The 72,089-nt window shown below is 40.7% G+C and overlaps 2 protein-coding genes and 1 long non-coding RNA gene across 3 annotated transcripts; all 3 read left to right on the top strand.

Moving 5' to 3' along the window:
- The first annotated feature begins 21,823 nt into the window (after nt 1-21,823).
- LOC131243770 (E3 ubiquitin-protein ligase RDUF2-like) lies at nt 21,824-24,129 on the top strand. The gene has a single exon (XM_058243338.1). The coding sequence runs from the start codon at nt 22,538-22,540 to the stop codon at nt 23,660-23,662; it is 1,125 nt and encodes a 374-aa protein (XP_058099321.1). The 5' UTR covers nt 21,824-22,537; the 3' UTR covers nt 23,663-24,129.
- Nucleotides 24,130-25,545: 1,416 nt separating this feature from the next.
- On the top strand, nt 25,546-28,367 carry LOC131243771 (uncharacterized). The gene is made up of 2 exons (XR_009170188.1): nt 25,546-27,000; nt 27,061-28,367. It is a non-coding gene; the product is annotated as an uncharacterized LOC131243771 (long non-coding RNA).
- A 6,389-nt stretch (nt 28,368-34,756) lies between these two features.
- On the top strand, nt 34,757-48,149 carry LOC131243769 (amino acid transporter AVT1D-like). The gene is made up of 11 exons (XM_058243337.1): nt 34,757-35,116; nt 36,440-36,711; nt 39,050-39,264; nt 39,912-39,935; nt 40,327-40,507; nt 40,915-41,134; nt 41,641-41,776; nt 42,428-42,593; nt 46,902-46,945; nt 47,363-47,425; nt 47,733-48,149. Exons 1-11 carry the CDS (start codon nt 34,923-34,925, stop codon nt 47,826-47,828), a joined length of 1,611 nt encoding a protein of 536 aa, XP_058099320.1. The 5' UTR covers nt 34,757-34,922; the 3' UTR covers nt 47,829-48,149.
- Nucleotides 48,150-72,089: the final 23,940 nt, after the last annotated feature.

The following is a 72,089-nucleotide window of genomic DNA, read 5'->3' as shown; positions in this document are numbered from 1 at the left end:
ACAAAGGCAACTTAAATCTCATTGATTAGGTGGACTACATAGCATCCTTAGCAGCTTTCTTTATCTGGAAAGTTTTGGAGAATGGAAAGAAATTAAGGTCTGTGGCCGCAAAACTCAAAGGGTGTGCTCGTTTGGTGGCAACAACACCAATTGACCTATGAAAGAAAGGGAACAGAAAAGATTAATAATTGGGCTAAAATTAAGTTGAAAATGGATAGTAAATTGTTGCTTCTTAATTATTATCAAACCTTATATAAAAATTTTCAATTGCAACAATCTAATGATCAATGCATGCTAAAGTATATAAAATCAATTTTTACAAATCATTGGATTTTATGAATGAGCTTATGGGAGTGAATGAGTGGATAGTTTTGAATAGGTTTTGTTGAAAGGGTTTTGGGAAATGAGAATGTAATGGGTTTTGGGAGTTTGTTTTAGAAATGAGTTTTGAAAGTGAGATTGGAATGGGGGTTTGGAAAATGAAGTTGAGGATGGTCTTGGAATGGGGAGGAATGGGTTGAATGTGGATGGTTGAGGTTGGGTTTTGTGAATGAGGGATTTAGGTGGAAATAGATATTGGGTGTTAGAGGGGATTTTTGGAAATGAGAGAGTGGAGATGGGTTAGGGAGATGGAAGTGAAAATGGGAGAAGGATGGTTTTTTTTTATAGGAAGATGGACTTTAAAGATGTGGTTTGGGGGAAAAGGGTTGAGTGTGGGTTTGAAGAAATGAACTTGAAGATGGGTTAAAGGTATGTGATTTGAGAAGGGTTTTGAGATGGGTTTTATGAGAGATGGAGTTGGAGACTGGGAGTTGAGATGTGAGTTTGAAGTAATGGCTAAGAAGGGTTTTGAGATGGGTTTTGGGAAATGAAATTTTGAAATGGGGAAGAAGAGAGTGGAAGGAGTGGGGTTTTGGTGAATGAGTATTGAAAAAAAATATGGGTGGTGAGAGAGGATGGGAAATGTGCAAGAGATAAAGGTGGGTTTGATGTTGAATGGGTGGAACAAGAAGGAATGGGTTTAGTGAAAGAGAAGAAAATGGTTTGGAGGAATGGGTTTTGGGAATGGAGTTTGGAGATGAGGGAGAGGAGGGTTTTTTTTCTTTTTACAAGTGTTTGGGAGCAATGGAGAGGAAGGAAATGGAAGGAAATGAAGTGGTTTGAGTCCTATTTGTAAGGAGAGGGGACCCCACTCGTGTGCATGTATTGGAGATGAGGAAGGGGGGAGTTTTCTTATAAATTGGTAACTGAAATATTTTTAAAATTTTTATAATGTTTTATAATTAAGTTTAAGGTTATACCACAAAATTTTATCTCATTTGAAGTTGTAGATAAATTATTAAAATTCTAGGAGCGACAGCCATCTGAAATTAATAATTTTTGGACAGTTGGGAAAACATTCTAATTTTAACTATATTATAATTTTTATTTTATTTTTTTATTATTTTTATACAAACTAAACTCATCAAGCTTAAATCTGGCTTTTGAATCACCTAAATCGGAGTTGTAATGAAGGAGATATAAATTTTTGAAGTCGACCCATTTTTGCAGAAAATTTCAGCGTGGGCACGCCGGTTGGGCGTGGCCACGCCGGGCCCCTGGAGATTTGGGCGTGGGGACGCCCTGTGGACGTGGGCACGCTGGGCCCTTGGAGTTTTGGGCGTGGGCACGCCGGCTCACAGTGTATTTTGGGCGTGGGGACGCCCGGTGGGCGTGGACACGCCGGGGTCTTGCTTGGGACTCCTAATTTTTCGATTTCCCGGGCGTCGGTAAGACCCGCTGGGTCATGCCATATATGATTTTGGGGTAGAATGAGCTGATCTACGCAATGAACCTATCTATTTCATAAAATTCTCCTCGATTAGAGGCCAAAGATCTGATTTTCCTACATTCCCACTAATTTCGGTAAATTTGTGTTTACCCCTAATTCTCTATCTCCGAATGGGTCGGAACTACTAAGTTCAGTCTGGTATTAGCTCATTTGGTCCAGGATGATGGTTCCGACCGTTAAATCTTTTGATTTCTGACTCGTTCCTACCAATGGACTGGGAAAGTTCTAGGATAGAATGATGTCAGGGGATTATTTGAGGAGAAACGTTGGAAAGAGGGATTTTGACTTATGCTTGTCTGGCTATGGGCATTTAGTTGTACTAAATGGGGTTGCAATGCTACTCCCAACTCAAGATTTGGGAATGGCATGTGTGGAATGGGTGGGGGACGAAATTCCAAATTAACTTCCTAGGCTTGCTAGATGAGCCCGGTGTTGAGAGGCGTGATGTGAAATTTCCAAATCTCATGATGATGGACTTTCCAAGTAAATTTCGGAAGGACAACTTGAAATTTACCTCTAGTTGGATACATTCTAACAGGTCATCATGGAATATGGGATGCGCTCATCCCATGGACAATACCTTACACCTACATTAATCGTTACTCTAATATTCATTTCACCCTAATCTCACCTACTTCAGTTGGCCGCATGGGCCCTAGGAATTTGATGGACAAACGAGCTAAACCTCCTCGTCAATCGAATTGAATCTTGCCGTCAGGTTAAGACCCTCGGACCCCCATCTCTCGCAACCCATTCCTAACCCCTTGCAAGTCCTTCCTTCCGTCTAAAATTGTCAATTTAGGGTCCGGGATGGTTCCTAGCATTCTAAGTCCTTATTGCGTTTTTTAATACGTATCCTCTCAAGTCAGCGAACGCGTTAGTGAGTTCTTGACCCATGGCCCAAGGGATTCCAAACTATTGCTCTGATAACATCTTGTAACACCCTGGAAATCGGGGGTCGTGCATACACTCGACTCCCGAGTTCCCGAGGTCACTTATAACTGGTTTTCATTAATATGCGCTTAAATCAAGTTTAAATACGCAGCTTAGAGTTACCTGGAACATGGAACACAACCACAACTAGTCTACTGAAATGAAAAGAGATATATATATATATATATATGTGTGTGTGCACATGCCCAAAAGAATATATAAGGGTCGCCCAAGGCATTGCCCAACAAAATTACAAAAATATATTAAAAAAAGGATGATAAGCTGAGTTCACCACTCAGCGATCCACAATAGGCTGCTAATCTATGACGAACCGCCCATCAGCTGGAAGTAGAACAGCTCGTCCTCCTCGAACTCATCGCTACCTGCAGCTACTAAAGAGTCTGGTTGGTGTTTTAAAACACCGTCCTAGAGTGGGAGTGAGTGATCAACTCAGTGGGTGTTATTAGCCATAAGTTGTAACAAGCATCAATTATAATAAGAATTTAATGAAAAACAATCAATCATAAACATCTATCTAGTCTTGTTAATGTGCATGCATGCAGGATGATATGATGTATGCCCTCACCACAACGCTCCCTCGTGCGACAACATCTAACGATCGCCAATGCCAACACTCCCTCAGTGTGACCTCGACAGCCGAGTCGCCAACCTAGCTAATGCCATGCAATGATGATATTAACCGGATTCTTAGTTAAGTCCATTCATCCAGCAGATTTGGAAATCTGATACACCCCACGTATCAAATACCCTAAACTAGTTGCGAGGCCAAGACCCCCAATGTGTGAGGCCGAGACCCCGCGATCCTTGACCCCGTCGGGTATCCCCGACTTCAAGCACATGGGGGGTGCTGAATGTGGGGTCACTCGCGGTCACTACGGGGAGGCGCGTCACCCCAGCATAGGCCGACAGCTCGAATATAGTGTCCCATTCCACCATGCCCGGCTCACGAGACTGGATCAATATTCCATCCGGTATCGATGGGCTACAACGGTGGTAGGGTGTTCCAGTTTTCATACATATGTGAGCAAACAAGGTTAACAAACTAGGTGGGTCAGCCAGTGGACTAAACCGCACGAGCCCAGGCAAGTATGTGGCGGAACGACATCGGGTACAAGCGACCCATGTAGCCTAACTACTGCCGCCCACACGTACTCGTCCAAACCCATGGGTTTAGCCTCAAGGTGGTCCTACCAACGGAACCACCTTCGCTCTCCTCATGTTCCTGACCAACCCAAGGGTAGGAATAGTGACTCATAGCATGCCAACTAGCAGGGTTATCATCTAGCATAAAATAATATCATATTTCATATTTTCTCAACATACAATTTAGATTTTCCTATCAAGCAAGCTACTAATATCATGAATCAAGAGTGCATGTGTTTTGTGTGGGTTAGTGAGGAAGCTAAGCACTTCCTATACTTAATAGAACCAAATCACACAAGAGTTAATGGATCATACATGCTATGAGGCAACATCATGTGATAACCAAACAAGACAAGTACATGCAATCATCCATTCAAACCAAATCATACGAAAGGCAACAACATTCCATAACCATTTCATGTGAATCGATAGGATTAAGGGTATGGTCTTCCCTAGGTTTGTCTAGATTCTTCAAATGCATCATCCAAGCAAGCAAAATCATTAAACTCATACTAAAATTGGTGCTAGGCCACCTAAGAACAATAGTCCGCACCTTAAGAGGAGATTTCCATTCTTTGAGATCTTAGGGTTTGGGGATTTAGGTAAAACCACCATTTCCTAAATCAAAATCAAGAAAGACAACATTAATGCCTAGAAATCTACACTATGTTGCTCTATTGAAGGAAAAATATACCATACTTACCTTCGCTTCTTGGCATGGGTGGGTTTGATGGAGGTTTCCTTGGAGAATGGGTAGAGAGTTGCAAGGTTGTGCTTCCTTGGGCCCCACCTCCTACCACATACTCCTTTCCTTTCTTCTTCCTCTCTCTTTCTCCTCCTTTCTCCTCTTTCTCTTCTCCCTTTTCTCTCTTCTCTCCTTCCTTCTCTAGGGCAAATTCGTATGGGGAGAGGGGTGCCCCAAATGAGGCCCTTTTATAATGTCAGATTTGGTGCAAATGGCCCCAAGTGCTAGGTTTTTACTATACTAGACCTATGAGAGGGTCTTTCTAAGCTCTAGGGCCCACTATGAGGTGTACAAGTCAATATACACCATAGGATAGTTAGCCCTAATGATGATCTACGTATGGATATGATCGGCCCGCCATTTGGATGCGCCGATCGACAGATATGATGAGAAGTCTGTTCAACGGTCGCCGATGGTCGATCGGGGCCGCGGCTATACGGATATGAGCAGGGAAATATCCTCGCTCTATGTGTGAAGTTTGGTCGCAAACCGACGGTTCGAAATCCTCAACTTTGCATGAGAGTGGACAACTCAATTCACTTAAGTTCTAACTCCTTCCTTTAGGGTATTTGCACTTCTCATGCACTCGTCCTTCAGCTCAAGTTGAGCGGGACCGTACCCAGGTCCGATTCCTGCGATGGACGTCAAGCCCAGTGAGACGGACATTATTCTATAGTTTTGGAACTAGTGGTCCACCAACGAGCGGTCTAGAGCTTGTTTGGATAACCGGGGTAGTTCTGGTGGCCCTTCGACCATGAAACTTATAGGATAAGTGCTTCATGGCCCGATGAAGGGCCATGCAAAATTTGGGAATGATCAGATATGGGGTTTGGTCGCATGGGTCTGATTCGCGATCAACGGTCACCGTGCCAAGATCGGGTCCTAGAGTATACGGACTGGCGTAGAAAAATAAATTAGACCCTCATCGAAAATTATGAATAAATCGACTGAAGTGTCTTACATTTCAGTTTTATCACGTGCCCGATTCCAATTTTGGCATTGGTGGGGCGCATCGGCAAGTGCCAGATTTTTGGGTGTCCATCGAGTCCGTGGTCCGCGATGGTCCCGAAGCCCAGTGGATCTATGGCTCCCTAAATTTTTATAATTTTCGACCTTCCCATGTCGCGGTATAGCCCGCACGGCTGTTGCTCAGTGTAAATGGCCATCCGGCTTGGAGGCCCGCACTGGTTCTATCCGTCTGGTCTAATCAATTGGGCTAATCTTGGTCTAGTTTATTTGTGATATCTCATTACGAGTAGCTTAAACGAACGGTTCTGTGGCAAATCCTACGTGGACGCCCAGGATACTGTGTTGGATGGGACGTTACACTACACCTGATGTTCAAGTGATTGGGAGGATATATTGGCTTCCTATGGCTGATTAATCAGACTGGTGTGGTTCTTTACTGGTACCACCCCTGTATACACTAACATTGAGTGCTAATGGTTATTAAGTAATATTTAGGTTAATTAAAATTTTAAAATAAAAAATAAAAAATAAAAAAAAAATTGATGGATTTTTGAAAATCCAAAACGGTGAAAATCCAGGACGTTACAGTCTTCCTCTCTTAGAACATATATTCCCGCTTTGAACCTATTCCTCTCAATCTGGCTTTCATTGGGTTTAGCCTTTATGCAGTAACGACGATAATATTCAACCACTCCCATTACAGTTACTGCATCTGCAATGGTGGTTATGGTAGTGGCTATTTCACTCTTATTCCAATCACTGCCAGATGATCTATCATCAGAATATTCTACACTTTCAGAAGCCATTGCAATTTAAAGGGAACTCGAAAAATGATCTGAATGACAATTAGAAGAAAATGTAAATTTGACTTGTATATAAGCATGTATACATACTACATCAAACTTGTATAATTTTAAAAAACTGATTAAACAATTGGTTATTCAATGAATTTATTTTTTTTCTGTTTTCTTGTTGTAGGCCCAATTCTTTTAATTGAGATAAGACGGTGCAGACCTTATACTTTCAGTAACATCGTCTTAATGTCTTCATCTTATCGTCTGCTGATGAGATTGATACATCCCATCTAATAACAACAGAATTGGAAGATTTACTTGAAGTTACAAATAACAGATTAGAAACTTGTTTCTTACCAACAATAACGACGATAATATTCAACCACTCCCATTACAGTTACTGCATCTGCAATGGTGGTTATGGTAGTGGCTATTTCACTCTTATTCCAATCACTGCCAGATGATCTATCATCAGAATATTCTACACTTTCAGAAGCCATTGCAATTTAAAGGGAACTCGAAAAATGATCTGAATGACAATTAGAAGAAAATGTAAATTTGACTTGTATATAAACATGTATACATACTACATTAAACTTGTACAAATCAAAATAATTGATAATACACTTGGTTATTTAATGTTTTTTTTTTTAATTTTTTTTGTATTTTCTTGTTATAGGCCCAATTCTTTTAATTGAGTTAAGATTGCATTATAACTGATCAAAACATGTTGGTTCTCACTGGGATTTGTATTATCGTCATAGATGAGATTGATACATCCCATCTAATAACAACAGAATTGGAAGATTTACTTGAAGTTACAAATAACAGATTAGAAACTTGTTTCTTACCAACAATTATTGTTATAGGGGACAATTTCTTAATTTGCTGCTGAACAAATTCATACAAAGAAAGCAATGTAACTCACTTTAACAAGATGTACAGAAAGTTACAAACAATACATGATCCACTTGGTTCTTCAAACAGTTAATGATTATAATAACATATAATATTTTAACATCAGATAAGTGAAAATTTCTAAGATGCACACAACATGTATCAGGCTTATCAGTTTTTTTTTTTAATCGTCAGAGAATTCTATACTTTCTGCTGAACAGTATTGAGACATGAAAAGTGTTAACATCAAGTCATCCATGTACACAATCAAAAGAAGATGTACATAGCTTTCATAGTAACACCTAAACCACATGTCAGGCTTATGAGTTATTTTTTTCTTTCATCTTATAATTTTTAACTTGGTGCTGAACATATTGATATATCAAAACTGTTAACATCACACTCACAAGATATGAAACAAGTAGCAAACAGTACAGAAATACCTCTATTTGAGATCAACCCAGACTGTGCAGTTCCTTATGAGATAATGCTTACTCCCTAAAAACGACAAATTCGAAGACAAGAAATGTCGTTCAGGAATGGTTTTGAAATCTCAGAAAAGGGTTTTATGTAATACAGGGCATCTCCATCTGATGGAAAGATTCGTCGGTACAGACACCAACTGTACATGGCCTTCCGCAAACAGATGGGTGTCATGCACCCATCATTTCCAGACTTCCAGTGTTCAGCGGAATCTTCTATCAAAACCGATATTGGATTCGTCAGGAGAAGATTGCCCCACCATCGCCCGTATACGCATAGAGATGGGGAATATGGTGTATACGGTGAGGGTGTATACACCTGACCGTATAGAGAAAGAATACGATCTTGGTAAAGGTCATTGGATGAATCCAAACCGATTTCCAGAGGAGGGAGGATCATACCTGAAGCAAGTGCACTGCGCAGTTGAACTGAGAAGCACGGACAGCCGGTTTGCAAAGAGGAAGGTGGCAACAAGGTACTATAGCCACCGTAAGATGAAATCTGTCTAAGAGAGGGAGTAATTTGAGTTCATCTCCGACATGCAGGGTAATGAAGATGATCTACGGAGACGAAGGGCTATAGCATCGCCCGTTCTCCCAACGAACAAATTGATATGGTTTATTTTCGACTTCTATCCCTCTTCAATGTGATACAGTAAAGAGACAAGACCGGACGCTGAATAGCTCATGCCTATCTAGACATAGCTTTAAATGACACATGGTGCTAGTAAAGATATATGAATGACGCATGGCATTTCCACGTTCTCTCAGTGCTATTGTTCTACGGTTTTCCATGTTATGCCACGTGACAATCTTTTCAATTTTCCTTTAACGTGGTATAACAAGTGGCCTGGTGTGGTGTAGATGTGACATGTGGACGACTGACATGGACTAGTCTAAAAATAGCACGGGTATTTGAATCATTGATTGAAAAATAAGAGGCTAGCATGCATAGAACTAATGGAGATGCCATGTCATGATTTGCTGTAAAGAAGGTTTTTGACTAAGGATTGTCCACCGAACGAAAAGTCTTTTATACATCATAGTTTCAGTTAATCTAAAATGATTCCTCCACATGAAAGGAGAGACAAAGTCAAAAGTGTCAAACACGTTTGAAGAAAGGCTTTTACCATTCTAGCATCAATTAAAGAGAAGCTCATTTTGATAAGGGTGAATTATATTTTGTTATTTTACAAACGAGTACATTGCAGAAACTATGTTATGGATATTTTTATTGAAAATAAAAGTGTATACACTAGTATAAGATTTGTAAAAGATTTTAGTAAATATATATTTTAATAAATAAAGAATTATCCTAATGTAGAAAAATTATTTTAATTTAATCTAACATGCCCCCACATACTCAAAATGCTCTGAAATAAAATTGTTTTTAAAAGAAGTAATGATGTTTACATAAAAAAAAATATATATATATAAGGAAGTATTTATGGTGATAAATTTAAGCAATGATAGGTGGTAATTTTTCTTTATCACAGGCACTCACACCCCTACACACACTACATAGTAGGATTTCACCGCAATGGGTACTTGAGCCTTGACCGTGTGTTGAAATTCTTGTGAGTCCACTATTCAAGCATAAGTAAAGACCCAACATTAAGATTTCTGATTTTCACTCAGTCTACCACTTGAGCTATGGAATTCGGTGGGGGATAGCGAACATTGGAAATGAAAAAGACAGATATAAAGAAAGGGAGACGCACAAGAAGATGGACAATTAAAATCAACGTCACATGATTCCAACATCATCTTATTTGGGATGCCAGTCATTCCTACACTGAAAACTTAGGTGGGGTCCACTACGATGTTTGTAAGGAATCCACCTAATCCATCCATTTTGTGAGCTCGTTTTAGTGTATAAGATCAAAATTGAACAGGATTAAAGACATAAGTAGGCTGTATCAAAGGAAAAGGTGGTTGGGAAAATTTTGATTTTTTAAGGGTGTAAGGTGCGAAAGACTGCGTCATCAATCTCAGTCAAGTAGAGTATGTATTCAATTTACTCAATCTCCATGCTCAATACATAGCAGGATACAAGGTACTTTGCAATATGTTTGCCATTAATCTATTGACCAGGAAACAACAGACCGGATGAATGGAAAAACATAAATATCAGTTTTATCCAAGCGCCTCTAAAAAGTTTTTAACGGTGGGCATTCAGTCCCTGCCATGTGGTCCACTCGATAATTGGATCTACTTCAGTTTTGGAAGCATGCCCTGGGAAAAACTGATGAACGGCGTGGATATACAACACATACATCAAGGTGGGCCCCGTGATCAGGGCAACACCCACTAACGTGTTACACGGGTAACAACCACCTAAAACGAACTTGTCCACTAACGGCTAGGATCATTTGATTCGTATGAAATTTTAGACTATGGCCCACCCAAAGCAAGAAAGTCATCATCAGTAACATCAATGGTCAGTTCTATTGCAGCCAACTTCATCATCAGTATCGCCAGTTGGCATGACTTTTGAACCGTGGTCCACACAAGATAGATGGACGGTGCAGATACTTGCTGGCCACATCGAAGGGCTAACCAATTCGATTTTCTCCATTGGAAACTTGAAATATCATATCTGCCCATCCTCAGCAGCGACATGTGCCAATACCTGACACATGTGTAAGATCCGAGCTTTCCATCAGATGTGATGAACGGATTAATATTTTGACAGAAAAATCAGACCGTTCACTCATCAGATGGCCCATTGCGTACAAATTAAAAAAATTGAATGGCTAGAAAAAAAATGGCCTGCCTGAGAAGTGAAACGACCAGATCTTTAAGGAGGAAGTTCAAATCAGCGTGTCCCATCCGATGTAGAGCTCGGATATCTCCACGTGTTACATAATGGCACGTGTGGCTGCGTGCGTATGGACAAAACTCCACACGCTTGTGGGTATCGAGGATGGAGATCGTGATAACGCGTGCGCGTGTCGCGAAGCGCAAATGCTGTCAGCTTCGGGAAAAGAAAGGCAAAATGCCATGACTCAAGTGGGCAGCAGCATATGTACATATTCTTTCCACGGCATGAATCAAGACGGGGAGTTTTATTATTCTCGGCCAGAGTCTTTATGCAGTGTACTCGTGCCTGTGTTTTAAGAAGTAGGGCCCGTGGCTAAGTAATCCAGACCATTGATCTGATGTCCGGTACCTGGGATTGATTATACCACGAAAAATCTGACAGATTGGAAGATCTTATCAGCAAAAATTTAGCACTTTTTCACTTAAATGTAGACCGTTATTGTGTTTCTCTCCAGATCATCTATTTAAGGCCACAAATCTAAGGGTTAAGATTGTCCTGTAAATGATAGTTTGAATGGACATCAATTCAGAGAAGGGTCCATTTGACCAACGGTCTAAATCACTGAGTATGGGCCGTTCTTATCAGAAAAATCCAACATACATCTCAAATCGTAGGGTCGAGATTTCTGCAATTTCTATGTGTGAACGAATCAGCAAGTAGGATAATGGATATGGCATCCGAAGATGCTTTTTAGTACGAGACTCCGGTGATAGTTTACCACTATTTTAAAGTTGTGTTGTCTCATCCGTGCTCCACCGAGAATATATGCATGCCAATCAAGACTGTCCAAATCATCCAACCCATTGGAGAATAACCTGAAAAAAGCGGTTATCAAAATATCTAGAAATTGGAATATGAGGTTTGGTAGAAATAGAATACATCCGGATTTATTGTTATATAATACATCGCGACGATAGCCGTTGGATATTGGAGACGCTCGATAATCCCAATCATTTACATGATGCGCCTTGTTGACGGATCATACTCAATGGTGAAACTCAGATATTGGAGTATTTTAACGCTTTGGTTTTTTAAATATGAATTACATCTTTAACAGTTGTTTTGTGGGTCACTAATCAATAATCAATGGTTTCCCTCATCCTCAAAGATTTTTGGCCCCGACATGTGTATAAGTTGTGTATCTCATCATATCAACGGTTGGGATCGCTTAACATGAACATGGTTAGGCCTTTATAGTCCCCCCTTATCTTGCAGCATGTTTAGGAAGTTGTTGTCGGATCAAATCTACGGGTGTACACCAGTTGAACCGAGTCGAGCTTGGCACAACTGGATTTAGCTCGGCCACTCGTTGACCTCTCGAACTTGGCTTGGCTTGGTCCTCTTGCTTGACCGGCCAGCTCGGCTCAATTCGGTCAGCAACTCAGACTAGTTCAACTAAGTTCGAGTCAAGTTCGTATGTGTAAAACTTTCACAAATACATGGAATGCATCTTCAATTTCTCATTGTATGTAAAACAACATTAATGGTTTTATAAATATTTCATCAAATACTCAATAAGCAATATCAAAATCAAGACACAAGGGTATTTGTTTCATATCCACACATTCCTCACCACCAGCCGATACTTCATTGAGTCATTTCATCAAACACTTGGTGAACAACATTAATATTAAAATAATTGAGTCACCAAACTAGTTCAATCCGAGTTTGATTTGAGTTGGGGTTCAATCATCCAAGTCAAGTTAAGCTTGGGCAAGCTCGAAGTCAGTTTGAAATTTGTTTAAACTAAAAAAATCAGCTTGACTCGGCTTAAACTTAGTTTCGAAGCGAATCGAATTGAGCTTTTTCGAGTTGAGTCTAGTGGGCTAACTGAGCTAACTTAGTTTGTGTACAGCCCTAATCAAACCTACTCTCCATCAATTTTGAAAGACCACAATTGTACCGTATTTAAAAAATTGACAAATCCAGAACTCGGGTGGGCCACAAAGAACTCGGGTGGGCCACAACAATAAAACAGTAAGAACAACACAACATCCACTGTTGTGTTGAAACCTTCTCGGAACTGGCTATTATGTTTATATACCATCCAAACTATTCATAGAATCATTACCACTTAGATAATTGTAAGAACAAATATCAACCTGTTACCAAACTTTTGTCACTGCTAGGTGTTCCATTTCACTGTTTCATGTGGTATGGCTCAAATGAGTTTTAGATCCGCCTTATTTTAAAAATCCTGTCTATTATGGTCTTTCAAAATAGATAGACAAAAGTGAATTTATCACGGACATATCTATGGGCCCCTCATGAGTCGATGGCCCCCAACCAATATTCACTTTTATCATACCATCTAAACTGGCTTATATATAAAATGGCCCTTTCAACCTTTAATGGAAGGGTTGGGTTTTTTATTTTATTTTTACACATGCGCACACCATATAGGCACATGAGTAGAATACTGCAAATTTGAATTTTACTAATTTAGAAATTGGTTAATCTGAGTTAAAATATCCCACACCACAATCCAATTGTCTGGTGTTAAATGACGAAATTAAATAAACAAATATCCATCACCAGACTACATGTGACATGTTCTAATCCAACCATTTCATTCAAATGCAAGCTTGGATTTCAAGACTCCTAGTATGTTGATCCAAACTGTGGATGTGATTAGCCTTTTTGTAGACGTAATATGGGCAAACACTATTTAGTTTAGCTAATTCTATCCATTCCATCTATCACTATTTATTATTTAATATTTTAGTTTATTTGAGTAAATAGATATGGATATCCAACCGACTATGCTTTTCTCAGCTAGGAATGAATGATAGAATAAGTATATCCATTGCCAGCCCTACTGGAATGGTCCAAATATTTTGATTTTTTAACCATGACCTATTTACTATTAGAAGTACAGTGAAGGTTCCAATATCAACAAAATGTGAATTCACTCTGTTTTCATTGTCTTATTATAACGCTGGTAGTTTTGGGCAATTGTACTTATAAATAGTTTTAATAGAGTTGGGTCTGCATCCATGGCCTAGTGGTGTTGACAGACACTATTTCAACATTGAGACTAGGGATTGAGTGCCCAATGGTGTGAGTGTGTAGGGTACGAGCCTGTGTCAGAAAAAAAAAAAAAGGTAAGCATGGGGGCAATTTAAAGATCACACCTTCTTATAACTATTAAGTAGTCCCAATAGTTAAGATTTTACCCACTTTTTTTTTTTTTTCCTTCCATTCAAGTGGTCCGCTACAACTTTTAATCTTTGCATATAGCTTATAAAAGATTCCAAACACATAATATATCTATTTTGCCAACTTATACAAGGATATAGTTTCCCAACAATAAAACAGATGTAAAAATAAGTGCGCCACAACACACACACACACACACATGCTCAAAATCTGAACCGTTCATGTCATGCAGCACCCCATGAAACCCTGGCGACTTACTTTTGCCCTTATTCAAAACATTAGTGTGCCATGGCAAAAGAGAGGCAAATCAAGATAGGAAACAATTTCCTTATTCCATGGCCCACCAAAATTTTGGATCTGAGTGAAAGTCGGGCCCTACCGGTTTTATGGATTTCTGCATCACATGAACGGTTCAGATTTTGGGCACACATCATTTCTGATGACTTGTGAAAAAGTTCTCTCTCTCTCTCTCTCTCTCTCTATATATATATATATAATCTTCACTTTTCTTCCAGGGCATTCCTCTCTGTATACAGTTTGACCTTTCTTCTGTTTATTTCTTCGATAGACAAGTGTGATGCATGTCACGTGGACGGTCGATGACAGGCCACAACTTAGAAAGTTGTGGTAAACTAACCAACACTGGATGAAACCAACACGCATGTGTGCCTGCTGCACCTACCACGATGTAGAAGAATCCCGAGAGAAAGAGCTTTGGGTTCTGCCTCCCGACAAATGGGCCTGATATATGAATAGTTGAATTGCGTGATATTGTCGTCGCGCACGGTGGTCTATACACACGCACGGTTTGCACGTGGCCAAAATGCATGTGGATTTAAACCGTGGGAATATCCGCTCAAGTCACACGTGCAAGTTGATCCCATTCGTTGAAAAGTACTCTTATGCACGCTATTCAGATTTTTGTTATTTCATGCCCCGTCTTTAACGAGAAGAATTTAAACGGTTGATTGATGCATGTTTCCCACATTTAGGGTGGACGGTCGGATGTACCCGTGAGTTTCTAGATGGGTAACAATAAAATAAAATAAAATAAAATCTCCAAGGTTAGCTGATCCCTTCCTATGCAGTACACGTGGCCGTGTCACGAGGAAATCTGATCCGCACATGGCATGATGGTTTGTCTCAAAATCCATGTTATCAGGCAATCCTATCCATCTGATCTGTGTGGTTGTAAAGTGTCGGTAGGAAAAAAGAAAAGAAATAACAATGGTTAATATGCAGTGGGATAAACTGTAGAAAAAGTAACGGATAGGATTGTTTTATTTGTTTACTGGCGCCATTACATTGGTGGACACTGTTGATACATCACCCTGCAACCTGCAACGTGTCCGGAGGAGAGATGGCTCTGCCATATTCGGTTCTTTCGGGTTATAGGATATCACTTTCTGTCATTCCACTTATATTCCTTTGAACGAGGGCCGTCTCATAACATTCATATATTAGTGGGTCAGTGAAGGAAGGGTTGGGATCTTCCATTCATGATGATTTTTGAAGCAGTCCCTATCAACTATGCATTTCATTTGATGGACGGTTTGGATTGCTGATTATGGCACAAAATATATATAGATTGGAATCATCAACCAGTGCGTTTACTGATGAATAGGACCCATAGTTCCTCCTTCCGTCACACGTGGGGACGAGCGAGATCAATTTCCTGTGCCCCTGTTGTAAGAGGCTGTGTGGGGCCCACAGATATGCCTGTGACAAATCCACTCCGTCCTTCAGTTTTGCAAGATCACAATTGGACAGGAATATAAAAATCATGAAGATCCAGGAACTCAAGTGGACCGTGCCAAACAAGAGAGTGGGAACGGAAACGTTCACCGTTGAAACCTTCCTAGAGCTGACCATGATGTTTAAATGCCATCTGATCCGTTCATGGGGTTATTACCATTCAGATAAACTATAGACACAAATATATTCCTAATACAAAACTCCTATTCCCCAACTAACTTTCCAATGATGATCGTTCAATCCCAGCTGTTTCGCACGGCATGGTCCACGTGAGTTTTGGATCTGCCTGATTTTTAGTATTTTGATCTACTGTGGTCTCAAAAAACTGATGGACGGAGTGGATTTGTCACTACCATCTATGCGGGCCCCACGCAGCTTCCGACAACAGGTGCACAGGAATATCTTTGTCCGATCGCACAGGCAATCTACCTCCACATGGTGGGGCCACCTGATGAGCGGCTTGGATATCACACCTAGCCAATGTTCTGCGGATAGAAATGGTTGGTCCATCCTAATTGAGAAAGATCTTGAGTCTCGGTGTGGACCCCACCCATGATGTTTACTTAGAGGCTAAGCCGTTCATCTGGTGAGTTCCTCATGAACACTAATGCATTATACATCTTAAAAATCATCCAATGATCAAATCTATCGGGTTCAAGGCTGAACTTGAATAGTTGATTTTTCAAAACAGATTTGCTGTCCTTTTTTTCTGAAAATTTCAGCAAGTGCAATCAAAGTAAAACTTTCAATTGTTTTTAGGATACAATGAACTCCCAATCCACTTTTCAACATGAAAATTTGCACATTTAAGTGTTGAACAGATCTTTAGTTTGCACACTTAAATGTTGAACATATCTTTAGTTTTGACACTGATATGCCTTAAGACGTTCAGAAAATATTCAACACAAAAATTTACACATTTAAGTGCTAAGTGCGCCTAATAAAGCGTCAAAAAGTGCCTAAGCAGCCTTACAACCCACGCCATGCACGCACATGCGCGGACGGTACCTCGAGAAGATTTGAACCCTGGTTGCATAAGCAAAAACTCTTTTTCTCACCGACTGACTATACACACTATTTATGAAAAGTTTAAATAATTAATATATTTATTTATTTTTTAAAAATAACTTTTATTTTATTATTATTTTTTCTTATTCTTAAAAACACAAACCCACGGCAAAGAGCAATATGGAATCAAGCCTCCAGCAAATATATATTCATTTGCTGTGGCTCATCCTAAGTGTGAAAGATCCTGAGTCTCGGTCAGCATCCTTTAGCCTTAGCCCCAGTGGGACATAACTAATGACTGGGTGAGATGACATATGAAAAACACAGTGGCCCCACGTTCCATCTGGAATTTTTATTTTTTTATTTTTTAAAATTTTTTTAAATCTTTGCTGTTTCCTACCTAATTTATGTATCAAATGCTAGTTTTTGTGATCTAGGCACTAGTGCCTGCGCCTCTAACAGACAAGGTTTGATGGCACTCACACATCACGGTGGGCCAATCAAACCAGCACAGGTACTTTCCGACATGATTGGACCACTCTCAATAATTTTTGTTCATTTAATAAATATGAGCCATTCACAAGGCAGGCCAAATCATTTTGTATTCGTCAGTCCATCAAGTCCGTCATAAATGTATCAGATGCTCACTTGATGTGATTAGGTGGCCAGCTTTTGAGGTAAGAAACTACACAGCTGGGCCACACTTTGAGCGGCCTAGATAATCATACTGGCACGAGAAGACCTTATAGGGTCATTTTGGTAATTGACATTAAATAAGATATCTAGAATTGGCTGGCATTTGATAGCTTGTTCCCCACACCTCAAACGTTGACAGCCCAACGCCAGACCTTCCTCCCGATTCGAATCGCCGTTTTCTCGCTCGCCGCCTTGATCCGCTGACTGACGGCTCAGGTCGGCTCCGCTCGCCATGTTTCGTTTCTCACTTCTCAGCGCCATGTTTTGACTTGACGGAATGGCACGTCCAGCCACCGTCTAACGTAGCTTCACCAGCTCCAATCACATCACGCCACGTGTTACGTCGGTTTACTGCTCTCGCAACGCAACCCGCGATCATATCCTGGATTACTACGCGTACTCGCAGGTAGAATTACAAGGACACGGTTGTGCAGTGAGGACCACACGCGGGGCGCGGATTCTTTGTGGGGTCCACCATGATGTAAGTGTTTTATCCGCGCCGTCCATCCAATTTTTCAACTCATTAAATGATTCCAAAACTGACGCGTGTTAAAGAAACAGTGGCAATTGAATGTCCACCGTTGAAAACTTGAAGGGGGAATGAAAGTTTTCGATCAAAGTAGATAAAAAACATACACAACAACATGACATGCGGTGAGAGCTTGATTACATATAAAATCTTTACAAGAGTTGCATGTGTAATGTATGTCACTGTTCTATCAAACAATTCAAAACAATTAGATTATCAAATGCATCGCTATAATTATTTTAATATGATGATCAACGCCGTCCAAACATTATCTATTTAAATCAACAATTTAAAATGGTCGGTTAGTCATTCATGCATGATCTTGAGCTTGTGGCCCATTCAAAACTTAGAATTTCATTATTATTGGGCAAAGTATATATTTCAACGGGTTTATTAACCATTGTGTCAAACATTACATACATTCATTAATTAGAGATGTTAAGTTGATTTACTAATTAAATTCAAAATCTTGTAAATATACCATGCATGGCTACTTTTGGATTAAAGTTGATTCCCAATTTGGGCAAAGATCTTATAACCTATCTAATTATATAATTAAAATGACTGGATTATGATTGTGAAATTAAATCATTTATAAAATAGGTTAAATAAACAAAATACTATTATTCTTCATTTTTGTTTTCACAAATTGGCCGGCAAACGCTCGGAGAGGTCTAGAGAAATGATAAGTATTTTGTTTACACACATACTTATTTGACCAAGGCTTAGGCCTAGTTTTTAATGAAATGGCCCACGACCCTTACCAAGGGCAAGAATTAAAAAAAAATGGATAGTCAGGGTAGGGGCTTTATGAGACCCACCTTGATGTATGAGCTTTATCATGTTGTCCATCAATTTTAATAAATGATTGAAGGCTAAGGTGAACCACACCACATGAAGTAGCAGCCATTGAACGCCTACTGTTTAAAACCTTGTAAGAGCTACAAAAGTTTTGGATTAAGTTGATATTTATGTTTTGGATTAAGCATATTTATTTTTTCCTTTCATCAAGGTTGTGTGACCTTATGATCTAGTTGGATGGCAAAAAAACATCAAGGTGGACCATAAGAAGGTTTCAAAGGTTGAAATCATTGTCACCACTTTTTGTGTGGTGTGGTCCACTCAAGAGTTTGATATGGGGGAGCGAATTAGATGAGACCCCTGTCTACCAAGGTCGATGGCCCCTTGACTATGGAACCTACTGTGTGATGTATAGAGCTGGGCATCAAGTCGAGTCAGATCGAGTTAAGGTTGACTCGACTTGATTCGGTTTTGAAATAGGCCTGACCCGAACTCGATCTGACTCGATACCGAGTCTAGCATGCCTGTCTTGATCTAAGTTCGGTTTGGCTTGGACTGATACGAACCGAGTCTGATTTGGTCAGAAGTATTGAGTCAAGTCAAGTTGGCACCGAGTCGGATTGAGAGATGAGGGAAGGAGAGATCGAGAGTGGAGAGGAGAGGGGAGGAGGAGGAGGAGAAGGGTGATGGTGGTGGGTGGTTGCCAGGCTTAGAAGATGAGGATGATGAGGGAGTGAGAGAGAGAAGTCAGGCTTTGGAAGATGAGGAGGATGAGGGAAGGAGAAAGAGATTTTGGGATCAGGTCAGGGAATGGTGCGGCGAGTAGGGTTAGAGAGTCGGGTTTGGGATCGAGTTGAGTCTAATCGGATCGAGTTTTGGGTCGAGTTACTAGGTAACTCAAACTCGACTTGGTTTGAGTTCGGATTAGGCGAAGCCTACTCGGTTCGGACCACCTCGCCTGTTCGGTTCAGGTCAGATTTGAACGAGTCGGATGAGTTGAGTTAGTCGGATCGAGTCGTTCGAAACCCACCTCTAGTGTTGTATGTGACTGTAACAGCTCAGCCCCAACAGTATAATGTTATCTACTTTGCCCGAGGGCACATGGTTTTATTCTTAGGGTTAGCCCAAGGCTCACTCCAAAACACGTTTTAAAAAAAACGCGCTCATTTGGTGCCTGCCCAACCAGGTTGTGGTCCGAGAGTGGGTTGTCATCCGGGCTCTTAATGTGGGATCAGTCAGGCTTTTAAAATAGCACTTTAGTTGGTCGGGGGTAGGAAAGGGAGTGCTTCTCGATCAGAGCTATATGTAGGGTTCAACCTTCAATGGTATAACGCGTTTTTTTTTTTTTATATATATTTTTTAAATGCATTTTTAGGTGAGCCTTGGGTTAACCTTGAGAACAAAATCGTGCGACTTCGGGCAAAGCGGACAATATTATACTGTTGGGGCTGAGTTGTTACAGATGGTGTCAGAGCGGGGGTGCTCTGTCTCCCGAGGGGGTGTGGGTGCCTGCCCAACTAGGCTATGGTTTGAGCGTGGGTTGTCATCCGGGTTCTTAACGTGGGATCGGCTGGGCTTCGAAAATAGCGCTCCAGTTAGTCGGGGCAGCACGTTCGTCCCACATCAGAAAGGAAGTGCCTCTCGATTCGGGTTATATGTGGAATTCAACCTTCAATGATATAACGCGTTTTGGGGTGAGCCTTGGGCTAACCTTGAGAACAAAACCGTGTGCCCTCAGACAAAGCAGACAATATTATATTGTTGGAGCTGAGCTGTTACAGTGACTACATCCACATGATCCACCTGTAATTAAAGTTCATTTTAAGTCATATAAAAAGTATAAAAAGAAGTTAGGTGCACTACAGAAAAAAAAAAGGTGATTAATGGTTAAAATTTAAAAACTTCTCACGAGATACAAAAGTTTTGGATAAAGATGATATTTTTATGGACCCTTTGTTGAGTTATATGTGACTTTAGCAGTAAGTTAAATGGCAAATAAACATACCATGGAATCCATAAAGTTTTTAATGGTGGGGATTCAATCATGATTGTGTCTTGTGGTGTGATCCACAAAAGATTTGAGTCCACTTCATTTTTGAGATCATGCCCTACAATGAGCTTTCATACTGGTTGGACGGTGTGGATTAAAGGAACATACATCACTGTGAGCACCAGGGTTCCCACCGACCTCGTTGGATCCAAAAGTCTCACTAATTTGCTCCCTTCGATCTGCCTCCGTTTTGGGCTCGTGCCCTAAGATGATCTGTTAAACTGGATGGACGGCGTGGATAAAACACATACATCATGGTGAATAGAGCCCTTTCCAGGACCGTCCGTCTCTAGTTTGGTCCCGGTGAAGGTAGTAACCAGTCAGCGCCGGAAGCGGATTGCGTACTGAGTAACTCAGTACCCTTAGCGTACTGAGTAAACTGTGTGGGGTCCGTTGTTATTTATTTATTTTATCCACTCCGTTAATCCATGTTAACAGATAATTTTAGTGCTTGATCCCAAAAATAAAGCAAATTAAAATCTCAAGTGGACCACACCACAGGAAATAGTTTGACTGAACCTCTACCATAGAAAATTTTTTGGAGGCCAAAGAAGTTTTGGATCTAGATGATGTTCGTCCTTTCTCTTCATCCATGTCTTTGTGATCTTATGAACAGGTTGGATGACAAATAAAAATTACTTTGAACCCTAGAAAGGTTTCAACGGTGGAAATCATTATTCCATAATGTTTCCTGGGTAATGGTCCACTTGAGCTTTGGATTTACTTCAATTTTGGGATCAACCACCAAAATTAGTAGTAAAAATGAATAGACAATGTGGATAAACCATGTACATTCATAGTGGCCCCAAACTGAGTTTACTCATTAGGATAAAAGTGTACTGAGTAACTCAGTATGCAGTCCGATTTTGTCAGCGCCTCCGTACAGGAAATCGGATTGCGTACAGAGTTACTCAGTACGCTTTTATCGTACTGAGTAAACTCAGTTGGGCCCACGGTGAATGTATGTGAGTTATCCAGACCGTCCATCTATTTTTCCTACTAATTTTAACGGTTGATCGAAAAATTGATGTAAATCCAAAGCTCAAGTGGACCATGCCACAGAGTGTAGGTCGTTCGATGAACGTCCATGATCTTGCACACGTGTCATGCCGAACCGGATACCGACAGGAGAAGTCTAATCCTACTCTCGCGCGTACATTTCTTTTTCATCCCGTCTACCTGGGTAAGAAAAAAAAGGGAGAGGGAGAGAGGGAGAAAGGGAGAGAGAGAGAGAGTCAGCGTTCATACCACGCTGTACCGGCACGCGTTTCCGCCATTGAAGACCCCTCTCTCTCCTCCTTTTAAATACCCTCGGCTCCTCTCTTCTCTCTTTCCTAACCTCCCAAATCGCAAAAAATCGCCCGGATCTGAAGATCTTAGGCGATTTCTAGGGTTTCCCCCTCTTCGGTCGCATTCCTTGGCTGGATTTGCTCGAGATTTGCTTTCTTTTCCAGGCTCTGCTTCTTATCATCTTCGATCCGTTGGGAAGATTTCCGCGATCCGTTAGGAATTCGACGGAAAGGAAGGATTTTTTAAAGGGATTTTAGGGTTCTTCGCCCTATTTTTCTATTCTAGTATTTGCTGTGGATTCAAGATTGAAATCCGTTGGGATTTCGTGATTTCCGGGGATTCTGGATTGGATTTCTAGGATAGCCGCTCCGATCCGTCGGGATTTGAGGGATCTTGGGTTTTCTCGCTCAGATCTTGCGAATATCTGAAGAGAAGGCGAGAGTTTACAGCTTTTCGTGAGGGATTTGAGGAAAAAAGAAGGGATTTTGGGTTGCTCTTGTTCGATCTGCAAGGGAAGGGATTCTAGGGTTTCAATTTGAAGGAAAGATTGGATTTTTAGGGTTCTTTTTGGAAAGAAAGAAGAAGGAATTCAAGGTTTTATTTAACTCTGATGTCCTCCACAACGTACACTTCCTCAGCGGCGCCTTCCTTCTGGTGCTACCGCTGCAGCCGTTACGTTAGGGTCTGGGGCCGTGACTCTGCCGTCGTCGTTTGCCCTGACTGTGACAGTGGATTCGTCGAAGAGATTGAGAACCCTCCTCGCTCTGCTCCCCGGCGCAGGTTCCCATCCGCAGCGATGTACATGCTTGGTAGCAACCGGCCAAATTCTGACCGGAACGCAGGTTTGCGCCGCGGTCGGCGCAGCGGAGGGGATCGTTCCCCTTTCAATCCGGTCATTGTCCTCCGTGGCCCAGCTGATGTGGGTGGTGCTGCTGACACCGAGAGGGGCAGCTTCGAGCTGTACTACGATGATGGTGCTGGCTCTGGCCTCCGTCCGTTGCCCACTAGCATGTCGGACTTTCTGATGGGGTCCGGCTTCGATCGACTCCTCGACCAACTGGCTCAGATCGAGATCAACACTGTTGGGCGCTGCGAGCACAATCCTGCTTCGAAGGCAGCTATTGAATCCATGCCCACGATCGAGATCTCTGATACCCACATCATCACTGAATTGCACTGCGCTGTCTGTAAAGAGCAATTTGAGCTAGGTTCTGAAGCCCGCGAGATGCCCTGCAACCATATCTACCACACGGATTGCATCCTTCCCTGGCTTTCACTGCGGAATTCATGCCCCGTCTGCCGCCATGAATTGCCCTCTGACATCCGTGGTAGAAGCTCACCTGAATCCGAAAGATCCCCAGGTGAGCAGTCTCCAGCTGCCAATGATGAGGAGACGGTGGGGCTGACAATATGGAGGCTCCCTGGTGGTGGGTTTGCAGTAGGGAGGTTTTCTGGTGGGAGGCGGGCTGGCGAACGTGAGCTCCCAGTCGTTTACACGGAGATGGATGGTGGTTTCAACAACGGTGGCATGCCAAGGAGGATTTCATGGACTGCAAGCGGGAGTCGGACAAGAGAGAGTGGCGGAATTGGCCGGGCATTCCGTAATTTCTTCTCCTTTTTTCGGCGGATCCGGTCGAATTCAGAGTCTGGGTCTACTGCCAGGACCCGGTCGATGAATTCCATCTTCAGCAGAGGTTCCCGGAGGCGCTCCAGGGCTTGGGCATTGGAGGATTAATGGATTCTTCCAGAGGGAGAAAAAGCACGAGAAGGCCTTGTTTTGCCATATGGGTTTCATGTTTGCTCTCATCTTGAGGCCGAAAAGGATGGAAGAAAGATCTATAAAATGCATGATTCTTAATTCTACTGTAAATAGCAATGACGAAAAGGACCGAAGAAGAAAGAATTTCAGCATTTTCTCATTCAAATTCTCAGTTTATGGATATGAAAGAACAACTGCTCGTATTCTTATCAGATGTGATTTGGGGCCTGAAATAACTCAGGATGAAGAAATTGTTGTTATTATTCTCAGATGGGATCTGTGGGCCTCAAAATATCTATAGGAGAAGAAATCGAAGATGATGATGGTCTATGCAGAAATTGGAATTTGAGAAGGTACATTCGATGCCCTTGTGTGCTCTTCCTATCTGCAAACAATATGTTACTGAACATTCATTTCATTTTACTATACACTTCTTGTATGAATCCTTCTGTTTCTGTCATGGATGGTTGCATTATTTTTCAGATGAGAAAAAAACCAGTTCCTCCTTTTCATGGAACTCAGATTGAGTACTGCCTCTGCCTGGGCAGGGCCTCTGAGGGGCCACCTTTATGTATGGGGTTTTACACAAGCCGTCCATCCATTTTGCCATATCATTTTAGGGTATAAGCCCAAAATGGAGCCAGATCCAAGGCTTAAGTGGACCACTTAGTGGGGATTGAACGCCCAACGTTAAAAACTTATTGGGTGCTCCAAAAGTTTTCAATCAAGCTAATATTTGTGTTTTCCATTCATCCAGGTATACCTGACCTTATGAACAGGTTGAGATGGCAAATAACAGGAAGCATATTGTCCACCAATACACTTTAGGGCGTGTTTGGCCGGACCAATTCCATGGGATTAGGTGGGATGGAATGGATTTTAAGGTAATGATGGTGGTGTCATTGTTTGTCCCTTGATCCCATGGGTTTGGGATAGCCCATGGGATATACAGCAGCCTGTTTGGACCGTCCCAAATGGATGGGTTTGCGTCTACACTGCTTCTTGTGGTGTGCCCCACTCACTGTTTTATATTTGCCTTAAAACAGATTTATTGCTAAATGTAGGCCCGTGAAAATGATGGAAGGAGTGGATATCTCATTGATATCTTGGTGGGCCCCACATAGAGGTGAAAAATCACATCCTGGGATTGGCAGAATCCATGTTAGCTAAAGGGCTGTGTTTACGGGGCGAGGTACATCCTGCCATCCCAAACGGGGGATGGGATGAGATCTAGCAGGATAACCCTCCTAATCCCAGGATAGCCCACATCCAGCGCCCGGCCAAACACGCCCTTAGTGTAATGAGTAAACTCTGTGGGCCAACTGTGATATATGTCTGATCCAAACCGTCCATCCATTTTACCAGCTCATTCTAGGGCATGATCCCAGAATCAAAGCATATCCAATGTGGATCAAGTTGATATTTGTGTTTTCCCTTCATCCATGTATGTGTGACCTTATGAACAGGTTGCATGACAGATAAACATTAATGTGGGACCTTGGAAGGTTTCATTGGTGAACATCATTATCCCCATTGTTTCCTTTGTTGTGGTCCACTTGAGCTGTGGATATGCTTCAATTTTAGGTTCATCCCAAAAATGAGTAGGAAAAACAGATGGGCCATGAGGAGAAGATACATACATCCATGGTGGGCCCCACAGTTTACTCAGTATGCAATCTGCTTCCAAATAAACATCACGGTGGGCTTAGGAAGGTTTGAATGGTGGGTGTCATTATCACTGCTACTTCATGCGGTGTGGTCCACTTGAGCCTTGGATCTGCCTCAATTTTGGGCTTTTATAAAATGATATGGATAACAGTGGGCCCCTTAAGAGCCCCTGCAGGCTGGGGTAGATGCCAAAAGCAAGAGTGGAACTGGCGTCTGATATGGTGGACCAGCTGTGGATGGGCTGGAGGCAAAAAGTCTGGTGAGTGGACAGCACTGACCATCCAGCCGTTGGTAGTTTTATTGGTTGAGTTTGGACGCTAATCCAGCCACTTATGGAATGGCTAGCACAGTCCAATCCCCTTTGATTTTGGGACGTGGTCCACTCACATGGTGGCTTACAGGAGGGATTGAACTGTTATGCAGCCGGCTGCATTTTAGAATTTATCCTATTCTAACCCAAACGGGTGGGAAATGGTTTTATGAGAAAATCGGCTAATTTGGCCTTAGGTGAGAGAAAATTGGTGTTTGGATGTGCAATATGAATAGTTTGCAATTCTCCTCAATTATGATTTTTAACCTTCAAGATTTGGGAAAAAGAATTGTTTTACTTTATTCTGATAAAATGAATTTATCGCGCACAATTAGGTGGACAGTCCAATAATCCATCTTGAATATTCATTCATGTCGTACCATTGTTGGGTTGCTAGGGAACAGAGGTCACGGTCAAATTGAAGATCCTAAGCTTCTGATCCATTGCATGAAAATAATGGACCACCGAGAATAGGTGGAGTAAAACTTGAGTCTGACATTGTTTTGAAATATCTAATATTGGACGGCTGAATCGGCCTCTTTTCTTCTTTTAATTGTCTGAAATGGGTCAGTTCTATGGGTTGTAACAAAATGGGCACTGCACGTTCACCGGTTAGGATCATCCGGTTCGTGTGGTTCTTGGATCATGGCATGTTGCAAGTTTATTCGAAATAGGACAATCCGACATCTTATGCATATTGCATGTTATGGTATTATAGAAGGTAGTGTTAGTTACCTGTTTTAGCTAGCAATAGTAATTGTTGTTTACAGTTTTAGCAAGTAGGGCATGGCGGGAGTCTTTCTCATTATGTCTTCTCAAGCACTTGTGCATCAGAGTTATTCAGAGCCCGTTTGAGGAAGTGTTATTTTTTTTCTCTTTTGATTTGATTAAATTAGAAAAAGTGTTATATCAAACACAAATCATGGCAAAAATGGGATATGATTCAACCACAAATTTCAAGGTTTTGTGTCCCTAACTACAATCATTGGAGCATTCAATGAAAGTTCTCTTTTGATCTCAAGAGTTACGGAATTTGGTAGAGAGTGGGTACACTAATGTAACCAAACACATAAGCGTTTGAAGCCCTTCTACAATTAAGAAAAGAAGCATTTCAAGGTATCAGAAAGAATTATAAGAAAGGAAAAAGAAGCACTATTTCATTGATAATATCAATTGGAAGACACCGGTTAAAACAATAAAAAAATTGAACTCGTCTCTGAATTTTTTCAGAGTTTAAATTGACAGTGGAAAAGCAAAGGGGCTTCTCTTTGAAAGTTATTAGAATTGATGAAGGGGGTGAATATACCTCAAATGCTCTTGAAAACTTTTGAATTAGGTGGCTAAAGGAATAGAGTTATATCAAACTACCACTAGCTATACACTTCAATTGAATTAGGTGGCTAAAAGAAAAACTAGAATGATCATGGAGATGATGAGAAGCATGTTGAAAGGAAAAGGCAAGTTTATTTCCTTTTGGGCAGAAATTGTAGCTAGCATAGTGTACCTGTTGAATATGTCTACTTGTGAAAAGCCTTGATCATGAGACATCATCAGAAAAAAAAAACACATGGGAGTCAGAGATCAAATCTCTCATATTTGTGTATTTCGACTCCATCTGTGCACATGCGCTACTGGAAAAAATGAAGAAATTTGATAATAAAGGAATCAAATGTCTTCAATGACCATAGTAAGAAGGCATACACACTATACTATCTGGTTACAAGTAATTGTTAATAGAGATTAGAAATTCAATTAAGCAAGTGCTTGAAATTAGACCAAGGAAGAAAAGCGATAGCTTGGAATACATGTTAATTTTGAAGATGAAGTGGTTGGTCTAGTTGCTTCTCCAAGTCCATCTCCACCAGATACTCAGACATAGGCATCATCATCGAGAGCATCTTCACCTTCACCTTCAATGTCTCTTTCCATTAGGTCGGCATCATCAACGAGATCATCTTCACCCTCAATGTCTCTATCCATTAGGCCCACTTGTAGAAATCTTCCTTACATCTAGATTACCCATAAATCTGAAGTAACCCGTGATAATGATATTGATGATGATCTGATTAATTACATGTTATTCTCAAATTGTGATCCTCTTTAGATTTAAAGAAGCTGTCAAAGAAGAAAAGTGTGTCAAATTCATGGACAAAGAAATCGAAGTAATTCAGAGTGTAAAATAATTGATTTGAAGTGGGTCTATAAGACCAAGTATAAGGCGGATGGTTCATAAATATGCATAAATCAAGGTTAGTGGTGAAAGGTTGCAAACAAAAGCCCAATAATGGAGAGATCGAAGTGATTCAAGGTGTAAAATAATTGGTGTGAAGTGGGTTTATAAGACCAAGTACAATGCAAATGAGTTCGTTGATTGGCACAAAGCAAGGCTAGCAGTGAAATGTTATAAATAAAAAATCCATTATGCAAACCTCTTTGTAAAAGAAAAAAAGTGGGTCAAAGCTGGACGAAGAAATGAAAGCGATTCATAAAACAATATGCAGGAGTCAACTTCTAGCCGGGTATAAACAAATCGGTGTGAAGTAGGTTTATAAGACCAAGTACAAGGCAAATGAGTCAATTGATAAGCACAAAACAAAGTTAGTGGTGAAATGCTACAAACGATATCTCCATATTAACTATCATGAAATATTTGTTCCTATTGCTCGAATTTGATATGTTAGTTTGCTAATATCTTTAATGACACGAAATAAAAAATTTATTAAATGGATATAAAATCAACATTCTTAAACAATATTTGTGAAGAAGTTTATATTAACCAACTCGGTTGCATAAATAAAGGGATATAATCACTTGGGGCCTGTTTGGATACACATTTTGGGATGTACTGTATCGTATTAGATGTTATGATGTGATGTTTACCGTGTTTGGATTAGAGTGAGTAAGACTTGAATCCCATGCGCGCGAATACAGACGCAAGCCAAAATTTTGAAACGGCGGTAGAGTATTGTCAGTGGGTTCACATGCCGTCGGTACTTTCTCTTCATTGCGCTGTATTTGGCAGCGGATGAGTTTTCAAAACTGTTTCTCTTACAACAACAGTTTGTATTGGGTCCGGCCTCATAAGAAGAGTGGGCGTGAGCGTGCGAGAGAGACAAACATCTAGACTATACCTTCTGTCCGTGAATGATGCTGCTGTGTGCCGTTCCCCCTCACACTCACAGCAGCATCCTCCTTCCTTTTCACTGCTTCTCCTACAACAGCAGCAGTAAAAGCAAAGCTCTTTCTATCTTCTACTCTACCATTCTTCCAGAAGCTCCGACACTACCTTCACATTCACCAGACCAAATGTTCGCACCAATTCCTCCTCTCCTTCTCCATCTCCCGTCCATTAGAGCTCCACCAACGGTAACAGCTCCACCCCCGATGAGCAGGGCCTGGTTCCTTCCGCTGCAGCGATCGTGGCTGCCATTCGCTGCTCATCCGCATCCCCCATCGAGATCGTGCAGAGGATCGCGAGGGATGGGAATGACAGCCTTGTCTTGCCTAGCCCCGACTTCTGCAGGCTCTGCGTTGAGCAGCTGGATCTTTTAGATGATCGTTGAGATGATTAGACTCTTTTTACTTTTTTCTGTTTTTCGTAATTGCAGTCTTCTTGGCTTGGATTAGTATTTGGTGTTTTGAGTTGTGAATTGTTGATTACTGTTGAATAGTTGAAGAAAATGATTTTTAATTTCAACCTGTAAAATCACATTTGTACGATTGTACAGTACCCAGATATAATACCTCATATCCAAACATTGATCTGTATAATGTACTGTATATTATGCCAAACAATACCTCCTATCTAAACATTGAATAGTATTTGATTGATTTGGATGTATTCTGAAAACCATCCAACGTATACATGAACAGTATCCGAATAGAATACAATACACCCTTATACACGAATCCAAACAGGCCGTTAGTGTATCAACTCAAAAAATGTAATTTACAACCTTAAGTAAGCTTCAAGAGCTTGATACACCTACTTGATTCATCCATCCATGATTTTGGGTTTCACAAGTATCCAAATGAGCATGCTATGTATGTGAGGCGCAATAACCATGGTGGTGAATTGTTGACATCCTCATATGTTGATGATTTAATTTTAAAAGATTGTGATAGTGCTATGATTAATAAGTTCAAGAAAGCTAAGGTCAGTGAATTTGAGATGATAGATATGGCAATGGAGTATTATCTCATATTTGAGGTAAATCAAACAAATGGTAAGATTTTTATTTGATTTTTCAGGCCTGAGCCCAGCCCATTGACATCCTATTATTGAAACCCACCTAACTAGAGCCGACAATGGGCCAGGTAGTCCTGACTGGCCCGTATTGGGCCGGGTTTGGGGTGGTATATCAGGCCCGATGGTCAGGCTTGGGCATAAATCAGGACCCTGATTGTAAATCAGGCTGAACTCTGGCTTAACTCCCCAAAAGCCTATAAACCCAGCTCGGCCGATAAGTCTTTTCTAAACCTACTTTTCTCCATATTCTTTCATTCTCTCTTCCTCTCACTCACACATGAAGCACACCAAAATATCATTTATCCTGAATATAGATATTCAGGGCTCGGGCTCGGGCCGACTCGGGTAGGGCTTTGTGTAAATGTCCTGGGCTAGACCTGAGCTGGACTATTTTACCCGTCACGGGCCGGACTTGGACAGAGCTTGGCCAGGCCGTAACACGGCCCATTGATATCCCTACACTACACCCGACAGATTGTGTAGTACTTTTAAACGAAAAAGGAAATAAAATTTAAAAAGAGGAAAGAAAGGTGTACCACGTAGCTGTCGTCCATTATCCGTTCCTTCACGTCAATGGTCGAGATGTCCGAACCTTGGCCCTACGTCAAGACACGAAAAGTCAACAGAGGAAACTGTTCCTCGACCCATTTTCAACAGTGTACTCGGGTTTTCATTAGAGACGATTACGGCCCACGGTCCACTAATCAAGACCATTGATATATTGCATCTTGCCATGGTTTGCCTGTGACCAAAAGATTCCCCCGAATATTGTAGTTCTTTCTAATCGATATGGACCGTTGGTGTATTCTCTTCTTAATCATCTTTATTTTTAGGTCACATTAGTGATGCAAATTAGACTATTAGTTTCTTCTTAATCGTCAGAAACGTCCATCTAACGGGCCTTACCTTGGATCGACCTCATATCCATCTGATCGATGGTTCAAATGTATGTCCAACAAACACACACACACACACACATATATATGGAAATAGTTCTATACTTCCCATGAGGTGGAGCTGTCTGGGCCCACCATGATGCGTGTCAGACATCTACCCCATCAGTCAGATGCACCATTCCATGTTGGGCCTTGGGGCTTAAAAATCAAGTTAATCTATGACTTCTGTTGGCCACACCACATACAAAAGTTGAGAGGTATTACCCTCTCATTAAAACATTCATAATCATTTGTTGGGCCCACCAAATGTGGTTCACAAATCCAGCCAATCCATTATGTGTGTCCCACTTGGATGAGGAGTCGGACCAAGTTTCAATTGCATCCAAATTTTAGGTGAGCCCCAACAAATGCTTTTATCTGCTTTGGGAATGTTAATATATATATATATATATAGAGAGAGAGAGAGAGAGAGAGAGAGAGAGAGAGAGAGAGAGAGAGAGAGAGAGAGAGAGAGAGAGAGAGTAATGACCTCCCGTGCACTATACTGCAGGATACTTTTGCGCATCTTTTCCCACAAGTCAGGCAGCTTAGATAAATGTCTTTGAGATGGGCTTCACCGTGTCTGAAATCCACTCCATCTATTAAATCCGTGATAATAATTAAGTCGTAGGGCATGATAATACGATGGTTTGTGATTTAAGTGCCCGCCATCAAGTGAAACAGTTTGGATAATTAGAGTTGTTTGCACTATTTTTACTCATGTGACCTATTAGAATTATGGATGTAGCCGATGTTTAATTCATATGCCTAACTTAGCGTCATGCCCTTTATGGTTGAAGTGAATTTTACAAACACATCAAGGTGGTCCCACCTCCAGCCGTCCATGTATTGGTGGGTCCCTAGCAGATTGCATGATGAAACGCCACCTTCATTCTGGTCAGGTGCTGACAAACCCAATAATTAAGTATGTATTTAATCTAAGTTGTTCACCATTTTTCTAACTCACTTTATGGCATGAGCTAAAAAAAATGAGCTAGATCCTGATCTCAGGTGGACCACACCACAAGAAAACAGTGGATTGAACTCCCATCATTAATAACTTCCTAAGGTTCACTGTAATGTTTATTTGCCATCTTACCCATTGGTTAGGTCATATAGGTCTGGATTAAGGGAAAATAACAATATCAATTTCTTCAAAAAATTTAGTGGCTCCAAAGAAAGTTTTAATGGTGGGGCGTCCCTATACTGTTTTGTGTGCTATGGTTTACCTGATATTTGAATCCACTCATTTATGGAATCATGCTATACAGTGAGCTTATAAAATGGAACAGACGACTTAGATTAAATAAATACATTATTGTTAGCCACGAGCACCTGACCATCCAAGTGGCTACCAACAATCTCAACTTGCAACAACTTCCTAACCATTACAAGGTATGCTTGTCCCACCTTGACATATATATAAAATCTACTCTGATTGTAAAAGTCATAAAGATAATTTATACATATGAATCCCACGTTAGCCACGTTTATAATTTTGGTGAGCTACGTGCGTAGAAAGACTATCGAGATGCTCAGCATCCAAACTTTTTCACTTGGTTTGGCTGACGTACATCACGAATGGGCCTAATGATTAGTCTCCGTAAATTAATTCAAAGGCAGGCACCCTCCTCTCCAACTGTTTTTCTTATGTGGCCCATCCAACTTACAAATTTGCCAAAATTTTGAGCTGTGGCTTAATTTCTATCGTAAAGTTAATAATTGATGTGGATTTTAACGACGGGTCATATTACGGACCACCTCAAACACACTTGGGAAAGTTATATAATGGATTGTAAAAGTGGTGTAAAAGATGTCCTGCGTAGGGAGGAAACCATTACTCTCTCATTTTATTTATATATATATATATATCAACGTTGGCCCCACGATCAGGGCCGTACCTAATTCTCTCCCGTGGGTTACATGTAGGTTTTCATAAAACTACTGGTACTCCATGCAGAAACCGAATCTAACAAAAGCTTTAACCGGTGTACATGCACATGAATCAGCACCGTCCAAATCAAACCGGATCCACGTGGAAATCTCAAGGCTATTTTCGGTATTTACAGAAATCCACGTGTTTTAAGATCTACAGCTTGCTTCACTTTATTAGACGCCAACGAATCCCCTACGAAAAAGGCAAAAGAAAAAACCGTACAACTGACACATTCAGACCCCGGACGCGACGGACCAGGCGCTTCCAACTCACCCTCCTTAGCCTTCAGCTAGATAAACGACATGTGTCCTCCAACACGCAATCCAGCCGTTCAAAACGCACCATTGTTCGTTCGCGTGCCATGGTCAAGTGACTGAAACGATCATCTCGATGATGGGTTCGAAAAAGAGTACCATACGCGTGATCATATGCATTGGCACATGGCATGCACGTACGTTGATCCAAACCGTCCAAATCTTTAACATCGTTGTAGATGGGGCATACTATAAATTTCACACCCTTGGGTGATCAGAAGAACTTGTAAAATTGGCACTTTGATCGATACATTTAAGCCGTCGATTTATTTTTATTCTGATCATCCGTTTGCTAGAAAACTAATACGAATTAATCTGATCGTTGGTCCAGAAACACCCAAGGGAATGACCAGAATTTGGACGGATTTGATTGATTTATATTCTTGCGTAATTTAATGAGAATCTGCCAATGCGTTGGGTATTCCATACGTAGCTCCTTGAGGTTTGCTCGGGTCAAACGCAGCTCTCGACACGCAGATTCACACGCGATACCACGTGCCAACATAGCAGTTTCGTGCGAGATCCGATCCCTTCATCAGGTGCACCCCCACGGAATACATGACCTGAGACAAAAATCAAGCCAATCCACATGTCAAGAGGGCCACACTTACATAGAATGCTGACCATCGGCATTTTTCCCTAACTCGTCTATTGATTTCCTAAATACGTGGTCCACCTAATAAATTGATCGGACTTACTAATCTGAACTGTCCGAATTTTGGGGCCCACCTGGCTTGATTATACGTTAGAATATCAGAAACAGGTGCGTGGCTAAGCACGTGCAGCCTCGTGTGAAGCCCATGTGGATTTTGCAAGTCGACTTATTGACGAAGCAGATAGTTTTTTAAGCAGTGGGATCCACACTACGATTGATCCAGACCGTTGGTCATATCTGACCCTTCCCAGATGGAGGATGATCCACTAATATGGGACATTATTGCGGGAGATCCCATCCATGGCAAGGGACGCGGATTGCCTGTGACACCCTGTCGCATGAAGTTCCTGCACTCAGAATCTAGGTACGGCCCATCGTTATGTTTTTGAGGAATCCACACTGTCCATCTGTTTTTCCAGATCATGTCAGAGCATGAGCCCAAAAATGAGGCAGATCCAAAACTCAAGTGGGCCACACGACAGGAAAAAGTGGATAGGGAACTGTCTACCGTTGAAACCTCCCTGGTTCCACCGTGATGTTTATATTCCATCTAAACCGTTCATAAGGTCATTCCGACTGGCATTAACTGATTAGCCTGATCCAAAACTTCTGTCGCCCCGCAAATGTTTCAACGGTGAACGTTTAATCCTCACTGTTTCCTGTCGCGTGGCCCACTTGAGTTTTTTATCCACCTCATTTTTGTGTTCATGTTCTAACATAAACCGGCAAAAGGGATGGAGAGAGTGGAATTCTCACAAACAGTACGGTGGGCCCCACTTTGCTTACGAGCGCAGGAACTTCCAATCCGCGTCCCATGGTAAGAAAATTCATATCAACGGTCTGGATCACAGAAATTCCAATCCGTCACGATACATCAGGAACCTATGAATAACTTTCAGAAGGACTCAGCTGTCTTTTTTGCTTCGAAAGAAACCTCTCGGTCTCTCTCTCTCTTCTAGTAGGACTCGATCTCAAGATGGGAATCCATTGTATTTAATATTATTTTTTTTCTTTTTCACTATCTCTTTCTCTACAAAAACTCCAACTCAAGACGGGAATCTGTTGAATCAGTTTGTTCTTTGTCAGCTTCATTGCAAGTGTTTGTTTTATTGAGAGAGAGAGAGAGAGAGAGAGAGAGAGAGAGAGAGAGAGAGAGAGAGGGCGAGGAAATGAAGGCAGAAGATAAAATGGGGCATGATCGGGGGATAGGGTTCGAGACGGACGACGAGGAGAACGAGGCTCAGATGGTTGGAGAGACAGAGGAGGAAGATGACGAATCCGATTATTCCAATTCCTCGTCATTCGAGCATTCCGATTCTAGGCTCAGTGAAGCTTATGGTACGTCCTGGCCCCAGTCCTATAGGTATGTCTCCTCTCTCTCTCTCTCTCTCTCTCTCTCAACTACAATGTGCGTTTGGCGCGGCTCACTAAGTTGTGGCAAGTCATTCGCAATGCACGCGCGAGGATCGGGACCGTTCAAATCGTGGGGCCGGTTGTGGATGGAGCATGTGTATTGGCCACGGGAATTCGCCTTTTGGACTGCTGGATGTATGGGACGGTTAGGATCGTCTGATGAATGGGGTCTTTTGCGAGATTTTTCATTGAGTTGGGGATTGTGATTTTGACGGTCCGGATCGGCGCGCATGCATGCATATTGTATGGCGGATGATTTGGTATGATCTTGTGAGTTGAGATACTTGCGGCCGTCTGATCGTCGTGATGTGTATCATTGATTAGATTTGTTCTGCCATCCATTTGGATGCCAGTGATCTGACGGTAGGGATCGTTGGGTTCGTGCAGTTCTGAGGCTTGGGCTGAATTGGGCCACCTGCTGAACGGTCTTGATTATCGGAGAACTCATCTAAATTCTTTCTGCAATCTACCCCAATCACAAGAGCTAAGGGGTGGGCTTGTGGGCCCGATTTGGCTCTCCACAGTTAGGTCTGTGGACTTTTCCAAGCCCTTTTTAAAGGCCAACCCTAATCCGGGCCCATCTGCACCCGATTCATGTCCATGCTACAGACCGGGCCTATAATTTTGGCCCCTGAAATGTGGTCTGGGCTTGGTCTCGGACGGGACCAGGCCCATCTGAAGCCAATATAACCTCCACACAGATGGACATGTGAGATCTTGGCCACTCATGAGGTGGGCCCCAATATGCTTATGGTAGAGGTTGCTTATATGCTGACTTTCAGTCAGTTTCAATGGGAAATCAAAGCTCTTCATATGGATAACACTTCTAAAAATCAGGAGCCTCAGTGAATTAACCCAAGTTCAAGAAGTGGTTTCCAATTCTAGTAATGATCTTGATTTGTTTCTTCTTAATACTATACATGTGGGGTCTATGGTTTGCTTTATTTGAGCCGTCTATCTGGTGGGCCATGCCAAGAATGGACCATGACACAACAAAAAAGGAAACAATCAGGAAGATCCCATTCTCCTTCCAACAAATGGTAAACTGAAAATAGGCCAGGTTACTGTATATGCATTTAACATCCATTAATTGGACTGCTAGGATTATCCAATTTGTTTGATTTCAGTATCCACAATATGGCCTACGAGATGGACGTGCTGGATTCGCCAACAACACTGCCATGTCTATGGTTGTGAATTGCAATGAACCAGATGCACCCTCCCATTTTCTTTGAACTTTAGTTGCAACTCTGAAGTAATTTTCAATGTGCAGGCCGTCGATAGACATGTACAGCACTGTAAGGACCCCTCCCAACCTCAGTTTTCTAGCTCACTCCTTGTCTTCTTCTATACACAAGAGAGTCTCGAGTCCGGATGCTTCCTTGCATAAGCCCTTCATTTCCACAACATCGGCCAGAGCATCCCCACGTTCTCCATCTTATCCTTCATTCCAAAGGACCCAATCGAGGAGCTCAGCCCCAAGGCTTTCATATCATGAACTAGAAGTATCCCGTCAATGCTCTTATGCTCAAGCAGTCCTTAATGGTAATAACCAAACTCACATTTCCCATACCAATCTGTATAAATGAACTTACATGTCTGCTCTTATGTATGGATTATCCATATCAATACACACGGGGTCATGCGTTCGAATGTATGTTTTGTACATCTATGTGAACTAGCACGTATCATAAATCACTTACTAGTAGGGACACAAACTCAACAGACTTTTCAAATTACCACCAATCATATGCATAAAAACAAGTAAAAGCATGTGCATGATCTACACCATGTAAGGATCAATTGTATATATATGCACTTGGAAGTAATTCGTGAAATGGAGCGGGTGGAATTGTTCTATACAGAAATGATATTTTGGTTGTTTTCAGTAGTACTTGAAAGGAACAAAGTATAATTTTGAGGCAGAGAAGTGGAAAAGCTGGATATTTCACTCACTTGGGTTTCATTTTAAAAATTGAGTCACTACCTGCTGACAGATTCATCAAAACTCGATTTAGGGGTAGCTCCAAATGCTACCTAAGTAATGGGTGTTTTCCAACAACTGCAATGAGACATTTCCTCAATAAAAGTCCATGGGATGAAGCTTTGGAAATATCCAATGATTTAGGACATTGAACCATTCATCTTCTTGCTTTCACGTGTTCTGAAACTCTCATGTGATTTTATCTAGTGCTCCATGCTCAAATGACATAGATAGGATTCATTAGTCTTTCATGTCCTCCTATGGATCAGCGCACATCCATTTGAATCCATCTTTGGCCTCCCCACTAATTTTCCCTTTATTAGACCTCGATTATCTTACTGTCTTCATTTTACCAAAATCATTGAGGTTGGGTTGGGATGCACGGGTGAATTGGATTTTGAAAGCTCAACTTAATAAAGAGGTAGTGACAAAATTCAATTTAAACGTTTCCGAGTATTCAAAATAAGTAGCCTCAAATTGAAATTGCATTTCTTTCAAGTCCAACTTGGAAGCCGCATACTCACAATTTTGGAGCTCAGTCCGTTGATATGACACTGGAAGAAAATCACAATTCCCCTATTTCTACTTTTTTAGACTTACAACTGCATTTCAGTTTGATGGTTTTTTCAAATGCACCATGGAGCTTTTGCATCGAATGCGAATCTTGACAGTGTATAAATCCGAAATTGCTACCTGAAGTTCTGGTGGTTGTACCGAAAAATCGTTTTTGCATCATGCTTCGAAGGGGTTTTACAAGATTATAAAGGTCTGTTGAGCGCCTCATGGCTTATGTCATAATAGATCTGAACCTATATAGAGTGGAATGGCGGAATAGGATTTATGTAGCTGAACCCATTTTGATTGGGATAGGGTTTAGATTATGATGATGATGATGATGATGATCAATTTGAAATTGCCTAGACACCCAAGTTCCTATCCGATACCAAGAATTCAAGAAGAAGTTTAGATACATGAAAGATGATAATATAAGAGCTTTCAAATATTTTTCTTCATTCACTTAAGAAGGATTGGACAACATGAAGCAAAGATCGAAGAAGACAAGAAAAATTGCATTGCTACTGATAAATGCTTGAGAACAATTCCGATGAGAAGTGACTTCTAAATTAAAATCACATGGATCTAATGAGGGGTAACAACATTTAAAACAACGTGCAAATCCACACAAAAATGAAGTCATTGCATGCTTGCCTGGATGATGCATGTACACAGAGATGGGATAGAAATTTTATGTTCATCGACTCAATGGTGTGGAGTGTACTAAGGTGTGTGTACACATGAGGTGTTGTATGATCCTTGATACAAGGATGTGCATATTGTACTCTTTTTTTTTGCAGTTTTACAAGTGGACCCATGGTTCAGCTATCAAGAGCGTTGGGTCCTTCCATGGATGTTCCATGCCCTACAAATGTGCTCAATAGAAAAATCCTAACCTTTCAGCAATAGACAGTCAAGGAGAGAGATGCAGCAATGGTCCAAATTCAACTCAAAGAACATCTAAAATTCAATCCATGGTGGGGCACAACATACCAATCTTCCAGATCACTGAACTATGGGTCCCACTTGTACAAACTTGAAGCCCAGGTGTACTATCAAAATCTTCAGGACATGGATCCTATAATTCCTTCATTAATACATTTCAATTGAACCTCAGGAATACATGTAAGCTTGCTTTCTCTTCTTTTCCCCTTTTACTAGATAACTGAATAGACTCCAAATTTTGTTAGTGTTCAAGGTTCCAATGGATTTTCTGCTTCCTTGTGCATATGTATGCATCTTTGCAGGTTCATCTGCATCTATTGTCTATGTACACCTGCGCCTGCTTGTGTGGGCATGTGCACTTTCATTGTTGGTCACTTAACAATGTCCTTTTCTCTACAGGAGTCAATATTCTATGTGGAGTAGGACTCCTTGCAACCCCTTATGCAATCAAAGAAGGTGGATGGATGGGGCTTTTGATACTTACGGGTTTTGGTGCTATCTCATGCTACACTGGGATTTTGCTGAAGTGGTGCTTAGAGAGCACTCCCGGGCTCCAAACTTATCCAGATATTGGGCAGGCTGCATTTGGAGTAGCAGGTCGCTTGACGATATCTGTAAGTCAATGAAAAGTAGCCTGTGCATCTTAGTATTGCTCATGCAATTACAAATGTTCAAAGGGAATGATCCCATTCCACGAGTTCTTAGGATACAAATTTGTTAAAATGGACACATGGATGGTCTGATTATTGAACTAGGTTGACCATTCGATCCAACCTACCGTCCATGGGCCACCAAACCAAAATTACACTTACTGGACACTCATGACCACTCGATCAGTGGCTTGTAAAATAGATGGTCAGATCAGTTATAACAGTAAGTTCCAACAATTATTCTAGATATTCAATCTAGCAGACCCCACTGCAGATATCTTTTCTGTCAAGAATCGCTTTGATCCAACAATCGTAATCATCCAATCAGTGGATTGTAAAATTGACAGTTAGAACAGAAATGGCCATTTTTTTATTGTTTAGGATCATCTGATGAGGGTGGTGAATGAAGAATCAGCTGGACATTATGGATGATCTTGATCAATGGTTTGGACTCTCCATTTTTACGTTAGAACTCATTTGCCACTTAGGATCTTTCCTCTAACATGAATATATATATATATATATATATATATATATGACTATGCCATTGCACATTATCAATACTATGTTGTTATAACGTAAGGCTGACTCATGAACTTTATTTCTTGCAGATAATTCTATACGTGGAGCTCTATGTAAGTTCAAGACTATCATCCTTACTTATTCATGGTTATTCCTCTGTTTCTTGTAAATGGGCAACAGCCTCAGATCATCGATTGGATGGGACTGAAAGATGTACCATGCTCCAAAAACCTCTAGAGTTGAGGATCCTAGTCTTCCATTCCTCAAGATTTTCTACCATTGAATCTGGCCGATGCTTTATTATTTCCTTCCTTAACCACATATTTACAGGTCACTGATAAAGGGTGAGGATTGTCTCAAAGGGAAGATTTTTGGAGAATGGTCCATCTGCGTTAGGGACCATCAGATTTACTGCCTGTGCAAACTCAAGGCACAAGGCTTGGTCAAGATCATGTAGTTCATCTTTGATCACAGCTTTAAGAACAAAGTGTCCTTCTTTTGCAGACATGTTGTGTGGAGTACATCACTCTAATGAGTGATAACTTGTCGGCATTGTTCCCAAATGCACATTTGAATTTTGCTGGAGTTCATCTAAATCCTCACCAGTTCTTTGCCGTATTGGCAACCATACTTGTTCTTCCGACTGTTTGGCTTCGAAATCTAAGTTTCCTTTCATACCTTTCAGGTTTTCCATCCCTTTCAAAGTTCTTACTTCCATGTCAATCACATTAGTTAATTTGGAGAGGCAACACATGCCAGCATGGTGTACATGTGGAAGATCCAATCCACTCATCAGGGCCTGTCCCACCTTATAGATGCACATTGCCCAAATATCAAGCTGGTTCATTCATCTCACCAGTCACATGTGCAGGCTGCATGTGTACGAATGTAAAGTTCTTTTAATTATCCATATTCTTATATACATTAGTGCTCACCTGTTGAGAAGCCTGGTCTTAATTTTGGGTGGTGGGGAACCTAGGAGGTGGGGCCCATCTGATGAACAGTGACCACCGATTTGCCATGTTGGCATGTGTGAAACAATAGACTGTTTGATTTTAGCTAGAATTCATGACCTCCATTTTTTTTAAACAGCTGGGGGAGTGATTGCATCATTGCTGGTGGTGATTTGCTTGTTGTGGGTCGGGGTGGTCGATCAAGTGGGGTTCCATCCAGGTGGGACTCTTTTGGACCTTGCAAACCTTCCTGTTGCACTTGGGCTATATGGTTTTTGCTACGCCGGGCATGCTGTTTTTCCAAACATATACTCGTCTATGAAGAAGCCAGCGGATTTCCCCTCAGTTCTAATAGCCAGGTGCAAACTTACAAGTATTTTTTTTTTATAATAATTTTCATAACTTAAAATAATAGATGATAGACCAAGTAGCACTACATAGAAATGGTTGATCTGTGCACTCTGGCCATGGATCCAACTGTTCTCTTAGTGCTTGGTGGACTGCCCCTTCAATGAGTCGTATACCCAAAAATGGCACCGACTGGAAGTTCATACCAATCCAATCATCACCCATCTTTTGACAATCAAGAAATTCTTAATGCAACTGTCTGCCTGGAAGAAAAAAGAAAAAAAATAGAAAAAAGGAAGAAGAAGAAGGTTGATTGAATGGTTAGAAAGAGTCAATTACTGCAGTATTTTTTTTGTGCTGCTGATCCATTCATGAGGTGGCCCATGAGTTGATTGGTTCAGATTGGTTGTCACGCTGGATCCATTCTCTATTCCAATTCATCATCATCATAATATTGTCATGTAGATGTGGCTCTGTTTTACTAAGATTGTTCTGATCATTATTTCTTTCATTACAGTTTCAGTATATGTTGGCTTCTGTATTCTGGGGTAGCTGTAGCTGGATATTTGATGTTTGGTGAATCCATCAAGTCCCAGTTCACTCTAAACATGCCACATCGATTCCTGGCTTCTAAAACCGCTGCTTGGACAACGGTATGAGAGACCAATATCCTTTTTTTACTATATTCGTATTACTTGTGTGGATTCAGCTGACTCAGTAGGAAAGGCTTTCCATGAGCCAGGCCAGCCTAAAGGACCAGTGAGCTGGGCTGCAAGTTAAGACATTTGGGTTGGACCTGAGATTAATTGAGGCCCAATAGATAAGGGCCCGTTTGGACGGACTTCAAAATGGCTGTTTGTAGACAAACCCTCGATTCTGATCGAGAAATGAGGGTTTCAAGGCCTGTTTGGAAAACCCACTTGAAATCGCTGATTTCAAAACCACTGAAAATGTTGGTTTTCCAGGGAAAAGATTGTGTGTGTGTGTGTGTGTGTGTGTGTGTGTGAATAGTTGTGTCCAAACAGGCCCTGAATGGGCTGAGCTCAGGCATTGGAGAGCTTTTAGTAAAGCTTATCTAACTCCATTGATCTGGCTAATAGACTGCTGGCTGGGCTGGGCTGGTGCACTAGGACTCATCTCAAATCCTTGCCTATCACTGAGTTTCAGAAACTAGTGACTGAACTTAACAAACTAGCCAACTCTGTATCAACTCTGGCGAGTCACATACTGAGTCATGCATTAACTACAAGTGAATGATCAGATTTGATGTTCAATGAGTTTGTATGGACTTGTCATTGTTGTAGGTTGTGAACCCTCTCACGAAGTACGCCTTGACGATCACGCCGGTCGCACTGAGTCTAGAGGAACTCGTGTCTTCACAACGTCTCAGATCTCATTTCATTTCGGTGCTCATCAGAACAGCTTTGGTTCTATCAACACTGTTTGTGGCACTCAAAATCCCATTCTTTGGTGAGAACTTCTTTCCACTTTGGGGTATTTTGTGTTGTTTTGTTATTCTTGTTTTTCCAGAGGTTTTCATGGTTCCATATGAACCTTTACATGGAGCACATGTGCCAATTTAGCATGTGTGTGAGGAATTTGGTGGACCACATGTACAGAAAGAATTGATGGTTAAAAAAGAAAACTGGCCAATGTAGACGTGTGTCCTGCCTTATGAGTCAACTGGCCAGATTTTTGCTTACGCTCATCTTCATGATGGGGGCCACTTTATGTGCGGCCCAGATGTCCCAAGTTTTTGAGGTAGTGAAATCTCATACACATGAAAACGCGTATGAGCATTTCCTTATAGGTAACGAGTAACGACTTTCCATTTCTCTTTCCTCTTGTACGGTAACATGCTAAGCCTAGTTTTCTTAGGTTTTGGATGTCTCTCTCTTGTGGGTGTTGTCTATATCAGGGATGTCTCTCTTGTGGATCCTCCTAATATTCTTTGGTGAGAGATTCTTTTTAGGATAGACGAGTTAAAGAGAGAGGTAAGTCTTGTGCTCTTCATTTCTCTTGCTTTAGTGAAGAGGAAAGTTCTGTGTTGTTGCCTTGTGGGTGTAGGCATATTAGCGAACCGCGTAAATCTATTTGCCTCTTGTCTCTTGTTTTTCTCTTTTGCTTCAGGATTTTTCTTTGACCATTTTCTTTTGTGGTTTTGCTGTGCTTGTGCCGATTGTGTGTGGGTGTGTATCTGCAACACCAAGGGCTTGCTAGGTTGGCATTTGTGCTGCATATGGATACGGAGTACGTTGGGGTTAGCAAAGCTTGTTCTAGTGGGATTTGGAATGTAGAAGGATTATTTAGTCAGTGGGACCCTGACAACAGGTTGGGCCTGTGGTGGGCTTATGCCTAGATCTTTTAACTGCTCCAGGTTTCCCTGTTCAAAATTTTGATTTTGCTTGGCCTGCACCCATTGACAGCCCTAGTCAATGAAACATCAGATTGGAGAATGTTCACTCCCCAAGTATAGGGTTGTGATGTAGTAATAAACTCGGTAAGACCGAGGTCGAATCCACAAGGACTGATACCTGTACGTTTCCTGAAACTAGGTAGAAATAGAACTAGTCTAGGATGCGATCTAAACCAAATAGAATTTAAGAAATAATTGTGGAATAATTATCTAAAACTTTAAGGAATTCAGAGGAAGGAAACTAGGGATTCAGAGGATCCACTTGTAGAGATCAGGGAGATCTTATGCCTGCATCAAGGATTATGGAATTTAAACTGAACTTACTTGATCTGGTTTTCAAGAGATGAAAGGTATATGAATTAGAATGGATTCCATCATCTAACCATGCCCAGGAGACAAAGCAAACAACAGGATTGAACTAATTACCAACCAATCAACAATGTATGAAGATCAGGAAGGGTACTATCATCCTACCATATCCATGGAACAATGATGAACAACAGGGCCTCCTGACGTCATAAACATCAAAAGAGAAAAAGAAATATTCAAAGCCATTGCAAATCCATTGTAATTTCAGTCACAACAGACCATTAAAGACTGAAATAATATTCTTTTAATAATCAACTTAAAACTAAGTTCAGTTCAGAAATTCAAATTAAACGCATGAGATAGTGTCTCCCATCTCGCTACAGGCTTCACCTCTTAGCCCTAGCTAAGAGGATTAGCCACACATGGATGAGCTGATTAAACAACAAAATAAAAATAAAACGGAAAAGAAAAGAAAAGAAGAAAACACTTATTCTTTCTTCACTCTCTCCCGTTCCAGCATCCTGTTCCAGCCAAGCCAACCTCTGGACACGTCTCTTCAATCCTTTCTCCAAATGGTTACAGCAGCAGACCACCTGTACTCTCTGTCTAAAACCCAAAAAACCGATCACCCTGCTCCCACGTCCAGCCTTACCTCAAGAAAACAAAACCCAAAACTGTCCGTTTCCAGCCAAGCTTTGGATCCCTCCGTCCCTCACACGCTCCACCTTTTGCTCCCGTCCTTCTCCCCTCAAAGCTCTCTCTTTTCTTCCTTTTATCCCTTGCTAGGGACGAAGGAGTGAGGTGTTGTATTCGAAACGGAAACAAATCCGTTTACGCAGACAGGGCTGACGCAGCCGAGAATTTCGCAGCCGGAAGAACGACATGGTCGGTGATGTTCACCGCGGATATCTTCGAGAAAACTTCCTTGCACGGTCGGTTTTCACTCCTGCTCCATCTGAATGGCTCGGATCATCGTGAGGTATGATGATGGTGGCCCACCAGAGTCGACGTAGCTTCCTGCTGCGGAACAGAGTCACCGCAAGTCGACTCTGCCACTGCGATGGCCCATTTTTTGAGGCCGAGTTGAAAATCCACTCCGTCCATTGAATGAGGAATGAAAAACCAGGTGGGAATGGCTGGTTTCGGATCAAACTTGGTGTGGCCCACGGATTTCTTCCTTGCACCGTCTATCCTGCGTTTACATGCACTGTACCTGTGTGTGTGTGCATGGGACAAAAAAGAAAGCTAGGCGATGGTTTTGGTCACCTCGCAGAGCATATGGACGGTTCTGATTTTCGAAACCTGTGATGGATGGGGCCCACTACACAAAAACGGACGAACAGTGTCCGCTCGCTGTTCTCCGCATGCGAGAAGGATCGGGTCAGCGCCGCTGACTCGATCGGCTTGATTAGGTGCACGTCGAGTGCACTTACGCACCGTGCACTGGCAATTCAATGGGGTCCACTCGTGATGAATCTGTGCAATCCTCTCCGTCCATCTTCTTCCCCTTTTACTTTAAGATGTTGAGTCCAAAACTGAAGCGCATTCAGAGATTAGGTGGGCCCCACTTGAGGTTTTAAAGGGCTGCTCTATCCGTTGAGCCACTTCCACAGCGATCCAACGGCTGATTTTTGATGCGTACGGTTAATTCATGATCATCAGGTCTCATAGAAAGTTTGGAGCCAATCGGACAGTGGGAACCCCATAATCCTGCATTCTGGATGTCTTTCAGGCCTGCTTGAGCTTCGGTTTTTCGATTTTTCCGGGTCCCTGATGTGTAATTCTGTTGATCTTGGGTCTCTGGAGTCCGTCTCATGCTTTGATGTCATTAGAGCGTTAAGTCCATGCTTTAAGCACCCTTTTCGGTCCAGGCTCGTACATACACTCTGCATTACAAACACGATTAATCAGACCATTAAGCGGTATTATGCGTGTAAATCTATGCAACAACTGGGTCTGATATGCAATATTTGACCCTCAACAGAGAACATCCTGATTATGACAAACTTAGATTAAAAAAATGAAAATAATAAGTGGGTCCATGCACAAAAATCCTCTAAACTAGAAGATCCTAGATGTCTAATCTTTGACCTTTTATTTTGGTTGAATGTGGCCCGCCGCTACTTTTTCTTAACCATCTATTTTCTTGACACCTAAGGTTAGGATTCTTCTGTCTTGGAGATCTTTGGTGCATGCACCAGTGAAAGTGGATTTGATCCTATCAAACAAGGATAGGAATGAAAGACCCTGTTGACAAATGGCAATCTTTAAATATAGTCCAGGCCTCCTTGGAAGATCTCCAGGGTGCAATCAGGCCTTGACTATCCTTAAGGCATTCAAGGCCTACTGAGAAGATCTTCACCATGCAATCAGGCCTCCTAGCATGAGTGGAGTGGATACAACAACATATCCTGGTCAGGTGAATTGTTCTGGGGGTGCAAGTATCCACATTGGACATTCATAGGTGCATGAGCTGGGCAGGAGTCAGATTAACTACTCCCTCGTAAGTAAAAAACCTCTAAGGAGACTTGAAGCTTGGCTAACGCCACCTTCTTTTGAAGCTGGCTGTCAAGCAGCGAGCAGAACTTGAAAAGTGAAGCGAGCCAGAGTAGCGCGAGCACCCCGGGTAGAGCCCTTGAAAAAATCATGACTGAGTTAACTTATTTTCTACCATTGATGAAATCTGATCAAGTCAACTCAACCAAGCTGAGTCAAGTTCTTGCAAGTTGCAAGGTTTCAACCTTAGGGGCAGGGAAAAAGATTCAAGCAAATAAACTACCAAAAGACATCTAAGAAACTGAATGAATATAAAACCATCAGACGGCCAACCAAATACATTGAGGAAATTTTCTGTCAAAACAATGTGGGATTATTGCGGTTGTGGAAGTAAGGAATTGATGCTTTGGATGGCTGAAACATCCAATGGTAACAACACGACGACTAAAGATTTATAACCATCCAACAAAACATAAAGAAAAATGTATTGTTATTATGTAAATCACATTCATTCTCTTTATTAGAATACCATTAAGCAAAAATGGTTTTGGTTGCAGGTTTTGTGATGGCGCTGCTTGGATCTCTCCTTACCATGATTGTGGTATGTTTCTCATCACATTGAGCCCTCTATGATATACCATCGATTCTTCAGTAATCCAGACCATTGGTCGTTTTTGCTCCACCATGAATGGACCATGGGCCCAAAAATCTCCCAGATTCGAAGATCACACCAGACAATCTTGGGACCTTTTTCCCAATGAATTTAGACCTTATCACATCTTTCTTCTTAACTATCCTTCTGTAGAGCACAAATTGAAAAGTTAAGATTGCTCTGTCCAAGTGAACTTATAGCTATCCATCTATGGTGGACCAAAATAGAGGAATGGTCTGGATTATCGCCCATGGGCCCTACTTATCAGAATATAAAAGCTGTGTGTATTGTGGATGGATGCGACCGATTACGCATCGCATAAATCCTGTCCCTAGAAGTTAAGCTTCTTATTGAATATTGTGGCAGGCGCTTATTTTCCCATGTGCTAGCTATCTCAGCATCATGAGAGGAAGAGTAAGCAGGTTTCAGGTAAGAGACATCATTGCAGCTGTGTAAAATAACCATGATCCATCCATACAAGTGGGCCCTTAGTTTACGATCCAGACTGTTGATTTGTTCAGAAAACCCATCCTTCAACCAATTGTATACAAATAAATGGTTAAGAAAAATACAGAAATAATATACGGCTGGTCCATGATATCAGCAGTCTGGATCATAGAGTCGTGGGTCCACTTGTGAGGATTGTGCTATACACGTCCCGATGCATCGAGGCCCTAGGATTTACTCTTCCTTGTGATTTTGTTCATTGCCAATCATCATCTCTTTCCTCCTTCAGGCTGCTGTGTGCATTTTGATTATCATGGTGGGGATCACAAGCGCATGCATTGGCTCGTATTCAGCTATCAAGAGAATAGCTGACAATATGGCGTGATCTGGGCTGTCAATGATCAGAATGTGGGTTGACCGGGTCCAGATCTTAGCTTGTGGGCCCAGGCCGTCTGGATGGGCCTATTAAAATTTGATTTGTTCAATCGGCCCATTGACAACCCTCTGTGTAATGGCACGAAAAAAGAATCATAGTAAAAAAACCAAATTTTCTCATACAAACCTAAATTCATGGATAATTTCTGATTTGGGCTCAATCACTTATTTCTTTTGTATTCTTTTTATGATATCAGACCGTTGATATGTTACCGACGGTTATGATCATTCCTTGTAATAGATGGTTTTTTTAACAATGTAGTTGTGCACTTGGCCGGCTTGTAATGTGCTTGATTATTTATTTGGACCTAAGTTTAAGGCCCAGGCCTATCTGAAGCATACATCAGCAGGGTGGACCATGCCCCAAATACAAATGGTTTTCAAATTGGTCTGAGCTTGAAGTATGTTGGGCCAGACCTGGAAGCATGAATAGCTGACTCAGCTAATAGTTGTAGAAGCTAGTCATGGAATATACGCATCACGGACGTGTCTGACATGATTCATTCGAGTTGACTCGATGAGTTGACTCATACTTAGGTGAGTCGGAACCAATTTTGTAGCACTAGTTTTAATTGAAAATAGGGGGTGATTTGGCCTAACTTGGTCGAGTCGCTTCTGAGCTCACGACTCGATGAGTCACCGAGTTTTAAAACTATGATAAGCAATTTTTTGGATTTTTTCCATAAGCTGACTGCCTTTTTGGCTATTTACTGAAAACCTCCTACTTTTAAACTATTTTTTTTTTCAAAACCTGCTTACACCAACACATCCTTGACAGATGAATCTGTTAACTGCAGAAAAGTTAGTGTTGCCCCTCTTGTCACTGCAAATATCACTGTTTTGCCCTGAGAAGGTTTCAACTTATCCCCATGGTTTCCTGTGATGTGGTCCACTTGAGCTTTGGATATGCTTCATTTTTGGGATCATACTATAAATTGAGCTAGAAAAACAGATAGACAGTGTGGATATAAGATACGTGGGCCCCACATACTCAACACCACCTAGATGGACACCTTGGGTGTTGGAGACCTGGGCCATTCATTATCGGTGACTATTGAGTGTAAAAGAGTACCTATTCATGTGAAATCCATTCCGACCATTAGATTATACACAAAAACTCTTGCTTAGAGCCAAGCAAACAGACTTACCCGTTATTTATGTGGGTCATACCAAGGGAAAAAGTGTGGAGGGTGAAAATTTCCCTCTACATTTTCCAATCGCGTTGTCCACCTGAATCATAGATAGTGCTGATCCTTGGGCCCTGAGCCTACAATAGCCGATGTACCACTAGTGGTCCAGATAGATTTTACATAAACATCACAGTGGGACCCATTCAAGCTGCCACTCCTTAATTGCACCCTCCCACCAAATTTGAAAATTACCTTTTGAAACAAAACCGGCCACTCTTTTGAACATCCAACCCAAGCCCATCCCATTTTAAAAACATGCCCTGATCCTACAGCCGAAGGCTGACCCATTGACAGCCCTAGTTTTAGGGCGAACAGTGCAAACAACAAGCGATTTTTGAGAAATAGTTTAAAAGTTACAATTTGGCAGTCCATCGTCCAAAAGGCAGACGACTTATGGGAAAGTTCCCTTTTTTGGGGGTACTGTTAAAATGCGCGACTTACATTCTCTCTCCAGATTTTGTTGAATTCTACGTTGATAATTAGGTTACATGCACATGCTTGTGTAAATAAAGGTGAATTAAGCAAAGTAAAGGCAAACTAAGGTTTATAATAATAATAATAATAATAATAATAAAAACAATTCATGGTAAATTAAGCAAGTTAGGGTAAGTTCAGGCAACAAAAAAAAAAAAGCATTTGTAATTGAAGAAAGAAATGCTAACATGAAACATCTGACATTTTACTGTATGTTCCCTTTTTTAGCAAGAGTGCCCCCGTTGATGATTCGCAGTGTCGTTGGTTATAGTGAAAACAAAAAACAAAACACACTTCAAATGAACGGTTTTAAAATACATGGGGCCCACTTTGATGTTTGAGAGAAGTCCACCCCATTCACAAGTTTAGCCAGGTCATTTTACTTGGTGAACCGAAAGATGAGTCAAATACAATGCTCAAGTGGGCCATAACCCAATAAACAATGGATCGTTAAAGGCTACCATCCAACTTATTCATTTTGTGGGATCCACTTGTATATTGGATTGGCCTTGATTTTTGGATCACACCCTAAAATGAGATGGCCAAACTGGTGGATGTTTTGGATTTGTCACACACATCACTAAAGTGGACCAGACCTAGATTCAAGGGTTGTATGATGACAATGCGAGGCTTGTCACATCTCTAGCTTGACCAACTTTGTATGCCAACTCAAGGCAAGCGGTTTTTGTACTAACAATGAAAAGAGATAGTTTTGAAGATGAGAAATTTTGCTTTTGCTTTTGCTTTTTTTATTTTTTACAAATTTTATATCATCTGATAAATAAACTAACTTAATGTTTCCACCCATCCATCTTAATATATGACCAGCACATGAGATTTGATGGCCTACTTTTAACCTTTTAATTGTTAAGATACAGTTACATAGTCTATGCTAATCCAACTTTACTGTTAAAAAGAATAAAAAAAGAAAAAAAGATTGGACAATTATATAGTGAGATATTTTCCCTTGCATTCCTACCGTAACAATAAGATGCTACAAAATTCAAACTTACAAAATTATTACATAGGTCTTACCATAGAAAATTGAACCCCACCCATAAAAAAATAAAATAAAAATGATTTTATTGTACTTGATGAAATTAGTAGAATAATTTTCGTGGGTGAGCTGACGCTCGAAATTTTCTCTCCCTTTTTTCCTTTTTGGGTCAATGCTCTATTTTATAATGATCTGGGTGCTGAAATTTTATAAAATAATACCTTATTAGTATAATAGTTACATCTAAGTACCTTTTAAAATTAAATTTTCATTAAGCTAGCTTATTAATTAAGTTATTGCCAAAGGGGTACCTTCCATTAGTTTTCTCTGACTTTTATCAGTTTAAAATATGATTTTTCATCAAATGCAACAATGTCCACTAATTAATAACGTTGCGTTAAAAAATAAATAGGTATTTAGATATAAATATCATTAATTCAGTGTTATTATCAAAAAAATTATAAAAAAGTAAAAATTATTAATTTTCACTTGACACAGATTGCAGAGGTGAGCTTGGGTCTAGCAATGCTCTTTTAGGGCCTGTTTTCAACCAGATAATTAGCATCGTTGATGGCAGAGACTTTCTAAGTATATATCATCTATATGAACCGTTTGGATCACCAAATTATGGAACTCAGAATTACCATCTGGGAGACTGAGCGTGCTCTTTCCACTTTCTTGGTTTCCCCTTCAAAAGGTGGTTTTTGATCCGCCAGGTGGTTTTTACTGCACCCTGCTCATCTACAACGTCTCATCTTTCAGTAATCAATGCCATTGATCTACCATGGTCCACTAAAGATGTGAAATGCTATCGAATTCACGCGTATCAATTGGCTTAGCCATAAGTTGAAGTTCCTTGACGTTAATTGATATATATTGATGCATCATCTTCTAACAGCTTGGGCTTTTAAACCAAGTAGCTATTTGATATTATATCGGAAGGTCATGTGTTAAAATTCCAGAAATAGTAAATTAATATGCCTCCCTAATATATTTTCTCTCTTCATTTTAGATAATGACCTAAAGATGATGCTGTCTATAAGAAAAAATAAGATGGATTCTCAAAACAGTTCTACTTATAAAAAGAATAATGAAAGAGTTTGTAAAAGTAAATTTAATTTTTTATTTGGATTAAGGAAAGCATATGAATCAAATGAAAATAGAAAAGATTCTATAATTAGTAATAAGAATAACTATGAATTGATAAGTGGAATTCGCGTATATATTCCCTCTATCTATGTCAATATGAACACCAACCACTAGCCACATACCTACTAGCATGCAATGCATCATGATAAAACTCTTGATTTTTTTCTAATTTTTTTCCAGAATAACACCTTTTTAATCATGTTTACATCTAGATACCTATTTAATTTTTCCTAAGCAAATCATTAATTGGTGGGAATTTTTGTAATTTTAGGGAAAAAAAAAAAAAAAACTACACAAAAGTTAGAAAAAACCAACTGAAGTAAATTAATGAGGTAGCTTAATGAAAATTTAATTTAAAAAGTTGTTGCGATGTAAATACCATATTAATGTGGTACTATTTTGTAAAATTCCTTAAAATATACTTTGTTATATACTCATCATCTTATGAATATATACACAATTATTTCAAAACACCCCTAATAAAAATTTAAGCTGACAAATAAATTTTCTAAATTTCAGAATTTTTAAAACTCAAACTGCCAAACACAAGTTAAATTTTAGGATTTAAAATCTAAGGTTAGAAATTAAACTTAGATCTATCCCCCTAAATGACCTGTTAGCAATGTAGGTGGCATATATGTAAAACCAGGCTTATATGATCATTATGGGAGGCACACCTACACAAAACAAATCATATATGTAAAACCAGGCTCATATGATCATTATGGGATGCACACCTACACAAAACAAATGAACAGTGTGAGAAATTAACTAATGGTCTAAATTTGTGTACATGTACAGCCCACCTAATGATTGTGTTTACCAAATTGCAGATATAATTAAAAAAAAACATTGGCCCAATATCTTCCTTTTTTCTTGTTGGAGAACCGCGGAAGCACACAGAGATGAATCGATCAAGCTACACACAATTGCAAAACTAAGTCCCAATACAAATAATTCAAATTTTATGTGAAAAAATTCTTGCAGGAAAAAATCACGACACAAAGCGATGAGTATGTATTACAAAAGCAGAAATTATAGGAGAGAGTATTACTGATTCGAATAAGTCTCGAATCCACTTCGCAAGCCCTAGTTATGCCCTTGAAATTCTTATAAATGATTTAGAAAGCCTTAGAACACATCTAATACTCTTAAATCCCTAATACACCTGATATATAAAGTATCACAATTAGAATAAGAAACAATCCTGCATTTACGCAACTCTAGGCGTATGCTCGATACGATTTTGATGGAATCATCCACCCATCGAGACTCTATTGGTGACATTGAACTTACTTCAATGACATCGAATGGCAATATTAAAACATTGGCCAGCAACCAACATGAAATTTTTAAATTTTTTCGATGGCATCGAGTAACTATCGATGATATTGTCCTATATTCAATGGCATCGACAGACCTATCATTTATAGATTTAAGACATCAACAACAATTTCCTCATATGTAGCCACTTAAGTAATGGATTTGACTGAATTATGAGAACAATGCCGAAGATGTGGGACCCATCTAATAGATAGGTTGGATCATGGATGACAATCCCAAATCACAGTGGACACCACCCAGGTGGGATGTATGGTAATTAACAGACGATCCCATATGTGAACATGTGAATCTAATGTGATCATGTCCTATATGCGAATCCAATGCACGGCCCACCAAATGGACCGTCCATGACGTGATGCCACTAGTTTGTAACATGGTCTGATGTTTTTTCCCTCGAACAAAGGAAATGTAATTGCCCTTTAGCCATGCACATGGGATGTAGGAGTACGGAGTAGCATTTGGTTTGTTGTCGCGTTATGGTGCCACATGACCATGTTTTACCCTTCTGACGTCTTTGCCCCTCCCTTTACTCCCGATGCCCTCAAAACGTACACGTGTCAATGGGCCGGGTTTCGGCAGGCCCATGCACAACGATAGAGCCTGAAAAGTAGTTGGGCCGGGTCCACTCGGTCTGGAAATTGATAAAAATCGTAATCCTACTAGAATGTTCCTAATATGTGAGTTGATCAAGTGGCCCACCATTCACATTAAATAGACTCTTAAAGGAATAAAACCAGCTGTCTAGATTCAAGATGGATCTGGATGGCATATTTGTCGGACATAACACATGAATAGGGGTGTACACTGAGCCGAACCGAGACGAGCTGGCCTCAGCTCATCTCGGCTTGGCCATTAGCTGACCCCAGCTTGAAGTCGGCTCGGCTCGGTCCTTGAGCTTGACTGGCTGATTCAGCTCAGTTGGTTAGCAAATCGAGCCACTTTGAGTCGAGTTCAAGCCAAAATTGAGCTTATGCGACATTTTCACAAACATATGCAGGGCACTTCAGTTTCTCACTGTATGTAAAACATAAAACAGCAGTAAATATTTCAACCCCTTATGGGCAATATCAAAATCAAGTAAAAATGGTAATTGTTTCGTATACATACATTCCGTGCTACTATTCAACACTTGGTTGAGTCATTTCATCAAATACTTGATGAGCAACATAAGTATCAAAGTAATTGAGTCACCAAACTAGTTCGATCGAGTTTGATTTGAGTTGAGGCTCGATTTGAGTCGAGTCGAGCTCGAGCAAGCTCGAACTCAGTTCAAAACTTCTTTCAAACTCAAAATATCAGCTCAACTCGGCTCGAACTTAGCTTCAAACCAAGCCGAATCGAGCTTTTTCAAGTCAAGTCAAGCGAGCTAACCGAGCTAACTCGGTTTGTGTACACCCCTGCATGAACATGTGAAGTCAGGTCAGGGAGGCCCCCTACACGAACATAATAAGTCAGGTTAGGGAGGCCGGATACCGCTAAAATGACTTGAGCCCAAGCCCTGCCCGAAAATGAATCGGGCCATCTATGCCCAGTCGAGCCCACCAGGCGAGCCGTCGGTTTCACAGTGCATACGGGTATTTTTGATCGTTTAACTACTGGTAACCGTAGAACTCCATTACCCTTTCACATTAAAAGGGTGAAGGGCCCACCAATGCAGATCAGAAGATATGTGGGTCCCTTTCAAATGAATAAAGTGATCCGTTGAAAAACACTTACGACAAAATTTCACCGTGGGTGTTTCTTATTTTCTGTGCAACTACGATCCAACGGCGGCGATGAGTGGGACATCTAAACAGTTAGTGCAAGTGGGATCCCTTGGATGGTGATAGAATTCAACTTCGGCTGTGGATGTGGCACATTTCTGACCATTCATCCCATGGGCCGACCATGGACTGGCGGTGCTCCAAAAAATCATATTGATCGAAATGTTCTGAGCCGTCCAATTAGAAGACTTCTCCCTTTCAATATGGATGGCTGTCGAGACTTTTCTAACCATCCTTTTCAATCCTCAAGATGTGATCCACTTGGATGGTCAGGTCACTCCAACGGTTCTGATTTCTCAACAGAGGCAGTGGGTCCTTTGTAAGGCCCACCAAATGATGGCCCTTGCTGTGTTGGCCCATGAAACAAAAAATCCCTCAGAGTGGGAGATCTTGGCCATTGAATAGCTTGCCTTCTTTTTTGGTTAAATGTGGACCATTATCTATGTTTCTTTCTTGACCATATTAAGCAGTGGAGCCACATTTGGCAGCACCACTCGACCAGTCAAGTGGTTGCGCGACTCAAAGTCCAATGTTGAAAATTATTTTTTGGTTCGTGGTGCTCGACCAGTCAAGGAGCCTGCTTGACTAGTTGAGGTTACGCAGATTCTTACGTGGATTGGTGCGGACTGCGAAAATTTGAGGCGGTTTCGCAAGGGTGCGAAAGAGAAGTTGTCTAAACTATAAATAGGAGTTCCTAAGGTTATTTTAGGGTATAAGAAAAGGGTTTTCTAAGCTAGGTTAAAGGTTATCTCTGTGTATGGGAGCATCAAGAGGTTAGTATATTGCTTGTAATCTTTGTTTTTTCTTCATAGTGGAAGTTCGCATCCGTATTTTTTATCTTTATTGAGGTTTTCCCATGTATATTTTGTCTTGTGGTTTATTTGGTATGCTTTGATTCTACTTCTATATTATATTTCTTCTTGTTTATCATTTGTGGTTGAGATTGGAGATTGGATCTCGGTTTACTAGTGTTGTTGGCGTGCTGCGCAACAAATAGTATCAAAGCTTGGTTTAGTTCAAGTGGGAGCAATGACGGAAGAAGGAAATATTAGAATTGAGAAGTTTGATGGTTCAAACTTTGCCTTTTGGAAGACGCAGATGGAAGATTATCTGTTTCAGAAGGACCTCTATATCCCTCTAGAAGGAAAAGAGAAGAAACCAGAGAAGATAACAGATGATGAATGGTCTTTGTCTAAGAGCGTCGCCTTTAATATATCAAAGGTGAAAACCACAAAAAAATTAATGTATGTCATAGCTACAATGTATGAGAAACCCTCAGCATCTAACAAGGTTCATTTTATGAAATGGCTATTCAACATGAAAATGTCAGATGGTGGGAGTGTGGCTGAACATCTAAACGAGTTCAATACAGTCACGAGCCAGTTGGAATCCGTTGGCATTGTTTTTTAGGACGAGGTCAAGCGTTATTAATCTTGTCCAGTTTGCCAGACAGTTGAGATGGTTTGGTGATTTCCGTGAGTAATTCTTCAGGGTCGACAAAACTGAAGTTTGATAATGTGATCGATCTAATCCTCAGCGAAGAATCTAGAAGAAAAACATCAGGAGTTTCAGGGGATTCAGGGAATGCTTTAAACGTTGAAGGAAGAGGAAGATCGCTAAACAAAGGAAGCAATAAATATAGACGTTCTAAGTCGAGGAATAAGTCTAAGGGACCAAAAGACAAAGACGGGTGTTGGCATTGCGAAAAAAATGGGCATATAAAACGCAATTGCAGGGCGCCTAAGAAACAAGAAGGAAGCTCTCAAAGCGGGAAGGATTCAGTGAATATATCTAGGGAGAGTGACACAGATGCGTTGTTGATCTTGTCTCTTGATGCGAGGAATGAGTCTTGGGTCATAGACTCGGGTGCTTCGTTTCATGTCACTTCATGTAAGGAAGCTCTCCATGATTATGTGTCGGGTGACTTCGAAAAAGTCTACCTGGATGATGATGAGTTGTGCAGTATTGTTGGAAAGGGAGACAGTCATATAAGTCAGAAAGATAGAACGATTTTGAAATTGAAGGATGTCAGACATGTACCAAGTTTGAAACGGAACTTGATCTTAGTCAGACAGTTGGCCAATACCGGATATGTGACGACCTTCACTAGTAATTCTTGGAAGATCACAAAAGGTGCTTTGGTGATATCACTTAGGTGATATCTCGAGGCAAAAAGAAATGTACTTTATACATAACCTCAGGATCGTATAGTTTACTCGCAGTCGCATCAACTGCAGTGAATGGACAGTTATGGCATCAGAGGTTGGGACATATGAGTGAGAAATGGATGAAAGTGTTATTGTCAAAAGGTAAGCTACCAGGGCTGAAGTCTATTGACTTGAAACTCTATGAGGACTGTGTGTATGGCAAGCAGAAGAGGGTAAGTTTCAAGAAGACAGGATGTGTTCCAAAGAAGCATCTTTTAGAGCTTATACACACTGATGTGTGGGGACCGGCACAGGTAACATTTTTTAGTGGCTCACGTTATTTTGTTTCTTTTATTGATGATGCTAATAGAAAACTGTAGGTCTATTTCTTAAAACATAAATCTGATGTATTTGATGTATTTAAGAAGTGGAAAGTAATGGTAGAAAATGAGACAGGTAAAACAGTAAAATGTCTCTGATTAGATAATGGGGGAGAGTACTGTGATAAAAAGTTTGAGGAGTATTATGCAGCAAATGAAAACAAACATTAAAAAACGATTCTAGGGATACTGCAGCACGGTGTGGCTGAGTGCATTAACAGAACCATCTTTGAGCGTGCCAGGAGCATGAGGTTACATACAGGGTTGCCCAAGATGTTTTGGGCAGATGCTGTGAATACTACTGCATATCTCATCAATAGAAGTCCCTCAGCACCATTAGATGGTGGGCTACGAGAAGAAACGTGGACTGAGAAAGAAGTGAACCTTGCACATCTCAAAGTGTTTAGTTGCACTTCATAGTTCACATTGATGCAGAGCACAGAAACAAGTTATATTCGAAGTCCAGGAAGTGCACGTTTATTGGCTACGGGCAGCATGATTTTGTCTATCATTTTTGAGATACAGATAACAAAAAAATCATAAGAAGCAAAGACATACTCTTCAATGAAAAAGTGATGCATAAGGACAATATGTAGCAAAATAAGACCAATGGGAAAGAATTCGTAGAGTTGGAACAGTTACCGGACATGGGTGTTACAGCGTCACAGGATGAACATGCATAAGAGCATAGTGAGGCAGAGCCGCAGATACCGGTTGTGAGGAGGTCTACTCGGGAGAGGAGACCCACGGTCCGATACTCACCCTCCTTACATTATTTATTGCTGACAGATAATGATGAAATGAAGTGTTTTTAAGAGGTATTACAGTCAGATACACGCGTTAAGTAGGAGCAGGCCATGGATGATGAGATGGACTCTCTTGAGTCTAATCATACATGGGAGCTAGTCACTCTACCTAAGGGTAAGAAGCTCTTCATGACAAGTGGGTTTACAGACTGAAGGGGGAGAACGATGGTTCGAAACGGTACAAGGCTAAATTGGTTGTGAAAGGGTTTCAACAAAAGACAGGTATCGACTTCATTGAAATATTTTCACCTGTAGTGAAAATGTCTACGATTCGCATGGTCTTGAATATAGTGGCTATAGAGGACTTACATCTACAGCAGCTAGATGTTAAAACAACATTTCTTCATGGGGACCTTGAAGAAGAGATATACAAGCATTAGTTGACAGGATACGTGGCACCAGGAAAGGAGAACAATGTGTGTAAACTGAAGAAGAGTCTATATGTCCTGAAGCAGACCTCGAGGCAACGGTACAAGAAGTTCGACAATTTTATGTCAGGAAACGGTTTTAGGAGATGTCATGCAGACCACTGTTGCTATTTGAAGAAGTTTAATACGTCGTACATCATTCTTCTTCTTTACGTTGATGATATGCTTGTGGCCGGATCAAGTATAAAGTACATCTCAGATCTCAAAAGACAACTATCTAGAGAATTTGTCATGAAGGATTTAGAAGCTATAAAACAAATCCTAGGCATGAGGATAAAGCGTGACAGAGAAAATAAAAAACTAGTTTTGTCACAGGCAGAGTATATGACTAATGTACTTGATTGATTCAGTATGGGAGGTACTAAGCCGGTTAGCACTCCATTGGCCAACCACTTCAAGCTTTGTAAGCAGCAAGGTGTGAAAACACAGGAGGAACGACACTACATGGCGAAAGTCTCATATGCGTCAGCTATTGGGAGTCTCATGTATGCTATGGTGAGAGCGAAGTCAGACATTACTCAAGTAGTGGGAGTTGTTAGCCGGTTCATGAACAACCCCGGGAAAGAACATTGGGAAGCTGTGAAGTGGATCCTTAGATACCTGGTAGGTATTGCCGATGTAGGGCTGTATTATGGAGAATCGAAAATCAAGCTACAAGGTTACGTAGATTCAGATTTAGCGGGAGATATCGATAGTAGAAGAAGCACTACAGGTTATGTCTTTACTCTAGGTAGTGCTGCAGTCAGTTGGGTCTCTCAGTTACAGAAGATAATATCTATCAATACAACGGAAGCAGAATATGTTGCAGCTACAGAAGCATGCAAGGAGATGGTGTGGATGCAAGGTTTTATGGAAGAGTTCAAAAAGAAGCAAACAAATTGCAAGTTGTACAGTGACAGTCAAAGTGCAATACACTTGGCTAAGAATTCAGCTTTTCATTCAAGGACCAAGCATGTTGACATCAGATATCACTTCATACGTTCGTTACTGAAAGATAGATCGATTGCTCTGGAGAAGATTTATACAAGTGAGAATCCTGCGGATATGCTGACCAAGGCGGTTACATGGGAGAAGCTGAAGCTCTGTTCAACTTTGATTGGTCTTCAGGCTTGAAGACGGGGAGGTGGTGCACTCTAAATGTAGAAGATGAAGGTTTATGGTGATGTGTCTCCAAGTGGGAGATTGTTGAAAAGTGAAGCCATATCTGGCAGCGCCACTCGACCAGTCGAGTGGGCTACTCGACTCAAAGTCCAGCGTTGAAAATTGTTTTTTGGTCCGTGGTGCTCGACCAGTCGAGGGTCCGCTCGACTAGTTGAAGGGCCTGCTTGACTAGTCGAGGTTACGCGGATTCTTGCATAGATTTGGTGCGGACTGCGAAAATTTGAGGCGGTTTCGCGAGGGTGCGAAATTGAAGTTGCCTAAACTATAAATAGGGGTTCTTAGGGTTATTCTAGGGTATGAGAAAGGATTTTCTAAGCTAGGCTAAGGGTTATCTCTGTGCATGGGAGCATTAAGAGGTTAGTATATTGCTTGTAATCTTCAATTTTTCTTTGCAGTGGAAGTTTGCAACCTGTGGTATGGTCCACCTGAGATTTAGATCTGCTTAATTTTTGGGACTTCTTTCTAAAATGGGCTCGAAAAATGTAAGGACGGCGTGGATATATGAGTGGCCCCACGGACCCAATCCGCTCCTAGTTCAGTGAGAGCGTAAAAGACCCGAAGCTCTGTGGGTGTACCATGTTGTATATATAAATCTACCCCGTCCATCAGGTGGGGAACTCTTATTTAAACCGTACGTTCAAAATATCAGACCTATAAATAGTCCCATAGGCCACACCAGTGGTAAAAAACCTATAAGTTTTTGCATTGTGGGCTGCATGAGTTATGGATCAGGATGATTTTGGTATATGCACTTCACCATGGTGAGTTACACCTGATTAACAGGTTTGATGAAAGATACACACCATGGTGGCCCCACGCACAAACCGATGGTTGGTATCCCATTTCCATAGTTCCCTGTAGCGTGGCCCACCTCAGTCGCTGATCTGGATTAATTTTTATTCCAGCACCTGGAATAGAGTATATAAACTTATGGACGGAGTGGATTTTGCATATTCCATGGTGGGCCCCACGGAACTAAGGTGATTGACACGCTACGTAAAAGTGGTGTTGTGAAGGATTTCCTTTCTACCTAACCATCCAGTAGTACGACATTCCTCCTGTTAATTTTTATTTGTTTTAACCGCTGGTGGGTTTTTCTTTAATAGTATATATCTAAGGCACCAATTGAAGGGGCCAAACTCGCCCATCCTGATATTATTGAGATATTGTCCATCCACAGCTGAAGTCAACCGATCAACGGTCCAGATCATCTAAACATGGGACATACTAGTACAATCAAAGCCCTTAGTATACTAAATAGATCTTCCACCGTCGATCATATAAATCCTTAAAAAGGGTCGTCATTCAATGAGACATAATCTATCTAAAGTAGCTTCCATGATTCGGACGGTCTATTTTGAGTTGATATATGACATGTATATACTTTCTGAGTGCATGAGCATGAACGGTTACACTCCGACAGAGTATCAAATGACTGCCGTTTCTTTGAAGCTTACTGTCTCCAGTCAACCAAATCAAGGTACGTGGTTAGACATGGAGAGATTTCTTTCGCGGATCTTTGATGATATAATCAATCATAGAGGAAGGCACGAGGTTTGCTAATTCCACACGCGTGTTGATGCCTGCCCATCCAAACGCAGTGACACGTGCCAATATGAAACACGTGTGCAAGATCCGTTCTTCCCATCTCATTATAAATAATTCTTAGATCCTTTGCCTCAAAAATTAGGCCGTCTCACTCATCAGGTGGGCCACAATTCACCAACTAAACTGGCCTTTGATCCAATATAATCTAGCTGTCCACTTGTTTTATATGCTTGGCCCACGTGAGGTGTGAATGGATTGATTTTTAGGCCGAAGATCTAAACAATAAAGCCCTCCTGACAGAAAGCTCAGATCTGACACGCGTGTTCTACGTTGGCACGTGTGCCTGCATGTGGAAGGCCAGCGCTCCCCACGCACGTAGAACTAGCAAACCCCAGCTAAACGTGGAGGAAGCAACATAGGAAGAACGTACAAGAAACCAATATTTCAATGGTCAATAGCTTTTGAAACCTAACGTCATGGTGTGGGGCCCACTCAAATGTCCATGTCCATGCATTAAAACTACACCACCAACCACCACAAGTCTAAAAAATCATACAGTGCCACAAGTCACCTTTGATAGTGAAAGAACACCAAATTCTTCCATTTTTATTTTTATTTTTTATCTCTTTTTGTGGTGAAGGACTCACACGGTAAGGAAACTTGTATTGAGACATACACCAAGTCTTGGTGTGTAGTCTTCTATGCTGATCAATTGAAGCACGTGTTCACTGATCTGTACCGTCCCAATGGTGGGCCACATCTTAAATGGACAATATTAGAAAAATGGCTTAAATCAGGGAAAACTAGTATTTGATCATGGACAATGGAAAGATCCATTGGGTGAACTTACTGAGACTTGGTGTATAGCCCATCTAGTCTGACCAATCAATACATGCATCCATTGATCTGCTCCATCCAAATGATGGGCCACTTCTTAAACAAGCCCATCATCTAAAACCTCATAGATTCGATCTATCAACCACTTAATTAGTGGTACATCAATTGGACGGTCTTGATAACCGGTGGATAGATACATGATGAATTAAATTTCAATCTATGGACTACACATCAGATTATATATATTCCTAATAAATAATCAACAAGGTTTTGTTTAGTTTATCCATTCAACGGTGGAAGATTCCCCAACGTAGACTTCTCTATCCAGCCCACACTTGCAAGAATCGACCACACAGCTGGATCACATCACACGTGGTTGGCATTGATCATGTTAGGCCACAACAGATTGCGTGAGAGTTAATTGAAATTGATCGATCATGGCGAGCGGCGATTGGGACTGGTAGGCCACATCTAGGCCATGTATATGATTCCAGCTTACTCATTGAAAAGGAAGTGACAAAGGATTAGGACGTAAAATGTCGTGTAGTTAAGAGTCATGTGTTCAATGCCAGCTTAGCCCAGGAAAGAAAGTCACAGAAAAAGCTACAAATGATGGGGTCACGACGATTTAAGCCCAATTCACACAGTAACTTGGTTTGTATTATTGTGCTGATTGGCTTGAAATTGAGTTCATTGGACTTTTATTTTCAACCCTTCATTCATTTCTCATTTGAATGTGGGCCATTTCAATCTATTCACGATTGGGTTTTTCTCCAATCCATTTGGATTTTAGAGAGTGCCAAAAGAAAGAGGTTGAAAAAATGCACCACTTTTGGTAGTGGTTTGTATGGGTTGGCTGCTTAGACTGAGTTGTCTGGTCTCGAGTTGAGTCGGAACTTGCCTGAGTCAAGGATGAATCGGGCTAACTTGATTGAGTCGAGGTTGACTTGACCAGGTGATTCATTTTGTTAAACTAGGTTGGGACTGACTCCAGCCGAGTTGACTTGGGTTTATGGCATGGGAATTGTCCTAAATCTTAAAATGATCACGTGCAGATGTGATCATTCTGATCTATCCAACATGGATGCAGTTTAGTTAACTAGCTTGTGTCAAAGCTTTGTGGCCTCAAGGTAGACAGTCTCTGTTTCAACACTGAGATTATGGGATCGAGTGCCCGTTCAAAGTGAGTGTGTATATTAAAAAAAAAAGGTTTTGTAGCCCCTCCAGATGTATTTGTTTTATCCACACTTTCTATCTCATTCTAAGGCATGAGCCCAAAAATGAGGCTAGCCCAACTCTCAAGTGGACTACACCACATAACCAGTGGGGATTTAATGCTTATCGTTGAAAAATTTTTGGAGCCATAGAAGTTTTGGATCAAGTTGATATTTATGTTTTCCCTTCATCTAGGTCCTTGTGACCTTATCAAACTGGTTGGATGGCAAATAAACATTACAGTGGACCCATGGAAGTTTTTAATGGTGTGCATTCAATCAACATCTTTCTTGTGGTGTGGTCCACTTGTGATTTGGATATGCCTGATTTTTAGGCCCATGACTTAAAATAAGCTGGAAAAAAAATGGATGGACAACATGGATAAAACACACATCATGGTGGGGCCATTAGAGCTTTGACAAAAGCTAGCTGGTTGGTGTTGGGTCCCTACACAACTTCCGGCCAGCATATACCCTATTAAGTTGGGTGTCTCTAATTTCTAATTCCACATTTTCTTTGTAGGTTTTGCATTTTAGTCAATTGCCTTAATTACTTTAATTGAACGAATTTCAAAGGTAGGTTTTGAGATTTAATTCAAGTCATGTTTGGTTGCGATGTACTTTTCTCAGCCCCACATAAAAGTTGGATTGATAGTGGTTGGGTCTTTCGAACCTAAGTTTTTCAGTAACCAAGGCAGTATTTTGGACCGTCCAACTTACAGTAGGACCTATTTATTAATTACTAAGTGGGGTCCAATAACCCATCAGGTTGACCCAACCCACTTGTGTTCCTACTTTATCTTTTCGCTTTAGCTGGAAATGCTTTGGATAAGAGTATTTTTGGTTGTACCAAATTTCATAAAATGTCATGAAATTTTTTTTTTCCAAATTAGACTGATTAATTGTGATATTTCATGATATTTGGTGCAACCAAACACACCCTAGCTAGCTAAACCAAAATGGGCAACTTTTTTTAAAAAAATCATATTCTTTTCAATGAAAGTCACAGAAATTTAAGTATTTTTGTTATACAGCTTAAAAATGACTTCATCTCATTTTAGTACCGGTAAGCATGCATCAGAGAATGTATTTCTTTCTGATAAGAATTAAAAATAATCTTGATACCCATCCATCATAATCTCCTATACATAATTAATTATGATTAAAGTCATTTCGTTGCACCAAATACCGTCATATTTCATGAGTTATCGGTCTCAATCAGTGCAAAATTTCATGATATTTCATGAAATTTGGTGCAGCCAAACACAACCTAACTAAAAATAAGATGTAGCCATGTTTAGGCGTCCACCAAAGAAGTCATCTGGGATTTGTCATCCATCCAGACAGGACATGCTTAGCCTTTACACTTTCTCTTCCCAAACTTTTATTATTAATTAGATTGAAACTTGCAGCCCTATTTATGCCCAAAGTAGCCTTAGTGGATAAATTAGCCAACCTATTTGCGCCTAAAGTACCGAGCCAGGTAGGGTTCGACCGAGTTTGAGTAGAATCGGAAGACTTGACTGAACCTTAAAACCATGTTATTAAACTGTGTCCTTACTCTTGCTTGGGTGGTAGACTCTTAGGAGTTTCAACTCCCCGTCAAGGGTTCGAGTACCCATAGGTGGTGAAATTCCACTAGCGTGAGTGTGTGGGTGTGTAAAAAAATAAAATAAATAAATATTATTAAACTTAAAACTATAGGATTCACCTCTTGGAAAACTAATATGAGCCCAATCCACTAGCAATGTGTGTGGTGTTTGTGTGTGTGTGTGTTAAAGGTAAAGGAGTAATTGCTTAGCTTTGCAAACACGGGATTGGTTGCAACAGTCAATGAACAAGGAAGCGTTGTGGTCCATAGTTCCCAATCTCCTGTTATATCACAACCATTGGAGATTTTAAGATAGATCTGTGGTTATCACGGGATTAAAGGAATGGTCATCATGTGTGAGGGGATTGATTAAAGCCATGATGGACAGTTTTCATCAAGAGCTGACTTGGTGTTTGGTATGCCTTTGTCTCACTCCCTAAAGATAAGATCTTATAGAACCCAATGGACAGTTGTATTGGTAGATCAAAATCAAGTCATTAGTCTGTGAACCATTTGCCTGGACTATTATAAGACTTGAGGATGCATAGAAAGTTGATTAATTTTTAGATATGAGGACATGTAAGGGTTAAGATCTTAGTTATATGTAGAGTTGTACATCGAGTCGAGTCAAGTCAAGCTTTGCCCTGCTTAGCTTAGCTTGTTCTCACGACTACTTTAGCTCAAGCTTGGATCGGCTCAAACTTCGAGCTCAAAACACTAGCTCAGCTCGGCTTGACTGTTCGAGCCGAGCGAGCTGTGTCGAGCTTGAGTTGAGCTATCATTTTTTTTTTAATTTTTCATTTTGAAAACTGAAAAGGTTAGTTAACTGAAAAGCCAACCCAATCAAGCCCCAACTTGATCCCCAAACCTTTCAATTTTTAAATCAAAACTCCAAATTTTGATATTGGAATTTGAAATTTTCTTATTTTCAAACAATTATATAAATAAATTTTTTAAAAAAAATCAAAGATTAGATATAGAGGTACCTTGTTGTTAATATAGAGAGAGTCTAATGGGTGCAGGCCATATAGCTGAGACGTTGAGTCAAGCAGGTGTGGCGAAGAGATAGATAGATAGATAGATAGATAGAGAGAGAGAGAGAGAGAGAGAGGAGCTCGGGCTGGCGCGACCGATAGGGTTTATAAAGGGATAAAGTAAAGAAAGGTATAGGAAGGGTCTTTACATTGGTTTATATATATTCGAGCCGAGTTGAGCTCGAGCGAACCAAGCTTGGAATCGAGCTAAGCCGATTCGAGCTCCACTCTTCTCGACTTTAGCTCGTTTTCAAACGAGCTAGGTCATATACAGCTTTGCTCGCCTCGAGTTGTTGTTCAAGCTTAGTAAAACCGAGCTAGATCGAGCCAAGCCAAGTGAGCTTTTTCAAGTAGCTCGGCTCATGTACAACTCTAGTTGTATGACTTTGGTTCTTTTTAAGAGACTACCGCATGACCAATAAAAATAGGTATGGCTGGGTACATTCATCAAGGTCCATTGACTTACATGAGCTAATAAGGGATCTAATGGTCTTTTAGTGTGAACGCATGATTTGTGCCCACAAGTGTCTTTTAGGCTCTCACTTTTATGGTTGTTGCGAGTGAGTTGTAGTATTGACTCAAGAATATAATGTGGTTGGTTTAGAGTCGTCACTAGCAATTTACTCAGAATTTCATAGTCAGCTAGACCCTACAGAATTATAGAACCCAAAAGATCTGAAGACTCTATGCAATGAAGTGACTCCTGCAACTAGTTTGTCAACTAAAGATTCCAAGTAATGGACCTCAATGATGGAGAAGGAATGGGTTAAGCACCCTCTTTCACCTACATGAATACACGATCTTTAGTTTGTGGGATACGTGGGATTTTGGGAGATTTAAACCTCTAGAGTAGTTTTATTATCTAGTCAGTTACAAATAAGATATGGACCCAACTAGGAAGCTTAACTTAGTAATAGCAATGGAGACGTATTGTTTGCATCATCTGGTACTTTATTCACATGAAACAAAAAGTAAGGGCTTGGTGATCCTAGGTTTATGAAGTAACATGATCCAAGCAAACAAGTCATAAAGCACATGCTAAAGGGTTGCCTAGAAGAATAGGGGGTGTAAGAGAAATGAGATGTTGCGAATAATTATCGAGGAAGTAAATAAAACATAAATGCACCACGTGAGATGATTAGCAAATGAAGATTTGAGAGAGGGGAGAAGATACTAGACACTCTCCATTAAAGAGATGGTCCAATATCTTCAACCTATACCCTACTTTAAGATAACTTGTGTTGGTTGGATGCTAGCTTTGAATGGGTTGGATTGATTTAGTTATGATCTAGGGTTTGGATGAGTTGCCTGGATGAATGGGATGGATGGCTTGGGTAAATTGGGTTTGACTAGATAGGTCGGGTGAGTGGCTTGAATTAACTAGATTGGGTTGGATGGCCAAGTTAGATTGGGTTAGATGGGTTGGATGGGTTAGATTGAATAGATTGGATGGTCTTGATGGTTAGGATTGCTTAGGTTGGCTAAGTTGGAAGGTTTTGATTGTTAAAATAGGTTGGATGGGTTAAATGGATGGTTTGGACTGGTTAGATGGATAGGGAGGGAGGGTGGGTTGGATGGATGGCTTGGGTTAAGCCAATGGGCTAGGGCTAGCTTGGGCTTAGTCAATGGTTAAAAGGCTAGGATTAAAGGTGGATGGTAAGAGACTTGGGGTAGGTCAAAGTTAAGAGACTTGGACTTTCACTAATGCTAGGTTAGAGGTTGAGGCTAAGGTGAATGGTAAAGAATGGGATGAGAGTTCTCTCCTCTCTCCTTCTTTAGTGTAGCAAAGAATGAGAGGGAAAATCCTTTTTACAGTTAGAGGTAGTGTCAAAGGTGTGGTTTATGATCACCTAAGTGGCAAAGATGCCATGTAAGGTCTTTGATTGGTTAAGAGCGATTTGATGCCACATGGCACTCTCTCAGTAGCTCATGGAGTGGTAGAGGGTGTAATTAAGAGGCTTGGGACATTTTTTGGAAGACATAAATCAGCTTTAGTCCTAAAGGAACCTCCATCAACTCTCCCTCTCTGTCACCTAACCTCCCCGATAGAGCTTCAGATGTGCCAACTAGTGGGTGACACTTAGACTGCCACCTACCATATGGCACAACTTCGGGCAACCGCGGGCTCTCCTATAGATCTCATTTAAGTTCCAAGTCATCGGGTTTAAGTTGAAATTGATTTTATGGGATTTTGGGTGGGGATTCGAGCTTAGACTTAGGCTTGATTCTGGGTTTGATTTTTTATTTGGTTTTGAATTGGGTTTGGACATGGTTCTGGACTGGATTTAAGCTTAATTATGCAGTTGAGGATATGAGACTTGTAAATCATGCACAACTCGAGCTTGGTTTTGGGGTCGATGGATATGTGACTTGTAAGTCATGCACCTAGTTATCGCACATAGGTTGGGGTGTCTACACCTAGGGATAAGCTTATGGGAAGATGTCATAGATCGGGGACTTAGCAAGTTAGTTTTCCACCGGGCGCAACATTTAAAAGGTTTTAATATACTTTTAATAATGTTTTCAAATTTTTAACTTTTATGTTAACTATTAAAACATTCTTTACCACACTTGATGATGATATAATGGCTCAAATCTAATAATTTATTATTTAACTAGCATGGGATATAGGCCTTTGGTGAATGTTATTATAGTGGGAGAATTAGATCATGAGTACATTTATGGATTACTAATTTCTATCCATATGCAAGGATTGTGAAAAATTATAAGGTAATGGAGAACCATAAGTGGTACCCACCGCAAACCCTAAATCCCTCCATAGAAACCAGATCTCATCTCATAGGGGAGAGCACCCTCATTTGAGAGAGAGCTTCCCTACCCCAATGTTGGCATGACCTAGTATGAGGAAGAAAAAGAAAACTAATAAAAGAAAAGGAGGTCCCACCTCCCTTCCATCTTCTCCATCTCCCACATGTGAATGTGTGAGCTCACTAGGTGTTGGTCACGTATCATTTGGCACTATCCCGAGATCAACATGAAGCTCTCACTATCCCTCTATTTGGGATAGATCGGGAAGAGACCTCTGCATTGGAGGAGCGGTATTGACAGTTCAAGAAATCTACATCATACCCACACTACGTGTAATTAAAATTCTAACAGTTCATTAGTAGTTTTAAGTTTTGGAAATCTCTCCCCATGTGGAGGTGAGACCCATGTGCGGGCACAATAGTGCCATGCACATTTGAGGCCCAAGTGAGGGCATTTTGGTCTTTTAATCTTGGCCTTAAAATAAAATAATAATAATAAATAAAAGAAGAAGAAGAAGATAAGAAGCAAAAGTGGGCTTTTAAGAGAGCTATACATAGAAAATTATAATGACTTTTTTGGGGTTTTCTCTAGGAGAAAAAAAAATGATTAAGGAGTAAGATCATCTCTACATGGCCTTAAATTGAGTTTTTTGTTGATTTTAAGAGGCTGTTCATCTCCAAGATTATGAGGCTTCCAATATCCGTAAACTCCAATTTTATCGGTCATCTTTTCCAAGGGTTGGTCAATAATTTCTTCTCAACAATCCTTTTTTATAAGAAACCTCATTTCTTTGTTAATGCTTGTAATCTAACCATTGGATATTGTATTTAATTTAGTTATATAAGAGAATGTGTTCTCTTGAAAGTTGTTCGGTGGTGTTATCTTAAAGACCGTCATGTTGTATATTAGGCATTAAGAGATGATGTTTGTATTTCCATTATCGTTATGGTATATTTGTTGTTAGATTAGGCCCCGTAATTTTTCCTCTTCATTTTAAAGGGTTTTTCATGTTAAAAATCTTGATGCTTTTTGAGAGTCAAATATTGCATATTAGACCCTAGTTATTATCTAATTTTACAAGCATGATACCGGTTAACGCCTTATTTTAATCGTGTTCGTGATGCAAGGTGAATTTAAGAGCCTGGACTGAAAAAGGGTACTAAAAACGTGGATTTGATACTCTAAAGTCACCAAGGCAAGAGACGGACTCCAGGGGTCCAAGATTGAAGAAATTACGAGCCAGATATTCGAGAAAATCAGGCCACTCATGTTAAACGGGCCCAAAAATCATCCAAAATGGAAGATCATAGGGTTCCCAAAATCTTCTCAGTTCAAAACTTCATATATAGCCTGAGGATTATAAATTAACCGTACACATAAAATTTCAATCATTGGATCCTTGTGAAAGTGTCCCGACAGATAGATCAGCCCCTAAAATCCTGATTTGGGGCCCTCCTGGTATCTAGAAATACTTCAATTCGGTCTCAACACCTTATATTATGTGAAGAAATGAATGGACAGAGCGGATTTTTGATATACATCACAGAGCCCACATTGTGTGGAATGTGCATAGTGCACATGTACACTAGCCGTGCACTATAAATGCTATGTTGGTCAAAACACCTTTGACCAACAGAATTCAAAAAAAAAAAAAAAAAGAAACTTTCGCTTCCAGCGTTCGCACAGAGATTTTCGGGTGAACATTGTGGGCCACCATTGTGGTCCAGATTATGAATCTGGACCGTCCATTAGAATCCTACAACACATATTACCAAGCCCTAAGTGACTAATTTCGAAGAAATAAAAATTATGGGATCACAGCCACTCAAACTAAAGATGGACGGTGGATTTACAGATTCTGTGGGTTGCATCAAAGGATGGAAAAAAATACCCTTTCCCAAACGAAATTTCTAGTAGAATTCAGTGGACGGCATGGATTTCTCAACACGATGGCTAATCGGGCCCCACCAACGTCATAGAGTAAGCTGTTTATGCAGGCCCTGTTTCTGCGTCCAAAATCGACTGATTCTCGGGTTGTTGTACGCTCATCGTGAGGATGGGACGACCAATCTGTACCGTCCATCGTGTAGGCCTGTCCAAAACGCCCTAAGGGACGTTGTTCTTTTGGACAGAATCAAAGGAAGAGGGGAATTGGGAGGCTCCATTCTTGGCTGCGTAAGGAGAGCTGCGTAAAGCTCCAAACCGACTCCACTGCGCACGTGATTTCCTTCGCCATTCCACCGACTGCATCAGTCTATAAAAGGAAGAGAAAGGGAGTGAGAGAAGATATCCAATCCAAGCTGGGACGTCTGTACAAGAGAGAGATAATTATAGTTTTTTTTTCTCTTTTTTTTTCTTATTATTTTTTTTTTCTATTTTTGTTTAAGAAAATTAGCCTAACCATGTCGGCTAAACCTCTTACCTAGGGCTAAGAGGTGAAGCTTGTGGTGTGATGGGAATGAATCTACGGTTTTGATTCATGTTGAACTGAATTGATATTGATTTTAGTTTAATTATTAGGAATGCATTCAGTTTTTAATGGTTTGTTGTGACGGAAATTACAATGGATCTGCGATAGCTTTGAGCATGTTCTTAGCATTATAAGGTTTGTGAATTTGGGAACTCTGTTGTTTACCATTGTCTCCTGGGCATGGTTGGATGAGAAAACTCTTCCTAATGTTCATTAATTCCTTAGATTGGATGTGAATTAGTTTAATTCTATTGTTTACTTTGTCTCATGGGCGTAGTTTGGTGATGGAATCCATTCTAATTTACATTCATCTTATCTTTTAAAAACTAGATCAAAAGAAGTTCAGATTGTGCTTTAGTGATATATCTTCTAATTGGATGAAAATGGGACTCGAAGTCCAGTTGAGTTCATGAATCAAGCGTAGATCTCCCCGATCTCTACAAGTAGATTCTCTGAATTCATAGTTTCCTACCTCTGAATTCTACATATTTTAGTTAACTATTTCACCATTATTCCCTCATATTCACCTAATTAGATTTCATCTTATTCTAGTTCTAGTTCTAATTATTTTCAGGCTACGTACAAGTTTTAGTCCCTGTGGATTCGACCTCGATTTTACCGAGTTTATTAATACATCACAACCATATACTTGGGGTGTGAACAATGCGTCTCTTGAATTGTACATATTTAATGATATGGTTGCTTGGGTTGAAATTGACTATCTTTCATTGAATATATGATATAATTAATGGTACTGATTTATACATTATTAGAAAATGTATTGTTTTTACTACATCAAGTTCTGAAAATCTAACATTATTAAGTATACAAGTTTGGAAGATTTTAAAATTTTAATAATTTTAGATTTTTTTTTTAAAAAAAAACACTTAAATTCCTTTGCTTTTATAG

This window comes from Magnolia sinica, chromosome 4, assembly GCF_029962835.1.
Source record: "Magnolia sinica isolate HGM2019 chromosome 4, MsV1, whole genome shotgun sequence".
Lineage (NCBI taxonomy): Eukaryota > Viridiplantae > Streptophyta > Magnoliopsida > Magnoliales > Magnoliaceae > Magnolia > Magnolia sinica.
The sequence above is the reverse complement of the archived record's forward strand: the minus strand, read 5'-3'. Positions and strand labels throughout refer to the sequence as shown.

Excerpts from the sequence above, each read along its gene's own strand:
- LOC131243769 (XM_058243337.1), top strand. The coding sequence starts at position 34,923 with ATGAAGGCAGAAGATAAAATGGGGCATGATCGGGGGATAGGGTTCGAG. Across the intron at positions 39,936-40,326 it reads TTCTATACGTGGAGCTCTAT|ACATGTTGTGTGGAGTACAT; the intron begins GTAAGTTCAAGA and ends CTTCTTTTGCAG. Across the intron at positions 40,508-40,914 it reads TTTCCTTTCATACCTTTCAG|CTGGGGGAGTGATTGCATCA; the intron begins GTTTTCCATCCC and ends TTTTTTAAACAG.
- LOC131243770 (XM_058243338.1), top strand. The coding sequence starts at position 22,538 with ATGTCCTCCACAACGTACACTTCCTCAGCGGCGCCTTCCTTCTGGTGC.